Below are 72,089 nucleotides of genomic sequence, written 5' to 3' on the forward strand. Positions count from 1 at the left end.
ATATTTGTGAGGGTAGATTTGTTCAATAATGACAATGAATTGCCCTCATACATCAACTATTATAGAAGGTATGGTCGCAAAATCTCTTTTAGTAATAGTAGCAAATATAAGGGTAATATACCCTCGCTAATAATCTTTTGCGACGATATTTGACATTTTACGAGGGTGTTTTACTCTCACAAATAGGCATTTTTCTTGTGGTGCTTTTCTTGTATAGCGTTGATCATAGTAGTTCATTTGTGGTGAACTCTATGGTGGTGTTACCTGTACTTAGTTGTCTAGGTTTGTCAATCATGATGTGTCCGACACTTCTAAGACTCTCGTATGAGTATATTGGAACATTCACGAAATCTCTTTTTTTTTCCAAACCATGTCACTCCATAGTGGCAGTGTATGTCTGTAGTTGTTGCTCTGTTCAAATTTCAGATAATGTACATGTCGAATTAGATCCAAACCCTTTTCTCACAGAACAATGTGATATTGAGGTGTTGCAACTCATGTCTTATTCAACCTAAGAAGCCAGTGCATGTATAACCTCAGCTCATGGTCTAAGATGAACACGACTCCCTGTTTTCAAAAGGTTACAATGATAGTTCATCTTGTGTGCAATAGTTATGACATGTGACTGAGTTATCATGTCCATCAATGACAACAAAATTTAATGAAGTTCATATGTGGTCATGTCACATCACTTTTAAGTTAGTTATCTTGACACATTTGCAGCATATTTTAACAGAAACCCATCTTTCATTGACATAGGGCTAGGCATGGTCTATCATGTATCCGTATAATTACTCATATATTTATGGTTTTTATTAACCACATGTCAATGTCAGCATTTAATTTAGTGTATGTACTATTACATTAATTTGTGTTTGTATTCGTCGTATACAACTTTATACAGCTTTACATTATTTACCAACTATTGATGTATGTCCTTTATTTCACTTGAGATGTTATTGCAGTCATATTGAATGGATTATTCACCTTACAAGCCGAGTGATGTGTTCACAGTGATGGGTTGTCTCTGGGTACTAGAAGATGAGTTCAATTATCTAATTGATCCCACTTTGCGAAATAGTCCACCGGTTCACAATACAATGAGGCAAGCGTAGGCTTGGTTAATTCATGAATAGGGGATGTTTTACGAGGAATTGGTTGGTTATAAGTTGTCAGTGCCTTGTCGACATGCAACTTAGATGCCAAGAGACATTATAAATGGAATTTGTAGTGAATTGAACCGTATCAAAGAGGAAAAAAAATGAATGAAGATTAAATTTATATTGGACCCAAGTCGAGATTCGTGAATTAGTGCAGTGTAAGTTATACAGTCAAACACGATACATGCAATCAATTCTTGTAGGATACATTCATTAATCGAACGTGGAGATGTTGTACAAGGCACTGAGTAATTAAGGAGAACGTCTAGTCACTATTGCTATGTTCTACTTTCTATTTACGATGAAATATTATTGTATTAGAACTATGTCTATCATTGTTGTATCCATTTAAGGGGAAAAGGTAAACATTATTATGTTTGGAACAAAGACGCATCTTATTTATATTATAACTGGCGTTGTAGTTTGAAGCAATCACATATTAATTTGCAATATTTTGGAATGACTATTTAGGATGAAAAGTTAGACACTAGAATTAGATGTAGAAGATACGAAAGACACAAATTCATACTTAGGATACCATAAATATGAATCTATTGCATATTAAACATTAATAGTACTGACATTAACTTAAACAAAATATAAAATACACACTCCATAGAAATTGTCTTCAAGACAATACAATGTCTTCTTCATTCCGACAGGTAAGGGTCGTAGTTTAAGACACTGTTTAAAATGGTACGTAACAACTCACATTGAGAATTGAACAAGGTCCATAGAGCTCATATTTTTTGATATTCTAGTAGCCATATGCATCACCTACGTAAAAGTGTTAAGTTATGTTTTTCCATATCATTTTTGTTGGCATTATTCCATGAATTTTTTTTTGTAATTCCATGAATTTATTTCCTTATATTTTGTGGGGTTTATTGTAATGAGGTTAGTCTTAAGATGGTTGAAGTTTTGTTCAATACAATGTCTCTGACATCTGTATGGCGATTGAATCAAGCCGCCAGATTACATGTGAGGGGCATTGTTATTCCAGAAGGATGGGTGATTGGTTCGCGGGTAGGCCAACCTGCCAGCAAGTCGCTAAGCACTTTTTACAGAACTTGATTTTACGAAAATTGAGTTCTTCTTTATTTTTTTTTAAATTTTTTTCCAAAGAACTCAATACTATAGAAATCGAGTTCCTTTTATTTTTATTTTTTTAAAATTGTACAGAACTCGATTTTAATGGACATGTTTGATTGGAAATGCCAAGTCAGCAACCTCCATTGTGGCACAAAACAGATGGAAGTTCCATGCAAAATTCGATTTCCCTAAAATCAAGTTTCAAAAGATGGGCATTTCACTGGATGGTTTCAAAAGAAATACATTTTGCTACATAGTTTTAAAATTAAGGGTATTTACCTATTTTTCCCATCAATATGCATATAAGATCAAGAGTTAAAAGTGAATTCTCCTTTTGTTTGATTCTCAATTTTCTTGGAAACCAAATAGTGGGTTTGATAATTTTCTTTAAGTGACTATATTTTGGTAATTTTAAAAATTTTTGGTATTTGGAAGTGTATATATATTTGTGAAAATTGGAGGACTAAATTGAAAATAGAGCCAAAATATAGGGACTAAAGAGGAGTTTCTGACTAAATTCAAAGGTTTGTACACCTACTAAGTGCACGTTTGGTATATTGAATGAAGATTAAAGTAGGAATAGTAATATTTATTACTAGACACGTTCGGTACATTGAATGGGGATTATGACTGAAATTGTAATCTTTATTAATAGGAATAAAATTTGTTATAATGGAATAACTAAACCTAATCATAAATTTGGTTATGAGTTGTAATATTAGAATAAAACTTAAGATTTATTTTAGGAAATATTTTACTCAAACAATTATCTTTCTAAGCAAATAATATGTTTTTAAATTTAGGAGAGACGATTTATTTTTTGATGATTTTTTTCCATAATTGTTACGTTCATGTGCATATGGAAAGTTTGTTTATTTGAAAATATATTAATTTTAAAAATTATTACACATACTAAGGTTGTGTTTGGTAGACTGTAATAGGCGCTGTAATGTAATAGTTATTCATATGGTTTAGTTATTCTTTAGTTTGGTTATGTTTTTATTATAAGGAATAATTATTCTTTATGAATAGCTATTCTTTAAAATGAGGAATAACTATTCCTCTTTAAAAGGTTGTATTAGTTATTCCTTAGTAAGTGCAATAATTTCAAAACTTAATATATTTCCAAATAAATAAACTTTCCATATACATCTAACAATTATAAAAATAAAAAATCACAAAAAATAACACATATCTTTCTTAAATTTTAAAATAATAATTTTTAAAGAAATATAATTGTATGAGTAAGAAATTTCCTAAAATAAATGTTAAGTTTCGTTATAATGTTATAACTCACAACCAAACTAATGAATAAGTTTTGTCATTATATTATAACACATTTTATTTCTAATAATAAAAATTACAATTCTTGTAGTAATTCCCATTTAATGTACCAAACGTACCTTAAGGAATAACTATTACAACCCTTTTAGAGAGGAATAGTTATTCATAAGGAATGACTATTCTCTATAATAAAAATATAACCAAACTACTGAATAGCTAAACCATAGAAATACCTATTACATTATAGTGTCTATTACAATCTACCAAATATGCCCAAAATAAAAGGTGTTGTAATTAAATAACTCTTCCTATTCTTATGTTTGGTTGCAAAATTAGTTGTAACATATGGAAAATTTGTATTTTTTTGATAATATTAATTTAAAAATTGTTGCATCTACTTTAAGGATAGATATTACAATCCTAATTGATGCTACAACCACAAACTATTTTACAACATTTTTACAAATTATTGATGTGACAAATTCTTACTAGTTCTAATCTGAACCTGCCACTAACATCACATTTTTATTTACCAATAATTATTTGGAAAATGCTAAAGCCATATTAACAGTTTGTAATATTGTGTGAAATAGTTTATGTCTGTAAAATTACTCTGCAATCATTTTAGTGAGAATTAATTATTCCAAATGAATAACTAGTCCTAAAGAATAACTATTGTTTGTAATAAATATACAACCAAATAGCCAAAATTGCTATTACACATGAATAACCATTTTAATACAAGATCTATTGTAGCATACCAAATATGCCCTAAAGGAAAAACTATTACAGCCCACCTAGAGAAGGACTAAATATTCCTCAAATTTTTTTAAAAGAAAAATAACTATCCTTAAAGAATAAATATTCTTAAAAAATAACTAGTCTATGTAATAAAGATATAACCAAATAATTATCATACATGAATAACTATTATATTACATGATATTACCACATACGCGCATGCGCGCGCGCGGGGGTTAGGGGGGTGGGAGGATGGTTAGCCCCCAACTTGTCAAATATTAAATTTTTACTCCTAAATTTACCTAATTTTTCAAAAGAAATATGATTAGCCCCCAAACTATTCATATTTTTTGTATGACACTATTAAATTGGTTTAATTTTATATTTATTATTATTTTGGCCTATGTATTCATAAAATTCTAGTTCCGCCTATGCCCATACCAAACATATGATATTAAATTCTATTTATATGTTATTGGTTAAAACCTATGTAATTCATAAGAGACATAAAAGTGTAAGTCCGTTGGTCATCAAAGTGTTTATTTGATTTTTGTTGATTACTTTTTGTTGGAAATGAACTAAAATATACCTGTAAGGACACAATTTTCTGGCGGCCCAATAAGGATGTTGGGCTCGCATACGAAAGATCCCTCACAATATGATTTGTAGAGAGTGGGCTTGAAAAGCTAGCCGTTGGTCAAGTGGCGTTGTCCGGTCATGGCTTTAGAGGAATCTAGGTGGAAAAAGGGAATTGGGTATGAACATTTAAGCCCTAAGGCGTCGTACCCCGTGGGATGGAGCTCCTCGGAGTTGATCCGAGGACCTGTTTGAGGTCTTCTCTCGGTTGCCCAACGACGGACTTTCTTCCATGAAGTCCGGTGTTCCTGAGATGTTTCCCATGTAGTCTCTCTTTTTCCGGAGGTCGAAAAAAGGGCCTCTCTTCAGATCTACTTACTTCCTTATTTTATACTAGCTTGCATTCATTGCCCTTCGTCCACGTGTAGGGTCAATCTTTACGAACATTGACATTTGTCCCATCAGTCCAATCCCGGAATTGTTGGGGATGGTTTGATAAAGCTGCAGAGTACGGCTCTGTCAGGCGTCGGGCCTTATCTAGAAGGGTAGTATGGATAACTTCCCCAAGATATTCTGGATTTCCTTACTAATTCGTCCCTATTCCAGTTTTGCCCCTTTATTCTGGTGGGATTATGGATCTGCCGAGGACTAAACTGTCCTCGGCTGCTTCCCAAAAATTGTTTTGTGCTCTGCGTTGTAGAGCTTGGGCCACAGCTCTCCTCGGATTGGGCCTTCGGACGCTCTAAGGATAAATGGGCCTGGTCCACGAATTGTTGGGCCCCACAATAGCCCCTCAAAACCCTTCTGTCCGACTTCCGGGTTGGAAAGGAGGGTTTTGGCAAACCCGGGCCCTCAATATGGCCCATTTAATTTGACCCCGCATTTATGTGAGCGGCTTTCCGCCTGTCCACGAAGTTAGCCGTTTTTCAAGGGAGTCCGTTTAATCTGCTCGTGATCTGCTCCTGCCGATTGACTATCCCAGACACGCCTTTAGTAAATCCCCTTTACGAGGCTCATTTATGTCCGGCGGCTCATCTGATAAGGTGGGGAAGCGGAATGGACGCCTCTTTTTCTTCAGATTCTTTTGGAAACTTTGAATGCGTTTAATTCCCTCTGTTTGGTTCTTCCTATAAGAAGGCAAGCAGGAGGCAATCACTTTCGTACAGACTCCTCCCCTTCCTTCTGAGATCTGAAACCCGTAGCCTCTTTTAGCGTCTGCTTAGCCTGTTTGTTATACATCATATCCGTACACGTCCTCCATAACGAATGATGAAGGAGACACACTCCTCCTCAAAACACCATATCCTGACAAAATTTGAAATGACTCGGTCAGGGCAAGGGTGGCGCAGACTTAAGATCTGTTCCGCCTCTCTTTTAGCCAAAATCCGAAGCAGGGGCTCGTCATGTCGAATTCTCGGCGTGACTGAGTCGAGAACAACCAAGACCAGCACCACCCGGCTCCTCACGAGCGTACCTAATATGGCACCAGCGTGTTAGGAGTCAGGGCTGAGGCAGGGGCTAAGTGCTTCTGCTTCTCCCTCTTTTGCTCCCTGGTGCCCTCCCCCGCCCTCTTCTTATAGTCTTCCCAGCACCAGTTCCGTTCTGGTGCTTTCTCTTTTCCCTCTTTTGCTCCTTTTCTTTCTTTTTATCTCTTCTCTCTTCTTCTCCTCCTTCCTTACTCATGTCCTCCATCTTCTTCATCCATCTCCTCCATCTTCTTCATTGATTTCTTCCTTACTATTTCCTTCTTCTTCGTTTTTTTTTTTTAAAGTGAGTTCTTCTCTTAGTATGAGCAGCTATGAGGTAGAGATCGGAGGGACCTTGAAGACAAGTTTAAAAAGGCGCTTGACCGTTTGCTTATCTGTACTGTGGATGTTAGTACTGCTTCGGCAGCCCCTCTTTTGTATAGGCTGGTTGAAGCCTCTCTTTGTATATTGTAATAATTTTTCATATTAATAAAACTTGTTTCTATTTCACTTTGCATGTTCTGTCTCTTTGTTTTTTATAAATTTGTAAGCGCCGCTCGGCACAATCATATAGCATCTAAATCAATGACGACTAAGACCAAAATACTTAATAATAAAAAGATGTTGCCATAACTTTAATGGAAGTGCTTGGCATGATAAGGCAGACCAATAAAAAGTAATACTTACCCCCCTGGCTTGGGTCCGAGGACCATGCAAGGCCTTGGTTCTGTCCAAAACTTTAATAATAATAATGTTTTGTACTTGGTTTCCCCATAGGCTTGAGTCCGAGGACCATACAAGGCCTTGGTTCTGTCCAAAACTTCAATAATAATAATTTTTTTTGTACTTGGTTTCCCCATAGGCTTGAGTCCGAGGACCATACAAGGCCTTGGTTCTGTCCAAAACTTTAATAATAATAATTTTTTTTGTACTTGGTTTCCCCATAGGCGTGAGTCCGAGGACCATACAAGGCCTTGGTTCTGTCCAAAACTTTAATAATAATAATTTTTTGTACTTGGTTTCCCCATAGGCTTGAGTCCGAGGACCTACAAGGCCTTGATTCTGTCCAAAACTTCAATAATAATAATTTTTTTGTACTTGGTTTCCCCATAGGCTTGAGTCCGAGGACCATACAAGGCCTTGGTTCTGTCCAAAACTTTAATAATAATAATTTTTTTTGTACTTGGTTTCCCCATAGGCTTGAGTCTGAGGACCATACAAGGCCTTGGTTCTGTCCAAAACTTTAATAATAATAACTTTTTGTACTTGGTTTCCCCATAGGCTTGAGTCCGAGGACCTACAAGGCCTTGGTTCTGTCCAAAACTTCAATAATAATAATTTTTTTGTACTTGGTTTCCCCATAGGCTTGAGTCTGAGGACCATACAAGGCCTTGGTTCTGTCCAAAACTTTATGCCCTTTCCTTAGGTGTCTCATAATCTGCCGAGCAAGTAGTTGTCCTCGGCGAAGGTTATTTCTTGGTGTGGGTCATAGTCCGTGGGCTTCCATGCTGAACGGGCCTGGGCCGCGAATTTATTAGGCCCACAGATTTAGAGGCATTTCCGTAGTCTTTGGTCACGCGGTACTTTTTGGCGTCCCAGTATTCGAGGTGCGTCTTCACGAGGCTCCTTTAATCTTAGGGTTGCAGACGGCATGGGAAATCGAGCCGGAGACATTTTGTCTGTAGCGTTCCTTGGGATGCTGCGTGAATTAAATGCCATCACCTCATCTTTTAAATAAATAGGAGAGAGAGTTGCTTTACCTTCGCACGAATTCTTCAGTCTCCTCTCTCAGTACATCATGTTTGAGGCGAGGATTGGGGCAAAGGAGCTCTCTCCGCCACAAAAGTGCCGTGTCTTCTTGAGATTCCAGATAGTGAGGTACGGGCCAAGGAGGCGTAGACTCAAGAGAATATTTCAGTTCGAGAGAGGGGAAAGGATGTTTCTCCTTCTTTTAGTCAAAATCCGAAGCAGGTTCTGGTCATGCCAGATTTTTGGTATGCCCGAAGAAGGAATTTCCGCCATCAGCGCCGTCTGCCTTGTAGCAGGCAAATTTCTGCGGGGGCTTCCCAACTTCCGGCTCCCTGCATCTTTTCTGTAGATGGTGTTAGCCTGAGGTCAGGTTCTTTGGCTGCCTGAGTTATGGGCATGTAGAAGCGTCGAGGAATAGTTTCCTTAGACGACATCTTGGAACAGTAGCCAACCTCTCCTCTGAGATATCTCCTCGGCATCATCTTTACTCTTTTGTGCTTTTCTTTTGCTTACGCAGTTAACTCTAATGTAAGCTGGTTTCAGCTTTTATTGTACACTGTACTGTTCTTTTGTCTTAATAAAAGATGTGTTTATTTCTTTATGCATATTATTTTTTTTGCAACAACCACTTTGGGTCTGAATATTAAGTCTAAACATGCCTTTAACAATATTCTGGACGGAAGAACACTTTAATACAAACCCTTATTAGTTTAAACTCGCAAATATTATCAAGTGTAACAATGGTAATCCTCAATAGATTGAATTTATGGAACTAACCGAGATAGCTGCTGAGCGCTGCGTGATGCACGCTAGACGAATATCCGAGAGAGCAGCCGAGCAGCGATGGACTTGGATCGTGCCCTTGGATCGTGCCCTTGGGACAACATACTGTGCCGTATCGTATTAGCACCTTTGGCACTGGGGATCTGCGGGTAGACCGGGGAACCCGTGCAATGAAAGACTGACCCAACTGTTAACGAGAAGTCCTCTTCGGATGGATTTTAATGCTCTAGTAACAGTTTTTATTTTGTGTACTTGGTTTCCCCATAGGCTTGAGTCCGAGGACCACGCAAGGCCTTGGTTCTGTCCAAAACTTGTAAGATTTCTTTTATGTACTTGGTTTCCCTATAGGCTTGAGTCCGAGGACCATGCAAGGCCTTGGTTCTGTCCAAAACTTGTATTCTTTCTTTTTGTACTTGGTTTCCCCATAGGCTTGAGTCCGAGGACCATGCAAGGCCTTGGTTCTGTCCAAAACTTAGCTTTCTTTTTGTACTTGGTTTCCCCATAGGCTTGAGTCCGAGGACCATGCAAGGCCTTGGTTCTGTCCAAAACTTATGAGTTTTTCTTCTGTACTTGGTTTCCCCACAGGCTTGAGTCCGAGGACCATGCAAGGCCTTGGTTCTGTCCAACTATGGATCTTAGATGTACTGTTCCCCAAGGGCTTGATCCGTGGACCGTTGGACCATGCAAGGCCTTTGTTCTGTCCAAAACTTATGATCTGTTTATGTACTTGGTTACCCCAAAGGCTTGAGTCCGTGGACCATGCAAGGCCTTGGTTCTGTCCAAAACTTATGATCTTTTATGTACTTGGTTTCCCCATAGGCTTGAGTCCGAGGACCATGCAAGGCCTTGGTTCTGTCCAAAACTTATGATCTTTTTACGTACTTGGTTTCCCCATAGGCTTGAGTCCGAGGACCATGCAAGGCCTTGGTTCTGTCCAAAACTTATGATCTTTTTATGTACTTGGTTTCCCCATAGGCTTGAGTCGAGGCCATGCAAGGCCTTGTTCTGTCCAAAACTTATGATCTTTTTATGTACTTGGTTTCCCATAGGCTTGAGTCCGAGGACCATGCAAGGCCTTGGTTCTGTCCCAAAACTTATGATCTTTTACGTACTTGGTTTCCCCATAGGCTTGAGTCCGTGGACCATGCAAGGCCTTGGTTCTGTCCAAAACTTATGATCTTTTTATGTACTTGGTTTCCCCATAGGCTTGAGTCCGAGGACCATGCAAGGCCTTGGTTCTGTCCAAAACTTATGATCTTTTTACTTGTTTTATTTTTCAACCACCAGCCCCTACACCAAGGCAGGGACAGTTGGCCTGAGGCTGGAAGCCCCTAGAGACGCCCGCGCCCTTAGCATTGCGAGGCATAGCCCCTAGCAGAAGCTTACGTCGGAGCAACAACTATATGTCGCCGGAGACGGAGGAGATCCCAGAAATTTCCGCTTGGCGTGTGAGTTGATTCCATCGCCACCTGCGCCAGCGCGCAAGCTTTCCCACAGACGGCGCCAATTGTAAGGACACATTTCTCTGGCGGCCCTATAAGGATGTTGGGCTCGCGCATGAAAGATCCCTCACAATATGATTTGTAGAGAGTGGGCTTGAAAAGCTAGCCGCTGGTCACGGGGCGGTGCCCGATCCTGGTTTCAGAGGAATTTATGTAGAAAAAAGGAGTTGGGCTTGAACATTTAAGCCCTAAAGCGTCGCACCCTATGGGATGGGGCTCCTCGGAGTTGATCCGAGGACCATTGTGGCCTGGTCCCGGTTATCCAACGATGGACTTTCTTCAGTGAAGTCCGGTGTTCTTGAGATGTTCTCCCCCATCAGGTCTTTCTTTCTTCTGGAGGAGAGCTGGCCTCTCTTTGGATTTATTTACTTTCTTCTTTTATACTCGTCCGCGTTGATTGTCCTTCGTCCACGTGTAGGGTCAATCTATACAAGACTGATATTTGTCCCATCAGTCTAATCCCAGAATTGTGGGGTATGGTTGATAAGGCTGCAGAGTACGGCTCTGTCATGCGTTGGGTCTTATCTGGAAGGGTAGTAAGGGTAACTTCTCCAAGATATTTTGGATCTCCTTACGAATTCGTCCCTATACCAGTTTTACCCCTTAATTCCGATGGGGTTCTGGATCTGCCGAGGACTAAACTGTCCTCGGCTGCCTTCCAAAGTTGTTTTGTGCTCGGTAATGTAGAGCTTGGGCCACATCTCTCCTCGGATTGGGCCTTCGGATTTTCCAGGAGCGATTGGGCTTGGTCCTTAAATTATTGGGCCCCACAATAACTATTATTTGCAAAATAAAAAATGGTTAGAGGAGTAAGAAATAAAATAGAGATGGCTATACAGATTACAGAGGACATTGAAAATTTTATAGTACAATAAAGTTAACCATTACATTCACTTAATTAAATCAATAATCAACAATTAAATATAATAATACAAAATTTAAACTTAAAACTAGTCAAACTCTAATTAGGGAAATTATATTTCCTATCATAACTATAAATGAGATGTTCTTCAATAATTTAGAAATTATATCAGAAACAAAGTTGGAAAATTTTATAATGAACAATTCTACCTCTTATTTAATGTCTATGTTATGAAAATCATCTACCAATAAATATATAACAATGGAAAAAAAAGTTATAGACAAGATTATGATAAATATGATAAACCGTGCATCACACATACATAATACTGGTATATTTTAAAAAGTACAATAAAACTAATGCAGATGACGTCTTCTGTTTCCAAGATGTGTTGTTCTTCTGAGTCTCATGCAGCATAATCTGTCAACAACTTCATCAACAAAAGCAAAGTAGGCAATCCTCCAAGATGTTCTAATTGCTAAAATGAAATAAGGAACTAGAATACCTGCTGCAAATCCAAGCCCAAGGCTCAAGTAAAACCAAGTATCAATGAGTTTGTCCTCACTGTAATTTTCAATAGATCCCCCTACAGGAGTTTCTTCACTTGGACACTTTACAACCAGTGGAGCACCACAAAGGCCCGGGTTCCCAGCATAAGATGATGCTTCAAAAGTTGTCATATGACCAGTGTAAGGAATGGTACCCAAGAAGTTATTGTATGACAAGTTCAAAAACCCCAGAAATGATAACAGAGACATGCTTGGAGGAATCGGACCCGAAAGGTTATTACTTGAGAGATCAAGAGATGAAAGTTGACGCAAATTTGAAATACGATCAGGAATCTGGCCACTGATATAGTTTCTAGACAAGTTCAGAATCACCAAACCTGCTAATTTTGTTAGTTCTTGGGGAAGATCTCCTTGTAAGTTATTTCCAGAAAGGTCTATGCTAGTCACAAGGGAAAGAGTCTTGCTGAACCTTTGAGCATTGCCTTTCACATTCACAACCAAGCTTTCTTTGTAGTAGACGCCCCTGTACTTGCCATAGAAAAGATACTGGTTTCTGATTTGCACTTGAGCCATAGCATTTAGATCACCAAAGCTAACAGGAATTGTGCCACTCAACTTGTTTTCTGCCAAGTCTAGGACTTGCAATGAGCTTAAATTTGAAAGTTTAGGGGGAAGTTCTCCTGAAAATGAATTTGAACGCAAGTTGAGAAGTCTAAGATATCTAAAACCATCTCCAATCCACGGCGGAATGGTACCTTCCATCATGTTGTTTCCAAGATCCAAAGTTTCCAAACTTGACAGATTTTGAAAAGACAGAGGGAGCTCTCCAGAGAGCTTGTTGCCACTCAGGTGAAGTGACTGAAGCAATTTTAGTTGTCCCAAGGAGTATGGAATTCCCCCATATAAATTGTTGCCACTGAGGTCTAGAACCCTTAATAAAGAACAATTCCCTATGCTTGCTGTGATATTGCCTGTTAAGTTGTTGCTCGAAAGATCAATGACTTCAATCAAATTTATATCTCCCATACTAGCAGGGATATCTCCTATTATTTCATTATTTGAAATAGAGAGGAAGATTAGATTAGGCATGGATGCACCTATATTCCTTGGTATAGGACCAGAGAACATATTGTTGGAGAGATCTAGCAATTCGATCTCAACAACTGGAAGAGGAATGGGTCCTTCAAAGAGGTTGGAGCTCAAATCAACATCTGCAAACGGAGCAACATTTAATGGATTTGGTAATTGACCACTTAGTTGATTGAAGGAAACATTTAAAAGCGACAAATTAGAAGAAATTTCCCAAAACCAACTTGGTATGGAACCAGAAATGCTAGCATTTGAGAAGTCTAGATACATGACCTCCTTCTGTGATTTAAGCCAAGCTGGAAATGAAGGGCCCAAATGGCAGGAACCCATATCAAGATTTCGGATTTGGAATGGAGGAACCCAAGTGGAACTAACATTCAAAGTGAATGAATTGGAAGACAAGTGCAAGATCTTCAGCTTAGTGAGCTTTGAAAAATGTGATTCAGTGACTATTCCTGTTAAATGATTGTAGGAAACATCAAAAATGGACAACTCAGAAAGCTGTCCTAAGCTATCTGGGAGAGTCCCATTGAGTTCATTCCCCTCTAGTCCCAATTGAGTAAGATGTAGCAATGACCCCAAAAAAGAAGGGATGGAACCTTGAATCAAATTATATCCAAGATCAAGTTCAATAAGGTTTTCAAGCCGACCCAACCAATTTGGTAATGTACCATGAAAGTAATTGAGGCTCAATCTCAAGTGTTGTAGACCATGCAGAGGACTTCTAAATAGACAGTTTTCTGTTCCTTCTAGGATTTCTGGCAAAGATTCTGTTAGGTTATTAAAAGATAGATCAAAAAATTTCAAATTGCACAGTTTACCAATGGAGCTTGGAATGCCACCCTCAATATTATTGGCAGAGAGATCAACATAAGTGAGAGATGTCAAATTTCCAAAGGAAGTAGGGAGTTTCCCATGTAATTTATTGTAACCTAGATCAAGGACTTCTATATTTTTCCACCTTCCATTGAATAGTTGGAAACAACTTGCTGTAAGATTGCTATTCAATACAAGATTCAAACTCTTCAAATTTGGTAGCTCACTGAAACCAAGTGGAATTCTTCCATACAATTTGTTGGAGCTAATGTCAACATATGCAAGAGTACTTATATTTACAAGCCAATCAGGAATCTTTGAATTGAGCATGTTAAAGCTAAGATCTATCACAGCAAGGGAAGTAAAATTAACAAAGGCAAGTGAAGGAATATAACCAGATAGACCACAAGAAGATAGATGCAACTCCATCAAAACTGGTAGCTTCTGTAATGTCCCTACCCAGTCTGATCCTACCATTGAAAGGTCAACTCCATTCATCATAAGATGTTTCAGAGAGGTAAGACCAGCCATCCATTCAAGATTATCAACTGTTAAAGTTGAAAACTTGAGATCAAGATACTCCAAGCTAGAGAGATTTCCCAAATTCGGAGGTATTTTGCCACTAAACCCAGCATTTGATAGGTTAAGATATTGCAAATTCTCCAAATATCCAAAGAATATAGGAATTGGGATGCCATTGAAGGTGTTGAAGCTCAAATCTAAATATCTCAAAGACTTGAGTTTCATCAATGAAGGTCTAACCACACCACTCAAGTTCCAGAATCCATACCTGCCAGAGGAATCATAGCCAGATGGATGTGGGTTATGAAGATCAACTGCAACAACAGCTCCTGTACTATTTTTACAGCTAATTCCACTCCATTGACAGCAGTTGCTTCCTTGCCATGATGAAAGATGGTTCTCAGGATCTTGAAGACCATTTTTGAAGTTGATAAGAGTTTCTTGATCAGATGTCAGACATTTCACTGACTGTGCAACGCCATTAGAAACAAACCATCTTGCTATCAAACAGAGATAAGGTATTAACAATCTAAAAACTGCAACTTTTTCCATTAGTTCTATTATGCAGCTATTGAATGAAAGCCATGAACCATGAATTCCAATATATATATATAAAGTTGCATAAATTCCTCGAAGTTTAACAAACCATATATATATATATATATATATATAAAGTCTTCATTTCCTCGAAGTTCAACAAATTCCTCAAAGTCTTCATTTCTTCATGGATAAGATTAGACAGAGTTTAAGGAATATAAAAGCAATGAAATCAACGGCTACAAAAGTCAACGGTGGTTTACAAGACAAATTGAAAAGATGGCAAGCACATTCCAAATTATAGTAAAATAATGGGTGAGGAATCAGTTTGGTTTCACATGAAGCAATGTTATAATCTCATTCTGTGTTGAAGCTAGCAAGATCCTCTCTTTGTAAGCAACTGATTTATTTTGTATAAAATTATCATCTTAGTCATTTACACGAAATCGATTTCTTTAAGGTCTGGTCCCCTTAAGAAAGAGACCAGAAACTTTGCATGCATTACATCATTACATGTATATTTCATGGAACAATATTCACCCAGGGTATGATCTTGTTTCTATACAACATTAGTTTCACTTTGTTGAAGATTGTGATTGGAATAAAACACATATCGATGTTCACAAATGTGTTAGAAGTTTTAAAACTTTACATGTAAGCATAAATTCTTACCTTTTTATATTCTAAGTTCCATTCCACTTTAATTTTGCAGGCATATCATTCAATTTTCATCCTGAAGTTGGCTATAAATTTTGTCATTATTATTGAGCCATCCAATCAAAATGTTGAATTTGCCAATACATCTCAAATGTCTTGAAAAGTAAGATCAATATATAGAAAAAAGAATATAAAGAAAAATAATCTAATTTAATTGTCAAAGTAAAGTAGCAAATGCATGATTAGATATTAAAAATTAGTTCATTAGCAACATATCATAAAGATCAACCTACACAAAGCATACAATGAGAGAGAGCAACTGGGAGTCTGGGAATGAAAAAAACAAAAGAGATGCTACATCCATAACATTTTTACAACAAATCATCGGTGGTTAGTTATTATTGGTTCAAATTTGAAATTAATACTAAAATTATTTTTTTGCTCTAACAATAACAACCAGTAACAACTTACCACTTAAGATTTATTGTAAAAATGTTGTGAAAATATTGTGGACATATCATTTCTCAAAAAAAAATATTTAAAGACACAAGTAAAAAAAAAAAAAAAACAAACAAACAAACAAACATAGAAGCTGCAGTTTCTAATATAAACAAAAGCTTGCTCTTTAAATAAAATAAAAAATTAAAAAAATTAAAAAAGAAAAGAAAAGAAAAGAAAAAAGAAGATTGGTCAAAGACGCAACTATGAGGAGAAGTATATGGAAGATAGCAAACAAATGAAGGTGAACATAGCACTGGTGTAAGCTCTGTCTTGGCCAAGCTCCTATTTTTATTTAAATAAAGATTGAAAATTGAAATCAATTCTATAACAACTTAACAAGAAGTACATTACACACAAACACAAAGAAAATATAGAGTAAGTAAATAAACTGAAAAAACCCAATGGAGAAAGAACCCAACAATATGAAGTATTAAACATGCAATTGAAAATATTACATGTGGCTGATCCTAATTAGTTTGTTGAGAATCCATAACCGACCCCAAAAAAATTTGGGAGAAAGGCTATATTATTATTGTTGTTATTGTTGTACTAAACTTGCGATAAGAACATTGTACAAAGTGAGATTTTTTAATAAAAACAGAACACTCAGGAGTTTTAACAACACAGGTTATGTGCATGTTACTAAATGTTTTTGTAGTTACCATTTTTACCATTGAAGCTGTCCTTGTAATGTGAACAATCAGGAATTGTAGTCCCAGTTGAGAGAGAGGGGGTTACCAAAGCACGTCGTTTTGGACGTCCCAAAAAAAAAGGCAGCAAAATAACGTTGCTTTTTGATGAGTCATTTACGGCTTGTTTGGTTAGTCATTTTAAAAATCTGTTTTTCTCATTTTAAAACAAATTGTAGTCGGGCTCTTGAAGGGGAAAACAAATGTTAGGTGAATTGTTTTCTGAAAACCAAACTTAAAAATGGTTATTCAAATTTACTGTGTAAACATAATTCAAAATTGAATACATCTTTTTTTATTATTATTTAAAATAAAATGTTTTTTGTTGTTTTTAAAATTGATTTTATCTTTCTTTTTTTAACAAACACTATAAAAAGAAATACATTTGCAAACTATTTAAATTTCATCTTTCACATTTAAAATCTATACAAGATTATGTTTTGAAAACTTATTTCAATATGATCAACCTATTGAGCGTTTTTTTTTTTTTTTGATAAGGAGCATCTTTTTCTTTAACCTAACCCAACCCATCTATTTCATTTTCTAGTGGGTCTTTTGTAGTAAAGTTGATGGGCCGGTTTTCTCCTTATGTTTTTGTCCTCTTTGGGGCTTAGGCCTCCCCTTTTAATAATATTATCTGAATTATAAAAAAAGAAAAAGAAAAAGAAAAAGAAAAAAGTATTTACCCTTAATGAAAATACGTTTTAGAAATGATGAACTAAATAGGAGAAAGATCATGTTCATTTTAAGATTAATATTAATATTATATTTTATGGGTTCAATAGTGTACATAAAATTAATTAAATTTAAAATTTTAATTAGCTTGATACTCGACTTTTGAATTTATAATATTTAATCTGAATTATCAAATAGATCATTTGATTTTAAATGAAAATTATCCTAACAAGAGAATAAGGTTTTGAAGAAGTGTAATAAAAAATGGTTGGAAAGATTAACTAGACTATTTTAATACAATGGCATATCCCATAAGTTTTAGGGATGATTGGCATAAAAATGTCAAAAAATGCTAAATGTTGTGAGAGGGATTTGAGAATATAGGTGTGCATTTAAAATAACTTATTTTTATGTTTACTAGTTTATTTTATTTAAAAATAAATCGAATAAAAGTATAGTTGTTCCTTACTCCTTAGGAAAAAAGTGAGGCATTACTGTGTATATTATACTCTAAAATAAAAATAAGCTAAACCAAACAATTACCAAGTCCAACACTAATAAAATAATATTTCATCAATAGTGCTGGTATTAATAAAAGTTTACTATTTTCAAAACAAAGAAAAAGTTTACACAAAAAAAAAAAAGATAAACATTTTCAAAACATCTCTCTCTCTCTCTCTCTCTCTCTCTCTCTCTCTCTCTCTCTCTCTCTCTCTCTCTCTCTCTCTCTCTCTCTCTCTCTCTCTCTCTCTCATTGTAGCCTAATTAATGTTGAAATCACCTTATTAAAAATTACAAAATGCTTTTAACCCCAAACCCGACTTGCCCCAATCTTGCCTTATAGAGTAGACAAAAACAAGTAATATCCCTGATCCAATAACCCTATTCCATCCCACTTTATTGTCATCTCTACTTTAACTTATGGTGAGAAGCCAAATTCTTATTTTATAAATTTTTTTTATATTATATTTTTCCATTGATATATCTAACTTATATGTAGAAGCTTAATTGTAAGCCTCACCCACAAAAGTTCCATATGGTGCATCTTAAAAAAAGTATAGATTTATCTATACTTTTTTTAAGACGCACCATAAATATAATAAAAGCCAGAGATGCGTATAACTCTGACAAGAAAATGTTAATGTTTGTCCTTTAAAAAAATGTTCATCTAGCATTACACAAAGTAATTCCATATAGATCTTTATAATGGTAAGTTTGATTTTGATGTGTCATGCACAGGTTGGTTGCAATTGGAGCAATATTGAGATTGAGCTCATAAATGGTAAAAAAATAAAAAATAATGATCTCAGAAGTGGTAACAAAAAGGGGAAATAATGATCTCAGAAATGGTAAAAAAATAGGATAAAGCTATTATTTGGAACCAAAAAAAAAAAGATATTTATAATTTATGGCTTCCCCATCAACAAGCGTTTGTAGTCCAACGGTTAGGATAATTGCCTTCCAAGCAATAGACCCGGGTTCGACTCCCGGCAAACGCAAAGGTATTGTTTTGCCAAATTTCATTATGTCTCTATGTAATTCTACTAGTGCAAATGTGCAATGCACAATACTTTACCCAATAAGCTTTTTTCTTATAATCTCCATAAACCAATTGTTAATTGTGCTAATTTTTCCATAAGTCAATATCTGGAAAAGTAAAATTGTACTGGTTCAATGCACAATACTTTACCCAATAAGCCTTTTTTTAAATCACCACAAACCAATTGTTAATAGTGCTAATTTTTCCGTAAGTCAATATCTGGAAAGTAAAATTGTATTAGTGCAATGCACAATACTTTACCCAATAAGCCTTTTTTTTTTTTTAATCACTATAAGCCAATTGTTAATTGTGCTAATTTTTCCATAAGTCAATAGCTGGGAAGTAGTTGTCTGTATTTCCCTAGTGCTACTACTACTTTATAATCACTTCCAATGCAACAACTGCAAGTCTGCAGCAGCGAAAATGCCTACTTTTCTTCATGTGTGCTTGTAGGATTCTTTTTGCTAGCAACCTGGACACGAGATTAGAAATCCTGCTAGCTATTTGGCTTAAGTTGATACGAATTTTTCATCAAAGAAATTGAATCATTGAAGTTTAAACTAGATCCATTTAGCTGGTACACTATTATGTTGAAACTGCCATGCACATGTATATGAGCTCCTTTCTCATCATATGATTTGAAAAGGAATCGGTGTCACTCTGCTAGCATAAATGTGAAGAAGTCTATGCTTCAACATTCAAAGGAAGTGATCAGAAATAGAATCTCATGTTGCAGGATTTGAAGGTCTCTACACAAACTTGGAGACAATATAGCAATCTTAGCATACCCAGTTCTATCTTCGTCAATACGAGCCAAGGTAGCTAGCTTTGTTGGTTTCTTTTCTTGTTGTTAGATTACTGCTAGTTATGTTGGTGTAGTTTCAATGTTGCATTCTATTTATATCTGCTGTGAAGCTTGTACTCTTTGCTGTAGTTTGAGTCTATTTGTACTCTGATAAGTCATTTGCATTCCAGGAATCACTTCATCCTATATATCCGACCAATTTAAGGTCAATAAAGAAAAGTGGCCCATCTGCTGAGTTGGTTGTATGAAATTCGTATTCATTTCTGTTGAAATAATTTTAGCTATGTATTGTATTTCATAAGACGGCAGCTATGTTCTTTTGCAAAACCATCCACAATGTGATTATATACTTCCCAAGTGCTATACAAAACGGAGGAGTCATACAACTCTTGTAAGAATTATCAGGAAGAAGCTTCCAAAAACTCCATAAGCATTCTTTTGGAACAAGAACATCTGCTCCAAGGCATAAACTAATATTACATTTTTTTTTCCTATTAAATATCTCAAATCCCTACTCTGGTCTGTGCAGATTATGAAGGATGTACAAAGAAGCAGATGATAAGAAAATACATACAGAATAACTTAACAGATCCATACCGGTGGAGATTGTAACCATCTTGCTCCTCTCAAACATCTTAACTAAAAGAATCATGACAATAACGTGTCCCACTTTTGTCTTTAATTCATCAAGTGAGCTAATTTTCATCCATTTAGGCCTCTCCTACAAATTGATAAGAATCATTTAAGAGCTCAAATTAGAGGAAGAGAACAATTATAAAAATGTGGGGGGGGGGAGGCCATCTAGGTAAAGCTTATATGTTCTAATGGGAGGAGATCAGAAAAGCATGTAAGTAAGTATATAAACACAAGTTCTACATTCTATTGTAAATGTTTTGGAAAGTGATCAGTTAAGAAAACTAAGCATATCATCCTCCATGGGTTCTAATCACAATGAAATTATCTATTTGTTCTGCCTCATGTGATGAAGCATAATGCAATTGAGTCTAGTCAGATTTAATATTCTAACCAGGAAATTAAAAGTTAAGAAGCATGGGTATTGATGAATAGGATGGAAAGAGCACTTTTACATCACCTGGTTACCAATCTCATTGAGTCTGATGCATTCAAGTGCTGAAAATATCTTGGCAAGAGAATTGCAAATAGAGTAGCTTTTGTTTAAAGGGAATTAGGATTACCTTGAGAGCAAACATTCCAAACAAAGAAGAGCTTTTAAGGGAACGATCAAGAGGAGCAGGCACATCAGAGGGCACATTACTGATAAATAGTCCATACAAGCCCATACCGAATATTAACATGACAGTCCCAGCAAGATAAACATCTGCATCAGTTGCATTTTCTCACATCATTTTGTTTCCAAAAGAAAGCTACATTGTTAAGAATGGATGGGTAACCAATGCTTGTGCCAAAATGTAAGTGGGTGGAAAGAGTTCTTCAGCAGAAAGAACAACATAACTTTTAGAAACAAGACAACATCATGTATAATTCATGTTACAAATGATGTTGAAACACACTCTTCAATAAACAAACTAAATAATTGGAGAATATACTTCCAATAATATAAAGTAATAATACAAAAATTATGCTGAAGGGAATTCCTGCGAATCTAACCTATAGCTTCAACTAGTCGTAGAACCATCTGTCCTGAATGAATCCCTCTGACGCAGCTTGACCAGTAAACTTTATATGCCTCTATAATATAAACGCAACCCTAAAAACATTTAAAGTAATCAGATATATACAACAAAATACATAATTACATCCAATGTTATGATACAATTAGCATCATAGCATCTAAATTTCAGCAATTCATTAAATATCTATGTATGACTTGAATGGATATCCTTACATAATTAGACAAGTTTCGGGTATGCAAGCCCTGCTATAAATTATAAGAAAACCCTAAAATATTACACAGCTCTAGTATCATGCCTTGGAAATGAATCGTTGTGGTGTGCAACAAATTCAGGTTTTTAGGATTATTCAAGGAATTGTTAGCAGAGAATTTGAATTATAATAACTCTATGCACAAAGTAAAATTCCCAACAATTTTTTGGTGAATAGTTAACTTCCCAATGATTTTTGGTGAATAGTGTCCTACACTTACCCAACTAGTTTGAGGGGCCATTATAGAAAAATCTTATTGCCTTTGCTTCTGCTACTACACTTACCACAATTTTGAATCATGAAATTGAGGAAACGAAAGACGAAATGTTGTTTGTAAATGAAACAGCAGTGAAGAATCAGAGTTGTCTACAACAAATTCCGAGAATGCTGAATCACAGTGGCATCATTCGTATGTTTTGATTACTCATGTCTATAAATCAATAGAGTTGCTTATTCTTCTGTTGGTTACTTCGAAGGCATAAGATATCTGATATGTCATTATGTTTGGTCATCAAGAACTTCCAATTAAGACTATGTGACTTGTTTAAGAGACATACAAAAGTGTAGAATCTACAGAAATATTTTCAACAAAATTTGATTTACTACCAAATTAATTCCAGAACCTCCATCACCATCACCATCACCATCGTATATCATAAGCTCAAGAGCAAATAAATTTACACAAATTGCTGACAAAACATAATGTTTGTCACGTAATTTATTTTGAAGAATAGGGTTAAGGAAAGTACATTCAGAAAGCACAAGAGTGAACCGGCCAATGAGCCTCCAACAGCCAGAAGTGCCAAGAAGCGGAAGTCAAAAATTGTCTGCTCAGAAGTTAACAAGCAAGAAATGCTTTTAGAAGATTAGAATATGCATAAAACATCTGAAAAGATATAGAAGAAGTTCACTACTAGTTTGACATAGATACTTCATCAAAACTCAACAAAGGCAAAAGAAGAGGGGGGAAAGATTTTTTATAGTGTGCAATTCTGCATATTTAAATTGATGAAAAAAAATTTCCTTTCATTGATCACATAATCTGAAGCCATATATGAAAATTATACATCAAACCTCAATCTTTGGTAGAGTAATTCTAATATATCATCGGATAACTTATATTGACATAGTGAAGGACCATATGAGCGAGCAGCAACTAGCATTACAATGATTTCTGATTAGGGAACTTAAGTCATTCACTAGGATAAGGACATATCTTCAAAGAACTTATCACAGGTAGACATTCCAATAACATGTACCAATACAACTAAAATTACAATAACATTATAATCTCAGTTATTCAAGAAGGGTGTGCTGAGACGCTGACAGTGACTGATCAAGTTTGTTCCCCGGCTTTGCCAAAACTTTTGTTTATTTTTAGACAGTAAAACTATATTCATTACATCATTTATCAGCAGCAATCAGTCAAGCAACTAACCTGCAAAAACCCAACACTATAAACAGCTTTTTTTTCACACATCTTATTCAAATCAGTCACTTCCCAATTCCAATAATTTTATAAATGGCTACTAGTTTCTATATACCCTATACTGGCTTCATGAATTCACAAACTTTTCCTAAAAACAATTACCCTTAAGATCAAATTTTCTTTCTTTTTTATTTTTTATTTTATTTATTGGAATTCAACTGAAAAAAAAAAAAAACAAGTAAAAAAAAAAGGAGTGGTGAATTAGCAATATACCCTCTCAATGTTGGACTCAGCACCCTTCACAAACCGGAAGATCGGGCTGCCATTTGGGTTTGCAAGGGCGTAGTTGAGGTTCGAGTCTGCGGGTCTAGAGGGCTCAACAACAAACGGTTTTGATGAAGAAGTAGTGGTAGATGAAAGTATGGTACTCTCTTTTGTTGGTGATGATGGTTTTGACTCAGAAGATGGTGATGATGATGATGATGGTGAGGAGCTCAAAGAAGCACAGGGATACAAAAGGCGGCCGCGGTTGTTTAAAGGGCGGCCGCCGCGGTGGATCGAGACGGAGACGGAGAGTTGTGGAGTGGAGATGGAAGTGAAGAGAGCCATAGAAGAGAGAGAGAGAGAGAGAGAGATATTTTGAAGTGGAAAAGACGTGGTTGGGAATAAGCTGTGTATTTTTTCTTCCTTTTTTACCGGTAGATGGCGGGTAATAACGGTAATTTGGGCAAAATTTGAAATAGTATCTAGAAATTTCTTTTGGTAAATACCATGTTGCGAAAGTTAATTAGTGTAAACTCTCTTCGGATCTCGGATTTGTTAAACTTAAGATTGGGCTGGAGCTTGAACTTTGACAAACTCGAGTTTTAAGCTGTATGCATCAATCCTTATTAGAACTCAACTCAAGTTTGTTGAATTCGAGTCCCAGCTCAAACTCGAGTTCCAAAATAGTCTATCTAATTAATTAACTTTCTTAACCAAAAACATGATATTTGGCAAATTTTGCCCAGTAATTTGACAAGGAAAGTGGGATGACACGCGTGGTGGGGTGCGTGAGTAGGAGAAGATGGTCCACACATATTGGAACACATGTTTGTGCTGCAATTTTTTCTTTCTTAATTTTTCTTCTTTTTTGGTTTTAACGAGACAATGATGGGAATCTGACAATATTTCTGTGTGGTTGCTTTCGAAATAGGCATGTGATGTGTGTGCTCTTGAATCGTAGGGAAGCTTGGTGAGCTTTACTGACAGAGACCCGGCAACATTGTTGTCATGATTTTTTTTTTTTTTTTTTAAGAGAAGAACATTGTTGTCATGATTGATGATAAAAGAGCAATAGTTATTGGCTCATAATTTCTCACCTTTTGTGGCCTTAAAAAGTTACATTTTTTATTTTTATTTTTGAGAATGATAAAAAAAGAAAGAAAGAAAGTTACATTTGAGAGTGGAATGCTTAATTTATTGATTTGTTAGGTTACCAACATTAATTAGTAAAATTGAAAATTATGCTTTTCAAAACTAAGATCGAAAATTGGCTTAAAATATTTTTTTTAATAAAATTTTTCTTTATTATTAAACTAAGATACTAATTAAAATTTATTTTATATATACATAATTTAAATCATAGATTTCTTATTTGAAAATAAAAGATTTTATTAATTGAATTAGTTAAAGAACCTACTGTCAAAGAAGAGTTTCATATAGGAGAAATTGACAAAGCTATTATCATGATCAAAATTATGTTTTTAAATCTAGATATAGTTAAGGAAAGATTTAATTATGTCAAAGCCAAATTGGCAAATGAGAGAAATTATTCAATACACGTATGTCAAAATGTCAGCAATATTTAATGGTCCCCCATTCACTAATATCGTGACATTTAAAAAAAAATTAATTAACTCCAACAAAAAAATAATAATAATCTTTATCACTCCACCCAACAAAAAGAAGAAGAAGAAAAAAAGGTTCACTAGGAGTCCAGGATAGGAATTCATCACCCCCACCATCTTACCATTCCATCTGATTGGTAGAGAATCCCAAAAAATCAGAGTTGAATATACGAATGATATCATGAGTTATTTTAGAACTATAATAATTACCACACCATTTTTTACTTTCACACAGATTACCATTTTTTCTCCGCCGCTAACAATTAGCCATATAAGATGATTGTATATAAGGGTGTGATAAAGCGTTGTAGTACTAGAATTATTGATGTTATCATTGGCCTTTCTTTCCTCCATCTCCCCCTTGTATGTCATAACCAATATCAAGATAGTCCTTTCCATAGCACTACCCATTCTGTCACCACCACATTTGGCACCGGAAAATCGTATGAAAAGAAGAACAATTGGTTCTTACCTTTGTCAAATTTGTTTAAGTCCAAATCCAAAAAATCAAAATTGAATCCTATATTTTCCTGTTAGGAATCGTGTGAGTTACAATTATTCTTTTGGGATGTGGTGACCTAGATTTAATTAAAACAAATGATATGATATCTTTGGATGGGATGACTCCTCTAGTAGGACTGAATAATTTCATGATCATTGGATTCTATTAAAACCTTCGTGCTAGTGGATTGAATGATTTCTCCTCATAAATATTGATACATGTAAACATAGTGTACACGATTTTATTTGGAAGAGGATTGAAAATGGGTTTTTCTTTTCTTTAGATAAGCATTAATAGCAAACGAGCCAAATCAATCAACCAAAAATGATGCATGTAGAATCATCATCTCAAGTTCTTAACTACATGGTGATCGCTTGCTTAAGTAAAAATTTAAACAAAGATTATCATTAGATCAATACATCAGGAGTAGTCTTTGAACTAGTAATTTTTGCTTTTTAAGTGGTATATATGTTTTGTGTAGATTGTGCAATATCTTAGATTTAACATGTCAAAAAATTTTGTTTCCATTGAGAAGCCCATCTTTTATTAGGCATTTTATTTAAGTGGGAGTACTTTCATTGAAACAAAATTGAGAGTACTTCACCTCAACTTATACTCCTCTCTAGCTTAAACTCTTGTCCGAGTGGAAGTGATAGTGCTGTGATCTCTACAGTACTAAATTGCCCATTGGTTCCATTACCAGGCTTCTGCAAGCCTATGAAAGTCACATTGGTAATGACCCATTTTTGGCTTAGAGCAAATTCTCCATTCACAACCTGTGAACTAACTAATACATTATTCCCAACTACCCCTCCATTAAACCTCACTAGAGTCCAATTGCCTCCTTCATTTCCCATCTCCACATAACTCCATTATCCAAGAATACTTCTCCAGTGCTATTTCCACTATTGTTAACTACCACCAAGAGTTGGAATTCAGTCTTCCTTGATTCATGGGTTGTATTGGCCTCTCCTTGGAAGGCCAAAATGTTGCCTTCCCGAACATGAATGTTTATATGATCAAGTGGTGCATCAAGTGTGATGTTCTTTCCTGAATCCACACACTGAATTTGAGTAGTTAAAGAGGTCAAACCAGTTCCTTGCAGGAAAATATGCTTCAACAAAAACTGCTCCTTGGTTCAATACAGGTAACACCAACACACCTTTCCCAAGTAGGAATTGTGAGTGAACTTCAAACTGTTGACATCCTCAGGGAATGAGAAGAAAAGAGGCCGTGCAATCGGGGTCCCCTTTGTGTGTGCCTCAGACATCAAAGTGTACAAATAAGGGAGCAGACAGTAGCAGAGTCCTAGTGCCTTTCTGGCTGATGCAGCAACTGATTCCCAAAGATAGAGCTCCTGAGGATTTCAGTGGTTGTCGGAATGATCCCTTGAAAAGGGATAAAAGGCTCTTAGCTGCCCTTGGACATTTTTTTTTCTCAATAAGCTTTGATAAAAGGAAAAAAAAGGCAAATTATATTGCATATTCACAGCCATAATACTAACAAATTTCACACACTTTAAAGAACTAGTTTTTATGATCTCCTATATTGTTACCATGGTGAATGTTGTCTTGTATATTCAATATATAGCAATTGCAAGTTTCAAAGTTTGCTTCTTCTTTTGACAAATGGTATTAGATGTAGAAAGATATAGTCCTTTTGTATAGCAAAAAATTAAAACTTGTAAGATAGATGTTGATTGCAAATGCTATGTAAACCAAAACAAAATGGTCCAATATTTATGAGATTTTTCATTTTTTGAAGTGCCTAAAAATGTTACCTGAATCTAACATTGACAGAGTTCTTCATTTGTATTACCAAGAAAGCCACATATATCCGCTCCAACCATTGGAATTCCAAAAATTCCAGAATTTAAAATGGAAAGAATTGAGTATGCCATATCATTCCAATTAGCAGCATTGTTTCCAGTTCAGTGTGCTGTGTACTTTCTAGAACTAACAAAAGTTGCTTTGGCTTCTAACAGTCCAAACAAGTTATGGACATTATACTCTGCAATGTTGCCATAGTGCAAGGCTGCTGGAGGAATAGTATTGCTAATGATGGGCCGCTTGCTGCCATAGTTGTTGATTTTGTAAGGAGGGTCATCAAGAGTAGAATTTGGAGTGGCAGGAGCAGTATCAAAATTAGCTAATCTTATTCATGTCCAGCCAACTACCATCAACAGGGACAACATCTCGGAATCATATGATCTCACCACCCCAAAAATATTTAGTCAATGGATTTAGAAAATCAGGGAAGTAAACTGGCCCGGGCCAAACTTTTCCTTCGTAAGGTGAACCATCATATCTTAGATAGATATCAGTTTCTAAACCTCTCTGGTATGTTCCATACATATGAGTAAGATCTACCTAAATACCTATGAACGATGAGTAATTATTAGGTACTTTCAAAATATAGTTAATTAAAATGGTACCACAAATTATATTTTAATAAGTGACAACAACCAAAGAAGCTAGAAGAACAAAGGTGTAGAAGTTCTTGCTGATGAAAATAAAGATTGTGTTTAATTACTACCACATACTAGGATCAACAATGAGAACATATTTTTGACCATTTTGGTGAAGTATGTCGAGAAAAATTTTCATTTGGTCAGCTGGAAAGTTGACAGGATCAAGTGTGAAAAGCTTGTACTCATCCATGTAATCTATGTCTGTCCACATTACTTCTAGAGGTATATTAGCATTTGCATACCCAGCAACCACTCCTTCAAGTTCAGAAACGTTCTTGTAGCCATATCGACATTGATGAAAACCTTTACATAATATAACATATATAAGTAAGCATGAATTAAGAACTAAAATCAAGATAATTATATATTAGTAACAAGAATGACACACCAAAAGTGAAAATCTTCAAGTCTAACCTCACAAACAAATTGTTAGGAAAGGAAACCAAACCCAAAATTAAGGCCACGTCAATAAAGCATGCGCAAGAAAAATTACAACAAAGAGCCTAAGGATATCTAAAGTATACTTAAAAATAAGAAATACCTCAATAACTGTAATAGTTCAATTATCACAACTTTATGTTACAATTTTTGTCACAATTATGATGTGGTCAATTGTGAGTAGTAGACATTCGCTTATACATGGATCCCTGCCTTTTCTTTTACCACTCACAATCGATTACATCAAAGTTGTGGCACAAAAATTATGTCCACAGACTTTCAAAGGATACCTTAGTGATGAACAATGATACAAAAGAAAGTCTTAATTGAATAACTTACCAAATGACCAATATGGCATTGTTGCAGAGCAGCCAATGAGCTCTGTATATTGCTGGACAACAGTTTCAGGGGATGGCCCAGCAAAAATGTACAAATCAAGAACCCCACCAATGACATTTTATGTAATTCTATCACCACTATATGTTACATCCATGCCATTGTTGTTTGGTAGTAAAACTCCATGACTAGTTCCAGCTTTCACCTTTCCATCCGTGGTAGGCGACCTGACATCAATGTAAAAGGGATGGGAACCATAGAGGTTGGTTTCGGTTCTCGAGCTAGGAATGTCAGCATTCCACAACGTAAAAGTCTGATTAGGAATCAACTTGAAATTGCTCTTTGTGTGTTCTCCCAAGCCATACAAGGAGGACCTGTTTAGTGGAAGTGAGGAAGAGAGTTGAAGATATTGATCCTTGAAGACCAAGAAAGTGCTGGAGTTGGACACGTCGGGCCACAGTGAAGCCGAAAGGGGTGGTGTTGTGGAGGTTGAAGATGAGGTCAGAGTTGGGGTCAGAGATATTGAGGCTTTGGGGTGGTGGGTTTAGAAGGTCTAAAGGTGAATGGTGAGTTTGGTTTGGCAAGGGAATGATGTCTTGTGGGATCTCCCATCTTTGTTGGTCAGAATCTGTGATTCTGATTCTTAATCTATCTTTTGTTTGAAAGCTGCATAGAAGTAGAGCAAGTGATCAGTGGAAATTGGTTAATTCTATTCACTTATTTTGAAAATAGTAAATAGCACCACAACATCAATAATTTAAATGGATAGCAAAATAGTAATGATCAACTCTTTTTATATAAAAAAGTCAAACTTTTTATTTGATGTTAATATCATGGTAAAGAAAAACTCTCTCTCACTCTTAGGTGAGTTTTCCTTTCCCCTGTTCTATATACGTTAAAACAGGATATCCACTTCTCCTCTATGTAGGAGCTTTCTCTCTCACTCTTAGGTGAGCTTTCCTTTCCACTGTGTAAAAACAGTGGACTTGCAAAAACATAACATGGACCAAGATTTCATTGAAAGATTACAAAACATTCAACTCACGAAGGAAGAAGGCAAAGTAGTGCACATTCGGTCAACCAGTAGAGAGTAAACCATTGAAGACAATTCCCTCACCCTATTAGGCCGTTTCCTTACTACTCGTCCATACAACCAGAGAGCGGCAAAAGCACTATTACGGTTGGTGTGGAAACTAGGGAATGATTTGCGGATTGTGGACGTGGGAGAGGGGCTGTTTCAACTGACATGGGTAATGAACAACGATGCTTGGAGTTTCGACAATACCTTGTTGGTCCTCCGACGATGGGAAAGGGGTATATGACCGGTTTCGCAAACAACTAAGCAACCTGAAATCATGGGAATAGAGATTAATGGGTCGGGAGTTATTACATCCGATACGTTGGACCCAAGCCTCATCAATGTGCCAGTCAAGTATGATGAACAAAAGGCACGTGACCCACTCCCAACTCACTTAAACCAGCCACATAAGAGACTACCAAGCATGGGCAAGAAACATAAGCCACGTACGTACCTCAGGAAATAAAACTTCTGGGAATAAAATAATACGCCACACAACAACCTAAACCCATACAGACCCTAGAGGAACCACAAGCCGCAACTTGAAAAGAAACTAACCTGAGGACCACCTACCTCTAGAAGAAGAACTGAAACAGAATGAGAATAGAAGTAAAGCCATGGAGTGTAACCCAGAAAATATCACTATCAAAACGGTGGAGGCTGTTGATAGCCCTGCCGAGAACAATGAAAATCATGAATTGGAATTGTCGAGGGCTTCGGAACCAACGTGCAGTGGATGTGCTCTCTCACCTTGTGAGAGAAAAAGTTCCCAAAATCTTGTTTCTTATGGAAACAAAACAGTCCATATCAGAGATGAAACAGATTCAAGCTGGTTTACCATATCGATGTATGTTTGCGGTACCTAGTATTCGTCGAAGTGGAGGGTTCGCATTATTATGGATGGAGGAAATTGAGTTGCATGTCCAAACTTTTACCTTGAATCATATTGATGCACTTATTATGGATGACCCGGCAAACCCATGGAGATTGACAAGTTTTTACGGATGGCCTGAGAAGCAACGAAAACAAGATTCATGGAAACTCTTGAAACATCTCCACTCTAGACACTAAGCACCCTGGCTTTGCTTTGGGGATTTTAACAAGATCCTGCAATCACAAGAGAAGCAAGGTCGACTACCAAAACCACTGGCCCCAATGTAGCACTTTCAAACGGCGCTTCTACATTGCGGATTGGTGGACTTGGGCTTCTGAGGTAATCTCTTTACTTGGAATAATGGTCGTGAAAGAAATGATTATGTGCAGGAAAGATTGGATAGGGCATGTGCCACGATGGAATGGAGAGATAAGTTCCCTCATAGCCATGTCACTCACCTACAAGCAGCGTATTCTAATCATATACCAATACTCATCACCATACAATCCCAGAGGCAAGCCAGAAAGGAAAAAAAAAAAAAAAAAAAAAAAAACACACACACACACACACAACATTTTAAAGAGAGATGGGCCACTCACCCTGACTGTGTGAATGTCATCCAAATGGCTTGGGAGGCTGAGGTGACCCCTGGCAATCCAATGGCGAGGCCTTTCGAAAAAATAAAAAAATGCAAGTTTGCTCTAGTTGATTGGGGCCGTGAGGTCTTTGGGTCCTCTAACATGCAATTGCAGGCAAAACAAAAATTATTGGAGGAGCTTTGCTTGCAAATAATGCAAACTGTATCAGCTCGATCAAAGAACTCAAAGCCGACATTAGCAACCTAATTCACCAGGATGAGCTATTCTAGCGACAAAGGTCTCGATCAATATGGCTACTTGCCGGAGACAAGAACACGAAGTATTTCCATAATCGAGCCAACCAACGTCGATGCAAAAACCATATCCCTGGTGTATTCGATAGCGAGGGTAGGTGGTGCATTACGGAGGATGGTATTGCCAAGGTGGTTGAATCATACTTCTAGGACCTATTTGCAGCAACCCCAACAGACAATATTGAAGGTGTTTTACAATCAATTGAAAGACGTGTCACCCCACAAATGAATGACAGACTCACCCAGTGGTACACTCCTGATGAAGTCCGAACTGCCCTTTTCCAAATGCACCCTTCAAAAGTGCTGAGGTCAGATGGTATGTCTCTCTTCTTCTTTCAGAAATACTGGCATATTGTAGGTCATGATGTCACTGAAGCTGTTTTATCAGTTTTGCACTCGGGTCATATGTTGAAGAAAATGAACCATACACACATTGTCCTAATCCCAAAAAAGGACCCCACACACTTAGCGGACTATAGACCCATTAGCTTGGGTAATGTTGTCTCGCGGATAATTTCCAAGGTTATTGCAAATCGATTAAAATATATTTTGCCTAACGTTGTTTCTGAATCTTAGAGTGCATTTGTGCCAAACCAGCTTATTACTAATAACATAACAGTTGCATATGAGCTACTACACAGAATGAGAAATAGAAGAAAGGGCACATGGCGGTCAAGCTTGACATTAACAAAGCCTATGACTGAGTGGATTGGAATTTTTCGCAGAATATTATGCGCAAACTGGGATTTGACCAAAGATGGGTGCAAGTAGCCATGGAGACTGCCACAACAGCCTCTTATTTCGTCCTAATTAATGGTGAACCAAGGGGCTTCATTACTCAATCTAGGGGTATTAGGCAAGGAAACCCATTATCTCCATATCTATTCCTTCTATGTGCTGAAGGCCTCTCGGCATTATTAAGGAAAGCTGCTGAAACTCGAGTGTTACATGGAATCTTGTCAAGTCAACATGGGGTATGCTTATCCCATCTCCTATTCACCGATGACAGCCTCCTTTTCTGTAAAGCCACAGTAAGTGAATGGCAATAGCTATTACATTTTGGACCAATATGAATCAGCCTCGGGTCAAGCCGTCAATCGCCAAAAGACGGCCTTGTTTTTTATTAAGAATACAAAGCTGGAAGTTAGAACATTGATCCAGCAGATGTTGGGAGGAAAAATAATGACACAAACTGACAAGTACCTTGGCTTTGCCTATGGCTAGTGGAAAATCAAAAGTGACCACTTTTAAAGACCTACAAGAGAATATTACAAAACGGGTGATGGGGTGGAAAGAGAAGTTCATTTCAAAGGCTTGCCGTGAGGTTCTAATTAAAATGGTGGCGCAAGGAATCCCCACATATGCCATGAGCATTTTCAAATTGCCCAAATCCACATGTGATAACATCAACTCTTTGTTGGCAAAGTATTGGTGGACGCAAACAAAAGAAGAAAGGAAGATCCACTGGATAAATTGGAAGAAACTTTGCACACAAAAAAAGGAGGGGGGAATGGGCTTTCGTGACCTCCATTCCTTTAATTTGGCAATGCTTTCCAAGCAAGCATGGAGACTAATCCATGACACCAACTCGCTATTTTACAAGGTATACAAGGCTCGATATTTTCCAAATAGCTCCTTCATGATGGCTAATGTAGGGAGCAATCCTTCTTTTGTTTGGAGAAGCCTTTTGGTAGCAAGGGACATAATCTTTAGAGGCTCAAGGTGGCGGATGGGAAATGGCAGAACAATTGGGGTGTACACTCATAAATGGTTCTCACACAAGCCAATACCACTGACAAAGGCAGCGTTGGACATGAGAGTTTGCGAACTCATAGACGAAGACACCAAGCAGTGGGACCGAGGGAAGCTTGAAGCCATGTTTAGCAAGAGGACGAGGGAGGAGATCCTAACAATACCACTCGACCATTTGCAGTCCCAATACACGCTAGTATGGACTGAAAATGCGGCCTAAAAATTCTTGGTTACCGAGTCACTCTTCGCACCAGTACGCAAACTTGGGCGGAGCACTCTGCTGCTTGGGATGATGGGCCAACCTGGAACAAAGTATGGAATTTGAAAGTGCCGCCGAAGGTCAGGATGTTCCTCTGGAAGGCTTGTTCGAACTGCCTTCCAACTAGGGACAAGCTGCATCAACGCCGAGTGAATGTGGATACACGGTGCGAACTTTGCCTTTAACAAACTGAGACTGTGCACCATATCCTATGGGAATGCCCATTCGCTCAAAATGTGCGGGCTTTGTTCAGTGGCCGAACTCAGAAGTGCAACAACGTGGCCAGCGACTTCTTCATTTTATTTCGGCAAATGCAGAGAAAGCTCAGTCAACAGGAGTTGGAGAAATGGGCTGTCACAGCATGGGCGATATGGACGGTGAGAAACAAATTTTACTTCCAACACTACCAAACTAACCCAAAGGTGATTGCAAACATGGCGAGTGGACTGCTTGAAGAATACCAGCGGCTCATGGACACACAGGGACAAAACTAGTTTTCTACGTTGCTTCACTGTGCTTGCATGTGTAATTTCCTATAATATACTGTAGCCAACCCATATGTGGGCACCTCCCTGGGCCCATTTTTTGTACGTGTTTGATTGCCATTAATGAAATTTTTATTGTTTGGATCTCAAAAAAAAAAAAAATATCATGGTAAAATCCAATTCATTCAATTCAAAATGAATTATTAAGATTTTAGAAATTACACGATAGACTTGTTCTTTTTTTTTTTTTTTTTGGGAAAAGGACTTGTTCCTAATAATTATGGAAGATCTTAAACGTAAGAAAAACTTAGCTAGTACACAAACAATAAAAAAGTCCGATTAGGGTATCTTTTGATATGCATGAATTTGGGATCAAATGTTAATTTTCGAGAATTCATAACAACTTATGTCTATTTGTTTGATTTTGATAGAATTCAAATGTTAATACCACAAATATTACATTTCTCGTAGAATGTGAGAATTCATAACCTTATGATATATTAATTCTCATATATCTCCTATCCAAAATTTTTTTTAAAAAAAAAAAATTCTCATATATCTTATATTTTTAAGAATTATTAACGTAACACTTAAAAAAAATTATCTATATTATAGGGCGTTTAAAAAAAAAACTATTATAATCAAAATCAGCACTTGGAGATCTTATAAATTCAAAAAAATACAATTTTTTTAACTTTAGAATATAAGATATTTAATTAGTAATGCCACTGGACAAGAAACCTCCACTAAATAAAGATTTTTTTTTTTTAATTAAAAACAAAAAAGTTAAAACACAATAATGTTGGAAATGTATATTGTATTATTGTGACAAAACTAAAGTATTACAATATCATTTTATTCACTGCCATTTATCCTGAAAAGTTTACATACGACAAAAATGCAATCTTATTAGTAGAAGAATCAGTTTAAAATAAACTTTACCTGGCAGTGAGGGTGGGATTTTGAATATCAGGTCCATATATAGATGGAGGAGCTGTGAATGAGGCTTAGAGAAGCAGTCAATGACTTACCAGAATGATCAATTTTAACTGATCTAATGGCATAGCCAAAACCAACTGTTTGATTTTGGTGTTGTGCATTTGATGGTGCAAAGTGACAAATAAAAAAACAAAGTAATTAGAAAAAAAGTTGAAACTCATAATGAGGATGAGATGCTTTTGGTCTATTCATGTTGTTCCTTCATATTTCTACTTTTGTTTGATGATGATTTTGGAGCATGGTTCTTTACTACAGTGTATATTTATAGTTCCATAAGAGTTTTCTTTTATAGAAAAATGGTAATGTATTGCTAATCTAAGGAAATTAATAATATATTTTGTTCAAAAAGGAAAATGAAGTAATACATTCATTCTATGTAATTGTTGTTAAAACTTAAATGCATGGTTTTACTTTTTGCCATATGACAATAGTAAAAAAAACACTAATTCACACTAATTTGCTATATATTTAAGTTATTGATGAAGATAAATCTAGAACACTCCCTCGACAATAAGTTATATATTCTTTCAAAAACTCTATATGAAAAAATATCCTATAATTAATTTTTCACATCTTATTCCACTTTGGTACAAAGATAACAATAAAACGTAGACTTTTAATAATAAAATAAAAATAAAAACCTTTAACGCATGCATTTTTAGTAAAAGGAAAAAAAAATTCATATAAATATTTATCTGTAATATTCAAATAAAGGACACATTTTATGACGAACTGTGTTTATTACACACCAAACTGTTTTACACAATCCAAAAAAAAAAAAAAAAAAACTAAAATCATGACCTCATCAAGTCACGGTCCCAATTATTTTTGAACCGTACGTGTAAAACAAATTGTGTACAAGAAGTATGGGAAAACAGTGCCATTTCTCAGTTTCTTTCCATGGGCAATGGGGATCACTTCAAAACCACTGGCCTACTTGGGGTGAGAACATTCAGTTTAGTTCTCTCATTGATGATGAGGGTTTGGGTTGTAATTACACAAAAATTGACAAAACTCCCATGGGCACATAGCATGGAGATTGGAGAGTTTGGCTGGGTACAGAGTATGAAGAGTTTAGAGTAAGAAGCATATATTGGGTAGCTATGGCTCAAAACTAGTATATATTTTACCATATTTGTTTAAGTTGACCCAATGGACCAGATTGGACCGAATAGACCAAATAGACTAAAATGGGTTAAAGTGATCGATGTGGACCAAATGGACTAATTGGACCAAATTAGATCAAAATACTACTCTGATGTGACTTAGCGGGAGCGTAATCAACCATAAATATTATGTTCCAACTTTTAGAAATTATAGAGATGATAAGTAAGAACATTTAAAATGGAGGAAAACTTGAACGCAACAATGATCCACTCATTAAAATTAAACTAATAAAATTAACGCGTTTTACACACAAGAAAAGTAACGGGATCAATTTGATAATAAATTTTTTTTTTTTTTTTTAAATTTGAAGTATCTTAACAGCAATTAGACCTAATAAAAACAGTGACAAGTATTCCAAATAAAAACAAGATAATTCTCACACATTCTCAGTATATAGAAATTATGCCTTTTTCTTTCCAAAGAATCTTGAGTTTTTAACCCTCAAAGTGCAAAAGAGATTTTTATTGTTTGTTGATTAAATTATGGCCTTAATTCCTTGTTGCCAATAGACTTGATGTAAAACTAGATCCATAAATATGCCGACATGTGTCATCATCTGGAAGGAACCGAGTTCCCGCCATATTATATATTGAGAAACATTGATTATTTAATCGTTGCAATTTTCAAATTTAGACCTAACTCAACCCACTACTCTCATACTCGATCACTTTGTGCTCTCACTCAGTTGCTCATGGCGCCACCAACAAAGCAGTCGAAGGCAACGAAGCGGTTGAAGGCGACGAAGCGCAGTGGCCATTCACACCACGGCAATTTACTCACATGTTACCGGTGCAGTGAGATGAAATTCAACAAGGATTCGGAAATGGAGTCCCACAACTGTCGGTTTCATTGCAAGGACTCCAAGCAATGCCGATGGTGTGAGACGGTGTATTGGTGCCGCTGCGATTTGAAGTTCCACAAGGCGACTATGCATGGTGCAAAGAAGAAGAAGACAATGGCGGAGACGTCAAAGTCAAAAGTGTCGATGAAGAGCTCAAAGTCGAAAGTGACGACAGAGAGCTCAAAACTTCTTCTTTTTTATGAGCACCATTATTTAACTATGTTACTTTTGAAACTATAGACTATACTTTGTTTCTTTTAAATATTTTATGTTTAATTTATTAGTTATGAAATTACATGGTTCAATTTGTTATACCTCTTAACTTATATGGTGCAAAACATATTTTTTTGATGAGCACAATTCTATAACTCATGTTACTTTTGAAACTATAGGCTATACTTTCTTTTCTTTTTTTTCTTTTTTCTTTTTAATTCCAATGTTTAATTTATTAGTTATGAAATTACATGGTTCGATTTTTCATACCTCTTAACTTATAGGGTGCAAAACATTTTTTTTAAGAGCACCATTGCACTAACAGAAAATATATATATATATATATATATTTAATTTGTTATTTTTGAAACTATAGGCTATACTTTGTTTCTTTTTAAATTCCAATGTTTAATTTATAGTTATAAAATAAATTGTTCAATTTGTTATACCTCTTAACTTATAGGGCGTAAAACATGTTTTTTTAAGAGCACCATTGCACTAACTCAAATATTTATTTAATTTGTTACTTTTGAAACTATAGGCTATACTTTTTTTTTTTTTAATTCCAATGTTTATTTTATTTAATTTGTTACTTCTGAAATTATAGGCTCTACTTTTTAAAGTCACTATCAAATCCAAAATAAAATACCCATTTAGTAAACTAATAAAGTATTGTCTTATGAATTTTTTATTTTACCAACTCAATTTCCACATGGTTCTCAAAAAAAAAAAAAAAAAAATCTAAGCACATTGTTGAGTCTGATTAGTACCTAAGTTTGCCATTTCGTGCTAACACATGAGCATACTAAATTGTTCCAAACATGGCATAAACATATTTTATATAGTGATAATAGGAAAACAAGATTCAGCATGTTAAGGTTTGTAAAAACATTATTGCGGTTCATCATTCAAATCATCATTAAAGTATGTTGGGAACGGTAATCTATGCTTGCATATTCATTATGTTTATCATCCCGTATCATCTAACTATTATTTTTTGTCTCATTTTGCTTTTGCAGGTTTTGATATCCATGAGTTCATATACCATCATGTTTTGGGAGACCATTTATATACCATTTTATAGTTGCAGATTTTAGTACAGTACTTAGTTTTACTTTACCATATCTACTGGTATTACCACAAGGTATTACCATATATTAGATATTAGTACGAGGTATTTGTACATATATTCTGATGGTATTACATGTATTATGTATTGGTACATATTAAGTATCATTAGTATTTATCCAAAAAAAAAATATATCATTAGCATATACTTTGACGATATTTGATGATATTAACATGTATCTGGCATGTACATATATTCTAATGGTATTACCACTACAAGAAAAAAGGTCTATTACAACGGAAAAAATCGTTGCAATAACTACAAAGTCGTTGCAATAAGGTATTATTGCAACGACGAAAAAGTTGTTGCAAGCCATTGTAATAAACTCCGAGGCAATAGGTTTATACAACAAAAAAATCTTGATGCAATAAATCCTAAATATTGCAACAAACAAGTTGATGCAATAATTTCTTTATTACAACAAATAACTTTGTGGCAATAGCTTATTGCTTCAAAGGTTTTGTGAAAAATGTCATAGTGCATATTCATTATGTTTATCATCCCGTATCATCTAACTATTATTTTTTGTCTCATTTTTCTTTTGCAGGTTTTGATATCCATGAGTCCATATACCATCATGTTTTGGGAGACCATTTATATACCATTTTATAGTTGCAGATTTTAGTACATTACTTAGTTTTACTTTACCATATCTACTAGTATTACCACTGATGGTATTATTACATGTATTAGGTATTGGTACATATTAAGTATCATTAGTATTTATCCAAAAAAAAAATATCATTAGCATATACTTTGACGATATTTGATGATATTAACATGTATCTAGCATGTACATATATTCTAATAGTATTACCACTACAAGAAAAAAGGTCTATTACAACGGAAAAAATCGTTGCAATAACTACAAAGTCGTTGCAATAAGGTATTATACGAAAAAGTTGTTGCAAGCCATTGTAATAAACTCCGAGGCAATAGGTTTATACAACAAAAAAATCTTGATGCAATAAATCCTAAATATTGCAACAAACAAGTTGATGCAATAACTTCTTTATTACAACAAATAACTTTATGGCAATAGCTTATTGCTTCAAAGGTTTTGTGAAAAATGTCATAGCTTCTTACAACAAACAACCTTGTTGCAATAGGTTGATTTAAAAAAAAAATAATAATTTGTCTATTACCCTATCTTGCAATATACGCATTATAAGATAGTGTAAAACATTATATTTAAGAACTACAATTTAAAGATACAAATTAAATAAATGCAAAAGTCAAAGTACTCCATCAATCTCGAATCACCATACTTATCTACATATATGATTAAAAGAATTGTGGATTTGTGATTGTGGATTTTTTTTGCCTTATTACGTGCTCTATTTTCCTAGTTCTTTAGCGAATGATACATAAGATGATTTCTCCCTTGGTGTAGAAAACCATTTGTTATGCAACCATAAAGTTTGGCTAACATGTTTTGAGGAGCTTTGATATTATATTTAGTTTAAGGATAGGAGATTGGAAGGCTCATTACTTAATGGTCACATTTATTCTCTGTTTGTTGATTAAGTTGTTTTTATAAGAATTCGAAGCCATACTTCAAGATATATGATAAAACAATCTAGCAAGGGCTTCCAAATATGCAATTGACAACAGTGTTTATAGTAAGCAAATACGATTTACTTGGAATCTCACTTCTAAATACTAAGGTCATTGATTTTACATACTCTTTATTGTACATTACACATTTTACATGTCTACTTCACACATGAAATTATAGGTGTACATCAAGTGTTTGATGTTAATATAATGACATTGGAATCTATAGTTATATTTTATATTTCTATATTAGTTGTTTTTTTTAGAAACAAATTCACTGTCTTCTTCTCTTTTTTCCATTCACGAAAATTCAATTTGTGAAGTTTTTAATTGCAATTTTTGTCACAACTTGTCGAAATAGTTGACTGTAAGTGGTACACAATCATTTTATATAGACTGACTTTTATTTTTTTACCACTTATAACTAATCACTTAATTAGGGGCGGCTTGATGCATTTGGGGGCCTAAGGCGAAAATTAATCATCTTGTTTTAGATGCAAAATTACTACTAATTAACATAAACTACGTAGAATTTTTTCTTTTTTTAGAAATTTTATAGACAAAAAAAATTTGACAAAATTTTTCATACTTGTTGATGTGGTAGATTGATAGTGGCAAGTAAAACAGTGGTGTTAGTAGTAGACTTAGATGAAACCTAGTAAAAGTTTGCTAACTAAACTCTTATTATTATTCTTTTTTTTTTTAGAAGTGCAACATTCACAATATTTTTTACAACAAATCCTAGATTTTAAACTGCTTTTTGTTTTCTATTCGAAAATATCACTATAATTATTTTTTTGCCATCAACAATAGACTGTAACAACCTGCTACTTAGCCTTAGTTGTAAAAGTGTTGTGAAAAATATTGTGGACATTGTATTTTTCTCTATTTTTTTATTTGATTTTCATCTGGTAAAAAAAAATATTTTATTTATTGATTATAAATAACCCCTATTGATTAAAATTTGGAGGCCTTTTTTTTACTTGGGGTCTTAAGCGACCGCATTTCTTGCTCCACCATTCAGCCGGCCCTGCACTTAATTATTGGCGTCCTCTATTAGCTTTGTACTATATATTTTAATTTTCTTAATAAAAAAATTAAAATAAAGTATTTTAATAAATGACTTTTCCAAACATTACATATTGTTGCATAAGAATAATTACAAATGTCTATAATGTTTATATACACACACAAAATATATATGTGTGTGAATAATCTGATTAAAACACAAAAGCCAAGGATTAGGCTTAGGTCTGTTTCTCTCTCATTTGGAAAGATAGGCTCCCAAAAATCCTTCTAGATAAACGAGAGTAGAATTGAAGTACCTTTCTAGAAAGGCAAGATTTTTGTCCCCTACTTTACCAAGTGTATTGTTAGGGCTTGTGGGGTTTTTTTTTTCCAGGGGTGGGGAAACAGTGTGAGCGATTAACTTTTGGTGGTGGCATATGTCAAGAATGGACGAAATCACTCAAGGTTGGAATAGTCTCTCGCTAATGGATAGAGAAGAAGATAATATGTCACTTACTAAGAAGGGCCCAAAAGAAGAGTTCTCTCTGGTAGCTAGATTTCTAACTAGCAGAGCTCTGAACATCAATGCGGTAGCAAGAACCTTCTCTCCTCTGTGGAGAACGCAAAATGGATTTCAGATACGGAATTTAGGTGATCACAAACTCTTGTTTATTTTTGATAATAAGCCGGATGTGGAGAGAGTACTGCAAAACGAACCATGGAGTTTTGACAAACACCTAGTCATGTTTCAACGTTACAACAAGAATACGGTCATTGAGGATTATGCTCTGAATGAAGCAACTTTTTGGGTACAAGTGCACAACATCCTGTTGGGATACATGGACAGAGACACAGCAGAAGAAATTTGCTCAAAATCTGGTAAGGTGGTGAAATCGACGGGTGACAAAGACTTTGGGGGTGAGGGTTTCATTCGGGTTAGAGTGATCGTGGATGTGACTCAACCCCTGTGCCGTGGAAGAGTTGTAACTCTTGAAAACGGAAAAAAAATCTGGATTTCCTTCAGGTATGAAAGACTGCCAAACTTGTGCTATTGGTGTGGTCGGCTGGATCATGACGATAAAGATTGTGAGGTTTGGGTGCAAAACGAAGGGAGTTTGGATGCAAGTAAAAAGAACTACGATTCTAGTATTCGTGCGAAGCCGGTTTACCAGTCCAGCAAGAATGTAGTACATGTCTCGGGTTTTTTTGAGGGGAGGAAAAAGGAACAAGGAAAAGCATCATCCATGAGCAGTAGCAAGCCACCAGCGCCGAGGGAGATTCCATCACCACGTCCACCAGCCACGGCGTCCCCTGAACCGGTAGCGAAAAACAGGGGATATCATTTAATGCAGACGTTACTACTCCCTTAATTAGTCGTAATTGCGATCCCGTGAATGACTCAGTGCACTTAAGCGAGGATAACGGCAAAGAGGATTTTGTGGATTTAAATCCGGGTATTGATTCAGAGGAGAACTCTGACGTACTCGCAATGCACAAAAACAATAACTCCCATGCTGCGTCCTCCAATCCTTCCCCTAATGGGCCGAACCTGAACCCATCAGTCTACACTTGCAAGCCCACCAAATGGACTAGGATTAACAAGCCCATTACTCCCCAGGATACAATTTCGCTGGGTGACTTACTAGGTAAACGCAGCAGCTCTTTCAAAACTAATGATCAACCATTACAGACACGCAGGGCACAGGATGCAAGCTTTGACTCTGATAATGATTATCCAACGGCGGGGACTGATATCCAGCCCCGCCGAGAGCCATGAGTCTGGTATGTTGGAACGTGCGGGGGCTTGGGAACCAACGCACCGTTTAGGAACTTGCAAAATTTGTGCGAGTGCAAGACCCCTCTGTCCTGTTCCTGGCCGAGACGTGGGCAGATGAAGCTAGGCTGAGGAAACTTTGTGACGAATTACAATTTGATGAGGTGTGGGTGGTAGGCCGTATCACAAGAGCAGGTGGTTTAGCTCTCCTCTAGAAAAATTCAGTAGATATCGATGTCGATTCGGCGTCTCTCAATCATATTGACGCCATCATTAACAAGGACAAGGAGGATGCTTGGAGGTTCACGGGGGTATATGGAATTCCAGAAACTAGTAGGAAATCGGAAACATGGGACTTGCTACGTGGGTTGAATAAAAAATTCAGCCTTCCTTGGATTTGCGCCGGTGACTTCAATGAAATTCTAAGGGGGCATGAGAAACTTGGAGGTCCGCCAAGAAGAGAAGCAGAGATGCAAGCTTTTCGTGACATAGTGGATGAATATGAACTGGTTGACTTGGGGTATTGTGGACACAAATTCACTTGGAGAGGCAAACGATCAGGAGGTATGGTGCTAGAACGGCTAGACCGGGCTTTCGCTAATACGGCGTGGTTGGAACTAAACCCAGCAACTCGAGTGCAACATGTTAGGGCCCATTCTTCAGATCATAACCCGATTATCATTAAACCGGAAGGTATCACAGCTGGTCGAAACAAACCTTTCCGATTCGAACAAATGTGGCTAAGGGAGACAGGTTGTGGGGAGACGGTAAAAGCTTCGTGGGGGTGATTCTTCAGTTGACAGCACAATGCCTATGGTGTCTCAAAAAATTAAGAACTGTGGGTTACGGCTTTCGGAATGGAGTAGGCAATCATTTGGCAGCATTAGGCGGCAATTGGAGGAGAAAACTAGGGACTTGATTAAGGCGGAATGGGCAGCAACTACTGGGGTTGATTCAGGCAGTGTGAGGGCCATACAGCTAGAGGTGAATGAGCTATTAGAAGAAGAAAACTTGATGTGGCAGCAGAGGGCACGATCCTTATTTCTCAAATCTTCGGATAGGAACACCCGGTACTTTCACAACAGGGCTTCGCATAGATACAGACGGAATAGTATCAAGGGACTAAAGAATAGTGCTAATGAATGGTGCACCTCAAACAGTCAAGTTGCAGAGATTGTAATAAGGTTTTATGAATCCTTGTTCTCTTCATCGAACCCCACTGATATGCACAAGGTTATGGAAGCTGTAGAACCTAAAGTGACAGCGGACATGAACCAGGAGCTTACTAAAGTTTTCACGAGGGAGGAAGTTGATCTTGCTTTAAAAAACATGGAACCTTTAACGGCCCCGGGCCCGGATGGTATGCCTCCCATTTTCTTCCAATCATTTTGGTCTGTGGTGGGTGATGATGTTACTTTTGCTGTGCTTGATTGTCTCAATAATTATCGTATCCCTCCTGATCTTAATCATACTTTTGTGACCCTCATCCCTAAAGTGAAGAGTCCTGAGCTTATTTCTGAATTTAGACCAATTAGCTTATGTAATGTCATTTACAAATTGTTATCTAAAGTGCTAGCCAACCGATTGAAAAAAGTGTTACCTTACCTTGTTTCTGAAAATCAAAGTGCCTTCCAGGCAGGGAAGGTAATCACTAATAATATATTGATGGCCTTTGAAACTCTCTACTATATGAAAAATCACCAATCGGGTAATACAAGCTTTATGGCCCTTAAACTCGACATAAGTAAAGATTATGATCGAGTGGAATGAGGCTTTATGAAAGAGCTTTTAAGAAAGTTGGGTTTCCATGAGAAATGGGTGGCTTTGATGATGGAGTGCATTACTACTGTCTCCTACTCCATTTTGATTAATGGGGAACCTTCAGGTACAATCAACCCGAGTAGAGGTATTAGACAGGGTGATCCCCTCTCACCTTATCTCTTTATCCTTTGCACTGAAGGTCTTCATGGATTATTGAATCAAGCTGTGGTTGCTGGTGATATCAGGGGCATCTCCATTTGTAGAAATTGGCCAAGACTAACGCATTTATTTTTTGCAGATGACAGTCTACTCTTCTGCAGGGCCTCTATCCAAGAATGTCAGCATATTCAAGACATCCTCTTGACTTATGAAAAGGCATCTGGGCAGCAACTGAATAGAGACAAAACTACGCTATTTTTTGGTAAAAATGTGCACCAAAGTTTACAAGAGGCTATTATTTCACTGCTAGGTGTTCCGGAGATCAAGCAATATGAGAAGTACTTGGGTCTCCCCTCCTTTGTGGGTCGTAGAAAGAAGGCTAGCTTCCAATACATAAAGGAGCGAGTGTGGGCAAAAATGAAAGGTTGGAAGGAGAAACTACTATCCCAAGCCGGAAGGGAGATTCTTTTGAAAGCTGTGATCCAAGCAATCCCTGCTTTCTCTATGAGCTGCTTTAAACTTCCCAGCATTTTATGCAATGAGATTGAAATTATGATCCGTAAATTTTGGTGGGGTCAAAGGGGTGAAAGGAGGAAGGTGCATTGGGTTAAATGGAGTAAGTTGTGTAGGGAAAAATCTGAAGGTGGTATGGGTTTTAGGGATCTACAAAAATTCAATGATGCGCTACTTGCCAAACAAGTCTGGAGATTGGCCACTGAGGAAGACTCTCTATTTTTCAGATTCTTTAAGGCCAAAATTTTCCCCCATGGTTCAATTTTTTGATGCCAAGGTGAAAAATGGATCCTATGCGTGGAGAAGCCTTTTAAAAGGGCGTGAAGTCATTTTGTGTGGTATGAGATGGAGAATTGGCGATGGCTCTTTAGTCCGCATCTACCAAGACAGTTGGCTGCCAACAGTTGAGAATGGTAGAGTAAGCTCTCCCATCTTAGACAATAATCCAGCTGAGTTGGTGGGATCGCTGATTGACCAAGACCGGTGCTGTTGGAGAGACACTGAAGTTGACAGGAAGTTCCTACCAGGGGAGGCTGCTGCTATTAAAGCTATTCCACTAAGCTTTTCTAACAGTAGGGACAAGATATTCTGGCCAAGAAACCATAACGGGGTCTACTCTGTGAAGTCCGGTTACAAGCTTCTAATGGAAACGGAACACACAAGTGATCGAGACCTTAACTCATCCGATTCAGATGATGCGAAGTCTACTTGGAAAAAAATTTGGCAAGTGGAGATGCCAAACAGGATACGACTTCTCTTGTGGCGTGCTGAAAATGATTCGCTCCCTTCAAGAGTGAATCTTTTTCGCCGTAAGCTTCTAACAGAGAACCTGTGCCTTCATTGCAATGTCGGACCTGAAGATACACTTCATACCCTCTGGACTTGCCCTCAGTTAGATTCGGTTTGGCGGGCCAATTTTGAGGATTTAATAGAAGCCACCATCTTAGTCTCAAACTTTCTGGAAGTTATTAAAGTCGCTCAACAGGACTGGTCTCGCTTTCCTCTGTTTGCTTGGACATCATCCTTAATTTGGATGCGTAGAAACAAGATGCGCATGCAGGAAGTAACGGCTCCTTTAGACCAAATCAACTCCTTGGCACAAAAAGCTCTCCAGGAGTATAACCAACTCCGACCCACGCATGAAGCGATCCCCAGAACAGCCAGATCGGTAAGGTGGCGCCCTCCTCCAACGGGACTGCTAAAAATCAACTTCGACGGTGCACTTTCTGTTGAAGAAAATATTGCTGGTTTGGGTGTAATAATCCGTAATGAAAATGAATTAGCTATGGCTGCTCTGTCACAACAGATTCCGCTACCTATTTCGGTAGAGGTGGTGGAAGTGCTAGCAGCGCATCAAGCCCTATGGTTCGCAAGAGAGTTGGATTTCCGCAGTGTTGTTGTTGAAAGAGACTCAGAAATCATTATTAACTCCATCAATGGCAATAGTATGGATCACTCCGAGTTTGGGCATATTCTTCATGACATAAAGTTCCTTAGCTCTTTTTTTAGTTGTATTTCTTTTCAGCATGTTAAAAGACAAGGTAATGGTCTAGCCCACAAGTTGGCCAGAAGAGCATTGTCTAATACTTTAGATGTTTGGATGGAGTCTGTTCCTCCAGACACGACTGATGTCTACAATGTTGATCTTCAGTTCATTCCTTAATAATATTCCCCACTTAGGGGTTTCTCAAAAAAAAAAATATATATATATATATATATGTGTGTGTGTGTGTCAAATCCTACATAGTCCTACACTCCTAATATAAGTCTGAATATACTTCTGTCCTATAATTAGATGACATCCTTGCAAACTATGACAAATGTTAGGGACAAATTCATGAAAAAAATTTGTTCACACTAGTTTTCATGTAGAACAATAGCACCGACCCGTTTTTGCAGGGGTTGGTCTCGTAAAAAGATTTCAATGTAAAACGTCCTCCTCCTCGCTCTTGGGCTTGGGCTTGGGCTTGGGCTTGGTTGTGTGAGATGTTTCCTCAATGTGCTCGACCATGACAAGGCCCGAATTGGCCAACTTTGAGATGAATGAGATATATATAAAGTTATAAACCCCACAAATACTCCCCACCATGAATGAGAAAATGGTCCTTATGAATTATGATACCCACTTGGCTGATCAAACAAAAAGCAAGCAAACTCTTCTATAATTGTAGAGAAGAATAGAGAAAGCTAGGTTTGACTCGTTTGAGCATTGAGAAATATGGATTTTATATAAGTTATGTAACATCTTGGGGGTGACGCAATGCCCAAGCCTTTTTGGATGAGGTTCACTTGAATTGGTGAGTCTAGGATCAAGAAAACTTTTACATTATTAAACAATTTTTTTTTTTTTTTTAAGGAAGATATTCTATATATATATATATAAAAGATTGAAATTTTATTCTAACCTAATTTAAGTGTATATGTATATGAAGCTCTCTCCAAAAAACTTGAATCCTACCCTTTACCCCCCACATCCCACAAGTACTTATATTTGTAAAGTAATTATCACACTAAGGGTGTACGGTGGTTTTAAGAATATATTCTTTAAATTTTTTTTTTTTTTTTGAATCCAAAACAACCTTATATGTTATTAATAATAAAAACATTTAAATAAGCTCATGTAAACATTTTTGTCTATTTTGAACTTACTTTATCTATTTTATATATTCACTTTTCAAAATATCACATATCATATTATCTATTTTATACTGCAATTTATTAAAATATCAAATTTTCTTTATTTTTTTAATAGTTTTTTTTCACACACGACAATTATTATTCACTCTTTTCCTTCATCGGAGTTAGGATACATAAAGAAATAATAAAAAAAAACTAAATGTAAAATAAATAGTGTCAGTTTAAATTTATACGATTACTGTAGTAACTGTGTATTTTTAACCAATTTTACATAACCTAATGTGGGTAAATTTTAACTTTGGTTCGCTAAAATATATTAATTTTTTAATTATACAAGCACTTATACGAACACTCTGATAAAAGTGTTATTTACTTGCTGGTCCATTATTCCATCCAAGTGGATCTATAAGTTGTGTCACAGGTTACAAAACTTGTAAACAAAGGGCCCTTGGATGTGTCACAAGAAGTGCACAGTGACACATCCAAGGGCCCTTCTTTTGGAGAGCCCCATAAACAAAAACAACTCCACCTTCTCTCTCTCTAAAACATCTAATCAGATCAAAAATTTCTTACACGAAGCTTTGAGCCTGGGCTGTTCCCTTTGGTGCAAGCTATATTAGGCCCAATGTTGCACAAGTCCAACTTGATTTGATCTACTTCAAAATATTTAGTCCAACTTTAACCCACAAGGTTGGGCAGGCCCGTAGAGACCCCCAAACTCTCAATATCACTGTTGGGCTTCACGAAGTAACCAGAGTAAACATATAGAATTATTTAAAAAATAAAACAAAATCAGGTCCAAGCTTTGACCGTACGTCTTATTTATCAATGCTAGGATTCTCTGATTTTGTTTTCAATTTTTAGCGTACATACAAAATATTGAAATAATATACTTTTTAGTTTAATTATTTTCCTACAAAGAGCAAAAAATGTTAAAATAGTAATACTATCTCACGTACAAAAGAAAAAAAAATAAAAAACATTATTCTCATCACCTATTTGTATTTAAATATTTGATTCTTATCTATTTGAATTCAGATACTTCAATTATCTTTATAAAAAAATACAAAATTACTTCTTCCAAAAAATAATCTACCTCATGTAAGAAGTAAAAACTACTCATTCTTATCACAAAATTTCTATTTTTTTTTTTTAATTCTTTCAAACATTATAAAATTTTTGTTATCCAAATTCTATACCATTATCACAAATCCCCATCCATCCACACTTGTATATCATTTTTCTTTTGTTCAAATCTCATTTTTTTTTTTTTTACTTATCACATTTCTTATCTCAATGAATAAATTCAAATGTCCCATTGGGATTCAACTTTTTACGATTCTCTATCTCATTTTTAAATATTATTCCATACTACCTTACCTCATTCTTAAAAAAAAATACACTTGGTTAAATATATATCACTTTTAAGTATTAAACACTAAACTAAAAATAAAATAAAAAATAGCATTATTGCATGTGTGATGAGTCTAGTAGATATATAGTCATATATATATATATATATGTATGTGTGTGTGTGTGTGTGTGTGTGTGTGTGTATTATTATTATTATTATTATTATTATCATGTTTTAATAACTTTTTGTTATAAAGTTAGTGATTTAAGAAAAAAGATAGTAAAGTTAGTAATTATTCAAACATTTGATTGGTTTAGTAGACATTTAGTATATTATTTATATATAGATGAGCGTAGTTGTGTGGGTTGGCTATAAAAAAATTAGAAAATGTTACAAAATTTGTATTAACTGCATTTAGTATAAGTTCAAGACAATTTTTTTCAATACTTCAATGTTGGGATTAGTAAAGTAGAATTCTAATTAACACAAAAATTCATCAATCTAAAGTATGGATGCAATAAAAAAAAAATCAAACAAAAAAATTGAAAAAAAAGTTGAGAAAGAGAGAAGTAACATTTTTTATGTGAGAAAACTATGAGAAGTAACATTTTTTATGTGAGAAAACTATGTATAGAATGAAAAAATAAATATCAAATTTATAATAAGATGTTGAGAATAAGAAGAGTCAATATAAAGAAAGATAAAAGGGTAGAGAAAGAATGATATTAAGGTAAAAAGTAGTAGGGAGATGAAAAGGTAAAATAGAGGGAGAGTTTTGGAAAATTAATAACAAAAATAATGGTTAAAAGATATTTTAATTTTTAAATAATGGAGTTTTTAAGTCACCTTAAATGAGAAAATGTTTAAAAATATATATAAGAAAAATTGAAAAGAAAAAATGATAATGACGTATCTATTGATGTAGTTCAACTAAAACGTAGTAATGATAAATGTTACACTTCATCTTTTATATAATATATATATATATATATATATATTAAACAAAGCATTTCAATATTATAATTAAATTGAAGTTTTCTGGGTTGATGGATTGTGTGTGTGTGGCTCTGTTTGATGGTTTGAGTTTGTGTGTGTGTGTGTGTGTGTGGTGATGGGTTTGGAAAAGCCCAGGAAAACCAAAATTACGGTTAGAAAAAAATAATAAAAAAAGATTAAAAAATAATATTTTAATAAAAATAGAGTTTTGGGATGTGAGAGGTATTGTAAAATGGTATGGTATAAGTAATAAAGTGGCTTTTTGAGATGGTAAAATAGAATAGGATAGCATTATTTGATGCTGATGCTCTAAGTGGCATTTTAACACTTGAGATAGTAAAAGCATTCACAACAGTCCATTTAAAATAGCATAACCTCACAATTCGCTCAACCAACCCAAGAAAAAACACATGCACACACATCAACTCCATGCAAAATCATGCAAAAAAAAAAAAAAAAAAGAGAATATAAAATAGAAAATATGATTTAGGACATAAAACATAAGATAAAAAAAATGCCCTTTTTTTTCTTCCAATTTCTCATTAAAAATTTTTAATTTTATGTGAGGCTAATAAATCAAACTAACAGTATAATAATAAATATACATTGTTCTTTTAGTTGCAAATGTACCAAGTCCACAAACTCCAAACCATATTGAAGGAAGGTAAAATGTCTTCTTTCAATGGTCCTCTTGTCACAGGAGATTGTGGGTAGTGGAGGTCAGGATCTACATTATAACCTATGAATTATAAATAACAAATTTCGAGAGATTATATAAATATATATATATATATATATATATATCAAGTTCTCGTTTCAACTACCCCAAATAAATGACAATAATTTCATTTGACACAATCCTTGCACTATATTTTCCTTCAAGTTCTCCCAAGAGCATACTAAGATATCTATCTGAATTAATATCTAAGCATCAAATTAGTATCAACATATAACAGGCTAACTCAATTTTATATATATAAACAAACTTATAACAATCACCATACAAAAAGCCCTAAATTAACAAATCATAAGGTATCCAAATTTATAAGCAGTAGAAATAAATTGAAAGCATACATCTCCACAGTATTTTAGGAAAAAAAATATTTTAATTTTTCAATTTTATAATAATATGATGGATTTTTACACAAAGAATAAACCTAAAGTGTTGGATTTTGCTTGCTCTCTATTCAACTGATAGGGTGCATGAACTTGGTTTATTGGCTACATATGTCCGTTTGTATGAAAGTGTGAATATTGGTGTCAAATAGCGTTTTTGGGGCGAATAATGAGCAAAAACAAACAAACAAACAAAAAAAATAAAATATACGCTTTTTAAATTTTCATTTTTATAAAGTTAATTCAAACATATGCCTAATTTTATTAAAATACTAGTACTTGTTACTTGATAGTACTAATCCAAGTTAAACAAGCTTATCTCATCCATGGTTTGGCATGCACGTTGCTTGTTTTCTTCTCCCAATTTTGGAAGTCTAACTCGCATGAAGTGATAAAGCAGTTGTTGATAAGAACAAATAAGCTATTTGTTTTTATTTAAAAAATTGCAATTTGTGAAAACACTTGGGGCAACCATAACTTGTAAGCACAATTTTTATTATATAATATGATATAATGGGATTTAATCAGTACTCTTCTGTAGATATATATTTGTTATAATATAAAGAATTATAGATATATAAAACACTTGTCTTCTGCTTTGCTTTTCAATTATCCTATGTTTAATTATATTGCTTTGTACTATCCATGCACAATTTCTTTAATTTTGGCTCTCTTTTGTGCTAGGCATTTAGTGTATTCCACAACTTTGTTAGTATTAATAATTTGAAATATTAATTCAAAATTATGAGATTGAGATTTTCAATAAAAATAACTCCTATTTGAGAAGAAAAATCCAAAGAGATAGCATCTCCAGGCTGAACAAAGATAATCCTAAGATAAACCTTGAGAGGTAACATCTCCATAAATAAACTAACTAGTAGATAATCATTGACATTTTTCTCAAAAAATAATGCACATAAATTTCAATTCTAGCTCTTGGCAAGAATCATCTCCCAGTCAGTTTTGTGAATGGACTAAGTTGGCTTCCACTGGAAAAGTTTTCAGCATACTCATTGAATGAAGGAGGCATGGCTGGCCACACAAAGGCAGGTCTTTCAGTGGGCACCAGTGGTGGAGGTACTTCCCCTGTAAGTACCTGCAAAACTGTTCTCATGGAGGGTCTCTGGTGTGGATTTGGATGGCAACAAGCCAATGCCAAAACAAGCATGCTCAGCATTCCTTCCTCATCAAATTCCTTGGTCAATCTCGAATCAATGGCATCAAGTATCCTTTCCTGCCTGTGAAGATCCCATAGCCAATGCACAATGTTGTTGTTGTAGTCACTTTGCTCATTCTGATTTCCAGGCTTCCTTCCACTGACAACTTCCAATACAAGAACACCAAATGCATAGACATCTGTTTCAACAGTTGCCCTACCAGTAAGAAAAGTTTCTGGAGCCATATAACCCGGTGTTCCTGCAATGACTTTTGTTGTGTGGTGAGTATTTTCGCTTTGTTGAAGGGTATGAGCTAGTCCAAAGTCTCCCAACTTTGCATTGAACTCTGAGTCCAGCATGATGTTGCTGGCTTTTATGTCTCGATGAAGCACCCTCTTTTCACACCCATCATGAAGATAATCCAATGCCTGAGCCACCCCATAAATTATGGTGTGCCTTCTTTCCCATCTGAGTGTAGGTTCCTCCAATGCCTAGTTCCTCATTGCCATATATGAACCTGTCTAGGCTACAATTTGGCATGAACTCGTACACAAGAAGAAGCTCACGCCTTTCATAACACCAGCCAATCAGTCTCACAAGATTCCCGTGGTGGAGGCTACCAATTGTTGTGACTTCTGCTATGAATTCTTGTTTTCCTTGACTTGAATCCTTTGAGACTCTCTTGACAGCTACCTCCTTATTTGCTAAGAATCCCTTATAGACTGTTCCAAAGCCACCTTTTCCAAGCTTGTTTTTGGGGTTGAAGTTACGAGTTGCCTTTCTCAACTCTTTCAATTTGAATTTTTGTGGAGCCATAGAGGACCCTTGAATTTGGTCTTCTATCCTTGGATATGCATCCTCTGGTTGCTCTCTGTGTTTCCTCTGCCAATACAAGTAAAATACAAACATGCAAAATACAGTAAGCACTGCTGGAACTGTGATCCATACCCACAACATCTCTTCATCAGCAATTTTTGAACCATGGAATTCCCACGATCTTAAGCAGTTTGTTTGAATGGCATTGCCGGTTGAAGCTGAGAATCCCACATAAACCTTCTCTGGAAGATAGCTAGAGAGCTCAAGAGGCAGAGAAAAAATCAGCTTATACTCACTTGTTTTATTAGTCTTAGCAGAGACATTTATCACTTTGCCATCATACTGAACCCTTGCCTTTATTGAACTATTCAAATATGGTTTAGAAAGATTGATCCCATACTTGGTTAAAGATACTTGTTCGATTGAGTGGATGCTATTTACATCCAAGCCAACATGGTTATCATCGATATCTTCTTCGTAGCTCTTTCTAGTGTCAAATTCTACTGCCACTATTTTTGCTTGATGGGATCCATTGGTGCTTGCATTTACAATCCCAAGCCATTGTCCTTCGCTTTTCTGTGGAAGAGTGGTATCTGCAGCTAATATAAATGCCATGCCTTCGCCTACTGGAGACTGCTTTGGAGACAAATCTGGAGTGATTTTAAGATCAAAGGTGGTATTGAAAGATGCTGTGATCTTTTTGCTCTTGCTCCACAATCTGAATGGCTTGTTGTAAAAGATACGTCCAGAATAATTTGTGATAGGATCATTAGCAACATCTGGTGTAACTTGGATTGCATTCAATAAAATTGTAGTGCCCTCAGTGATAATTAGATTATGCTCATCTTCTTTTTTGAAGGTTGAAAAATTAAAATCTAAGCACCTTACTTGAGTAAGAGCTCCACCCAAGAGGACTGCTAACAAAAGGGACCAAACTACCTGTGAAAAGCACATTCTCCCTATGGAAAACACAAAAATGGTTTTAATAGGTGTCAGTATTTCAATTTTTCTGTAAAGGTTAAGAACACTGATTCAGAAAAATGAAGGCAAGGTTTCAGAACTTGTTTAAGAAAATATTGTGTAGTGTTTACAGAAGATATAAGGTGTTACAGTTCTAAATCAGAGCAATTAACCTGTACTTTCTACAATTAGTTTTAAATGTTGTTCAACGCTGGAAAATTTTGAAAATCATGACTTTCAAGCAGCATGGAATCATGGAATGGAAGTAGTCATATATGAAGTCGTGACATCTTGCCATCTTGGTGGTCTTTTTTTAATCTTTATGTTTCTCTCTCAAAGATGAACGACATTAGAAATACTACAAATTACGTAAGTTTTACAATTTGATTTGTCAAATAGTGAAGTTTCAACTATTGAAAAACTTACTATATGGGTCTACAAGCTGATGTATAAACTTTTAAACTTACTTATCATGCTATTAATATGATACCATCATTGTCATGCCAATTTGTAAAACTTATTTATAACATATCAATAATGCAAATAAATAATGTTACACCACCTAATAACTTGTTATAAAATTAATATTTTGAAAATCTCATCATTGAATTACATGTTTTATATATTTTTAACATTCTTACCAATTTTCATGTCAATTGGATGTTACTCCCTCTGTTTCAGTTTGTTTGTCATTTATTCCATTTTGGGATGTTCCAAAATATTATCCTATTTCTAAAAATAAAAATCATTAATTTACTAATGTTACTAGTTGAAAAGAAAACTAACAAAATCAATCTAATTGGGCACCTTTTTAGTTGCCTCCTTAAGAATAATTTTTTTTTTTTAAAAAGCCGATAAATTTATTTAAGGGTAATTTTGTAAACTTATACATTTTAATGAGGCAGACAAGACAATAAATGATATTCTTTTAAAAAGTTTGACTTTTCAAACAGGATAAACAAATTGAGACGGAGAGGGTATTTACTATTCGATCCATAAACTTGTCTTTTATGCATTATTTTAAATTACAAAAATTTAAATTTAAATAATTGATTAATTGCATCTAAAAAAAAAATAATTGATTCATGATATGGTTATTAATCTTTGATCACCTTGAAAATATGCAAGCATAGAAAATCTATGAAGATAATGTATTTTAATGATGGATTTGTCCAAATTCGCATCTAATTAAAAAATATTGAGTGATATAATATTACTATTACACTAGGTGTAACTTCAACTTAATCCTTAAAAAATTAATTAACAAAATTATTTATTTTATTGTTATTGTGACATCAATTATATTCATAGTCACACTAATTTGTAAATCTTTTATACTAAAATTGGTAATAAATTTAAAAAATTTCCTTTGCTACAGATATACTTTGAGGTATTTTCAGGTGTGAGATCTTTATAGGCATGGTTATAACTTATAAGTAGTGAGACCCAGATTTAATCACAAAATAAGAGACCTAATTGGTGGTAATGTTTCCAACTACTTTGTTGCTTACTTCAATCACATTATCTCCTTAAGCTCTATTTTGAATAGAATATAGTTCAGGTTTTCCAAAATTCTAGACAGAATTAGTTTATTTCTGTGTTTTTAGTACATGAACTTTTACTATTTAAGTATCAACGTGACACTTTATTCTGTCTGTTGCAATTACATCTTAAAAAACAATTAAGAACATGAAATTAATCATGCATAGTAATTTGGTCATAGCTCTCTCCTCTAGCAGAATCAACTAGATACTATATTGAATTGTTGAAAGCAATGTCACCAGAGTTACAAGCTTGTTTGGTACCACTTATTTTTAGAATTTTTGAAAATGAGATAATTTGAAATTTTTGCACCTAAAAAAAAATTGAGTTACTAAGAGTCTTCTAGCTTAATTGGCATTTCCACATGCATAAAATATTTGGGGGTAAAAGGGTTTAAGCTAGAAGGTTAGCAGCATTTGTATCTTTCTCAAATTTTTTTTTTTTTTTTGAAAGTGCAGTTTTATAACATGTTGCCTTAAGTAACTATTACAATAATATGACTATTTTTTTAATGAACAAAAAATGGGAAGCAAAGTAACCTGAGTTAAGATCTTTCACCTAGACATGACCATAATAACACTCTATCCACTAAGCACGACATGCAGTAACAGAGGTAATATGACTAATACACCACACAAGAAGATAGGCTCTTGTATGACATAATCATATGGACTTCTATATATTTAAAAGTCATTGGTCAAATGGTAAGTCTGACCCAAATCTTCTCAACAAGAGTGGGTTACATGAATTTTCTGTCACGAGCAAAGTTCCTCCTATATTTTTTAAATAATGATAATAATGTTTTTTTTTTAATCTCTATTTTAAGTTGTATTTTAGATCTGTTTTAAAACAAATAATTAGATTATAGATGTTATTATAAATTTTTTTTTTATGTGTCATGTGACTTATCAATCGATATTTGATAGACAAACTATTTAATTAAAATGTAGCCAAAATTATCAATACAGTACCCTATTGCATCTTCCCCCAATTAAACAAAATATTTTTTAATTCATTTTTTTTGAAATCAATTGATAGGCATTATCAACCATTAATCTTGTTAAGAACTTTATAGTTCAATTAATACCACCCAAGTAAAAAGTATTTGGAATTTAGGAGAGAGGGGTTTAAACTCTCCCACTATGGGAGTCAAGGGCAAAAGCAGAGTTGGGGGGTAATTGACCTAGCCCGCCAAAGAATTCATAAGGCAATAGTTGACTTGCAACCTCCCCCCACTCTTTATATATTTGATTTTTTTTTTTTTTTTTTGAGGGTGGGGGGGGAGGGGGTTAAATTTTCCTTTTAGGTGTATTTTTTATTGCATTTCTTCTTGTTATATTTATTTTATATCATAATTATAATTAATACACTATTAATTATTTTTATGTCAAAATCCATTACAAAATAATTGACGATAAAGAGCTAATATCACGACTGGACCCCATAAGTTGAAACTCTCTAAAATAATAATAATAGTAGTAGTGGGTTCCAATTAGCTCAACTGGTAAAGTCTCTGATGGTTGTATAAGAGATCTGGGGTTCAATCCCCGCCTACACCAAAAACTGATTGGTGTCTTGGTCTGATGATAAAGAGCTATTATCAGGAGCGGATGCCATAGGTTGAAACTCTCTCTCAAAAAAAAAAATAATAATAGTAGTAGTAAAGGCAATCTTTTTTATTTTATCAATATCTTTTAACATTTAAAACCCAATCAAAGGGCCTTCCAAAAAAAAAAAAAAAAAAAAAAAAAAAAAAAAAAACCAATCAAAGGAAAACAAATGTAGGAGAAGAAAGCCAAAGGCCTTGTATCACATTCCCATGCACAAAGTACTTGGGGGTCTATGGAGGAAAAAGTTCAAGTTGCAGGGTTAACAGAATGTTGTAATTATTTCTTAAAAAAAAAATATGTAGGTGAAGAAAAATGAAACTAAAGAAACTATATAAATTGCGTATAAGTAATAAAATTTCGGGATAATTACATAAGAACAAAAATTGGTATCTATCTAACTATTAAAAAAACATTTAAATTGTGAGTGGATTTTTACCCGTCGAAGAAAGTAGCTTATTCATTAAAAAAATGAAACTTGACAAACAAAGTATAACGAATATGTTATCTTTTTCTGTTTTCTAACACTAAAATATTGACTATACTTTGACGAGAGTCAAATAAGTTGTTAATGGTTGATCTTCTTGGTAAAAGATCATTCAATTGGACTTTGATCTTTCTTGATCATATTCTTCTCTTTCCCTTTGGAATTTGGCCAATTACAAACTATTCAAACTTTCGATTACAAATTATTCAATCTTTCTAGCAGAAGAAATTTCCATACACCTGTAGTTGGAGTCTGTTTTAGGATGGTGACACATTCTAGGCAATTGGAATTTGTGTAAATGAGACAGAAAATTGAACGATTAATATGGAATTAGTCAAAGAAATTTCACAAGGCAATTGGAATTTGTCTGCATGAGACAGAAAATTGAATATGGGATTATTCAAAAAAACTTCACAAGGTGGGGAGGATTAATTAGTCTTACAAATTGTGACATTGAGAAAATAACTTCAAACCAGTTTTGAACTATTTTTCATCCATCGCAATGAGACTTGGCCTAACAAAAACACTAAACATGATCTGCACGAGTAGCTTCAACTTCTTCTTCTTCTTCTTTTTTCTTTTATTCTGAATGCTACTGATAATAACATGATTGTATCACTACACATTCTTAATCAAATTTCATTAAGAATGCTGATTAATTTGGAAGTGAGTATTAAGGGTCTGTTTGGATAGAACTTATTTTTCTGAAATTGAAAACTGAAAACACTGTAGCAAAATAATTTTTAAATGTGTGAATAGTATCGTGGGACCTATTTTTAATGAAAAAGTTGCTGAAAAGTGTAATTTGTGGGTCCGTAAACAGTGCATATATACACTGTTCACTGTGGAAAGTCAACATTTGTGGTTACTGTTCAATGAACAGTAACCGCATACTCCAAAACAAAACGTGAAAAAAAAAAAAAAAAAAAAAAAAACCAGAAACGCAGCTTCAGAAACGCAACGCAGAACCCAAACACACACTAAAAGTCATGGTTGCTTTTTTTTCCCTTAATATTTGAACATAGCCCGATTTATGATTGATGGAAATTTTTTCTAACCAATATTCAAACAATATACTTTCCCACATGCACTGGATAGTTTCTACTTTCTACAATGAACATGGCACATTATGGTGGAGAGTGAATGGGACTATGTGATACCTGGTTTAAAAAAACAAAAAATTGAAGGGGCAACTTAGTATGTTTTGGCATTGGGGTTAGTAATTTACGTACCTTTAGGATGGGAGACTAAAAAATATTCCTTGAGATTTTTGAGATAAGAACCCTGAAAAATCTTTTTTTTTTCTTTTTCTATTAAATCTAATTGACAATGATAATAAATAAAAGAAAATCTGTGAGAACCGAAAATTGCTCACTGCCTGGTTACTCTAATAAGCCTTAGGAAGTTTCTTCTATTTTTTAAGGTTATTTATTTTACTTTATTTTTAATTTGACTTTTATTCTTGGGTGTCAGATGCTTTTTTTTTTTTTTTTTTTTTTTTGAGAAACAGTCAGATGCTTATTAATTCTTGCCATTGGTGCGATTTATGTTTTCTTTTTATTAGATTTAGAGTGATGATGAGAATTGACCAGTTTCAAGTTTCAACTACTGCCTTATAAAAACAGAATTCCAAGTCAATCATTCATTCACATATATATATATATATATATATATATAAAAAATTTAATAAGGCCGTGGTGTAAACACTCCTTTTTACACCCATTAATCAAACGGTGCCACCTCAATTTTTTTAAACTTGATTTCACTTAAAATATTACAGCCACATGATTACTATACCCTTAAATATATTTGAATATTAATTTTATAAAAAAGAAATGTGCTCCGGTCTCCTTGTCTTCTTCTCTGTTATGTCCACCACATCCCTTGCACCATCAGCACCAAACCACACTCGCTACCACCACAACTGCTGCCACTAACTCTCATGTCCTCTCCAATTGCCGCCTCTCTATGGAAAACCCAAAATGATTCCTTCTTCAACTCCCTCTCTTCACCTTCACATTTTTAGTTTCTATGAATACTTTTTCTCTTGATTGGTCAACTTTTTTCCTTTAGAAGCTCAAATCCTTCATCTTTTTCTTTTAGATTTTGCGTACCCCAACTGGGTTCTTTGAATTTTGATCTGGGTATCAAGATTTTTGATGTCATATTCAACTAAGTAAAGTCAGTTGCTTTCTTGTGTGTGTGAAATTTCTCTTTGTTTTTTGGTTATAGGATTTGTTCTTGGGCTGGATAAACGACATCATTGATGGTGGCAACTCCTTACTTCGATGAAGTCTCCAGCTGTTTGGATCCGAAATTTTTGTTTTATCTTTTTTTTTTTTAATAAAATTAATATTTAAATATATTTAAGGGTATAGTAATCATGTTTATTAGGCTGTAATCTTTTAAGTGAAATCAAGTTTTAAAAACTAAGGTGGCAGCATTTGATTAGTTGGTGTAAAAAGAGGTGTTTACACTATGTTCTTATTGGATTTAATCTCATATATATATATATATATATACACATAAATTGTCACAATCTAAATACAAATCTTTGACAAGAAATTCAATGTTAACGTAAGGGAAGAAATTTGAAGACATAAAGATTGAATTTGTGAAACAATGAGGTGGATTTGAAGGTAGGGGAGTTTTATGTCGGTAAATCTTTGGGGAGGCATGAAGTGACATTTGTGGACTTTCAGCATTTTTCATGGACCGTTATATGTTTCTTGGCCAAGTCTTGGGGATACATTGTGACCATAGTCTTAAAAATTGTAAAGTGTATGAAAATTTGACCACATGTTAAATCATTTTTAAGTCTATGAGTTTTATCCTATACATAGTTATTTATTTTACTTGTATACATGCTTGATCCAACTTTTGCGAATTTTGATTATCAAAAAAAAAGAAAAACTTTTGCGAATTTTGATTATCAAAAAAAAAGAAAAACTTTTGCGAATTTTGATTACTTGTTGCCTTGTTGGGCTGTCAAGCTCAAGTGCTCACCTCTTTTTTTATATTTCATATTTTGGGAGTAGTACATTTGGGCTATCATTGAGGGGGAGAATGTGAGAAGAGTATTAGAATTTGACACTACTGTTTAGTGACGGTTAGAAGATTTGAAATTTGTGAACCTTTTTGTCAATTTTAATTTTCTATGAACTTTCTTTTAATTATTGATATATTGGAGATTAGCTAATGATGAACCGTGAGATTTTGCTTTGGAGGGAATATTCACTATAATTTATAATTGTTACTAAATCCCTTTTAGAGAATAATTATTGAACTTTATTGGGGCTTGCACACTTGTAACTTGTAAGGTGAAGCTTTTTTTTTTTTTTTTTGGGTGTGCGTTTTTGTCAAGTGTCTAGCTCATAAATTGTGTTTGGGTATGTGACAAGAAACAAAGCACATGACAAGCTCTTTCTCAAGAAAAAAAAAAAAAAAAAAAAAAGGCGCATGACAAGCATGATAGAATGTCCGCTTTCCCATCATATTGTACTTAGCACAAATCATCTCTTCTAACTTCATTTCTAATGGTATGTTTGGTTGTGGTGAAATGATAAAGGGGAGAGAAAATGAGGGAGGGGGATGTTTGGTTGGGGGCAGGGGAGGGGGGGGTGGGGGAGTTTTCTCCCCAGGTCCACCATTTAAGAGGAAAAAAATTTCTCCTTAATTTGGGGAGAAAACTAGATAGAAAAGTGAAGAGGAAGTGGGTTTGATTGGAAATAACCCATCTACTATCCCCTTATTTAAATGTTGCCTTTTTTTTTCTTCTTTTTTTTACTTCCTTTTTCTTCTTTTTGTTTTTGGCTGGTGTTGAACTTGACTTTGTTTTAATATTTTGCTTCCCTTTTTTTTCATATCAAACTGAAACTTTTTTTTTATTATTATTATTAGTTTTTCTTTTGCTAGATGTTTTATTAGTTGTGTTAGTTTGTAATAATTAAACAAATTAATTTTTATAAACTATTAAAAAAATATTTTTTTTATGTACTAGGGACATAAGAGCAAATTTTTACAAACTACATTTTTTATCCTCTTATTTTTCTACTCAACTAAATAAAATAGTTTTTTATCTCTTCATTTTTCTACTCTCTTAACCAAACACACAGAGAGAAAACTAAATGTTTTCTATCTACCCACTTTTCTACCCCTCCTCATTTTCTATCTCCCACTTTTCCATCCTCTCAACCAAATGGACCCTAAAATGGGAAATAATCAACGAAAATGATATGATAGCTCAAAAAGATGATATGATAAAAATGTACAAATCTTAGTTGCCATATTTTTTTTGTTTCTTATCTTCTAATTCTATTAATCAAATCAAGAACATCTATACAGCATAAAATTCTACTAGATTGTCTTTGATACTTCTCTGTCATAAATTTGATAATACAATGACGTAGATCTGGCAAACCCTCTCCCTCGACAGCTTTAACAGTCTTCCTATCTCTTCACAGGACCTAGGTGGCTCTCCATTGAGTCCAAAGCGTAATCTCAATATATAATCTGTCTTTTGTTAAGTGTCCTGATATGATCTTTTGCAACAGATTTTGAACCTCGTTCAAAATCTGTAGAGATATGTCATTTTCTTAAAATAGTCTAGCTAATCTTTTTAGCTTTTTTTTTTTTTTTATTACACTTCTTTTAAACTTTGTTCCCTTATTTGGAGAATCTTCATTTGAAATGATCTTTTTGATGATTCAGATTAAATATTACAAATCTAAAAATCAAGTATCACGTCAATTAAAATTTTAAAGCGAAATAATTTTACATACACTATTGAACTCAAAAAAAATATAACATTAACCTTAAATTGACATGATCTTCCTCCAAATCACAAACAACTATTAGTTCGTCATATTTAAAATGTGTTTTCATTAAGGGTAAAAACCTTTTTTATGTTGGTAATTCACAATATTATTCAAAGGGGGAGGGCCGGCCCATCAACTTTTGTACAAAATACCCTCTGAAAAATGGAAGAGATGGATTGTGTTCCCCAAGTTGAAGAAAAATGCCCAACAGGCTGATATTGAAATGAGTTTCCCAAAATATGATTTTGTATAGATTTTAATTGTGAAAGATAAATTTTAAATTTGTTTCCCGAATATATTTTAATTTAAGTTGTTTGTTAAAAGAACTAAAATCAATTTTAAAAACACCTAAAACATGTATTCAATCAAGTAAAAAAAAAAAAAGATGTATTCAATTTTGAATTATGTTTACACAGTAAATTTAATAGCCATTTTTAAGTTTGGTTTTTAGAAAACAATTCACCTAACATATATTTTTTTTTCCACTTTAATGAGCCCGACTACATTTTGTTTTCAAGTGAGAAAAACAGATTTTTAAAGTGACTAACCAGTGCTATCTTCACCTTCATTTGTTTGCTATCTTCCATATGCCGCTCCAGTTCTCTTGAATCTCTTAATAGTTATGTCTTTGACCAATCTATTTTTTTCTATTTAAAGAGCAAGCATTTGTTTATATTAGAAACTGCTGCTTCTATGTTGGGTTATTTTTCTTTGTTACTTGTAAATTGTATCTTTGATAATTGTTTTTTCCATTCCCAGTTGCTCTCTCTCTCTCTCTCTCTCTCAATGAATGCTTTGAGTAGGTTGATCTTTGAGATATGTTGCTAATGAAGTAAGTTTTAATTAGTCATGCATTTCTTACTTTGAAAATTAAATTAGTTTATTTTTCTTTATATTATTTTTTCTACTATATATCCTACTCTTCAAGACATTTGAGACAAATTCAACATTTTGATTGGATGACTCAATAATGATGACAAGATTGATACCCAACTTCTGGATATGAAAATTGAATAATATGCTTGTAAAATTAAAGTGGAATGGAACTTAAAATATAAAATGGTAAGAATTTATGCTTATATGTACAGTTTTTAAACTTCTGACATATTTGTGAACATTGCCATGTGTTTTATTCCAATCTCAATTTTCAACAAACTGAAACTAATGTTGTATAAACATGTCAACCTCTGCTGATTAAAACAAGATCATACGCTGGGTGGACAATGTTCCATGAAATGTGCATGTAATGCTTGCAAGTTTCTGGTCTCTTTCTTAAGGGGACCGGACCTCAGAGAAATCGAATTACTGCAAATGACTAAGATGAAAATTTTATCTATAATACTATTTAAGTGGCTATTCCTATTTGGGTTCCTTATTTTTTTTGGTTCAAAAATGCTCTTACATCTCTATGTTTAAATAGAGACAAAACTAAAGAACAATTTAGTAAAAATACAATTCTAACTCCCATTAAAATATTGCCTAAAAAATAGGGTCACTATCTTGTTATAATTTGGGATCACTATATTTTCCAATCACAAAATACCTAGGAGTGTGATAAGTGTTATGCATTTGTAGATGAAATATTTTTTTCATCACACCCCTAACCTTTACCAAAAAAATAAGAGAGTCTCTAAGCACGCGCCACTTATAAATTAGATACTAATATATATATATATATATATATATATAAATATAATAAAAACACAGTTTTTTTTTCTACAAAATAGGGCCATTAAATAAAAAAACTTCATTCCAAAACGTGTGTGATAAGGCTAGTATAAAATAATTCAATATCATACAATGGTAGGAATCCAAACACCTTACAAAGATAAAGAAAACAACACCTATTTGATAAGAAAATTCCTAAGAGATAGCATCTCCATACCGAACAAAGATAAACCTTGAGAGGTAACATCTCCATCATGAACTAACTAATAGATAATCAAAGACATTTTTCTAACAATATAATACCTTGACATTCCAATTCTAGGTCGTGGCATGATTCATCTCCCAGTCAGTTTTGTGAATGGACTAAGTTGGCTTCCGCTGCAAAAGTTTTCAGCATCCTCATTGAATGAAGGAGGCATGGCTGGCCACACAAAAGCAGGTCTTTCTGTGGGCACCAGTGGTGGAGGCACTTCCCCTGTAAGTATCTGTAAAACTGTTCTCATGGAGGGTCTCTGGTGTGGATTTGGATGGCAACAAGCCAATGCCAAAACAAGCATGCTCAGCATTCCTTCCTCATCAAATTCGTTGGACAATCTCGAATCAATGGCATCAAGTATCCTTTCCTGCCTGTGAAGATCCCATAGCCAATACACAATGTTGTTTTTGTTGTTGTAGTCACTTTGCTCATTCTGGTTTCCAGGCTTCCTTCCACTGACAACTTCCAATACAAGAACACCAAATGCATAGACATCGGTTTCTACAGTTGCCCTACCAGTAAGAAATGTTTCTGGAGCCATATAACCCGGTGTTCCTGCAATGACTTTAGTTGTGTGGTGAGTATTTTCGCTTTGTTGAAGGGTACGAGCTAGTCCAAAGTCTCCCAACTTTGCATTGAACTCTGAGTCCAACATTATGTTGCTGGCTTTTATGTCTCGATGAAGCACCCTCTTTTCACACCCATTATGAAGATAATCCAATGCCTGAGCCACCCCATAAATTATGGTGTGCCTTCTTTCCCAACTGAGTGTTGGTTCCTCCATGCCTAGTTTCTCATTGCCAAATATGAACTTGTCTAGGCTACAGTTTGGCATGAACTCTTACACAAGAAGAAGCTCACGCCTTTCATAGCACCAGCCGATCAATCTCACAAGATTCTTGTGATGGAGGCTACCAATTGTTGTAACTTCTGCTATGAATTCTTGTTTGCCTTGACTTGAATCCTTTGAGATTCTCTTCACAGCTACCTCCTTACTTGCTAAGAATCCCTTATAGACTGTTCCAAAGCCACCTTTTCCAAGCTTGTTTCTGGGGCTGAAGTTGCCAGTTGCCTTTCTCAGATCTTTGAATTTGAATTTTTGTGGAGCCATAGAGGACCCTTGAATCTGGTCTTCTATCCTTGGATATTCATCCTCTGATTGCTCTCTGTGTTTATTCTGCTAATACAAGTAAAACACAATCATGCTTAATACAATAAGCACTACTGGAACTGTGATCCATACCCACAACATCTCTAATTCTTCATCAGCAACATCTGAACTATGAAATTCCCACGTTCTTAAGCAGTTTGTTTGAATGGCATTGCCGGTTGAAGCTGAGAATCCTACAAAAACCTTCTCTGGAAGATAGCTAGAGAGCTCAAGAGGCAGAGAAATTAGCTGATACTCGCTTGTTTTATTTGTCTTAGCAGAGACATTCATCACTTTGCCATCATACTGAACCCTTACCTTTATTGCATCATACAAATATGTTTCGGAAAGATTGATCCCATACTTTGTTAAAGATACTTGTTCGATTGAGTGGATGCTATTTACATCCAAGCCAACATGGTTATCATCAATATCTTCTTGGTAGCTCTTTCTTGTGTCAAATTCTACTGCCACTATTTTTGCTTGAGGGGATCCATTGGTGATTGCATTTAAAATCCCAAGCCACTGTCCTTCGCTTTTCTGTGGAAGAGTGGTATCTGCAGCTAATATAAAGGCCATGCCTTCGCCTACTGGAGACAGCTTTGGAGACAAATCTGGAGTGATTCTAAGATCAAAGGTGGTATTGAAAGATGCTGTGATCTTTTTGCTCTTGCTCCATGTTAATGTATATTGTATTATATTATGGGCTTTAGGCCCAATTACCTTTCTTGTATAGCAAGTACAAGTGTAAAGTGTGCGGTACAAGTAAAGTGTGCGGTACAAATAAAGTGTAGTACAAGTACAAGTGTGCTATACAAGAAAGGTAATTGGGCCTAAAGCCCATAATATAATACAATATACATTAACAGCCCCCCTCAAACTCAAGGTGGATGTGAGACCAGCTTGAGGTTGTCAACCAAATCACGAGTGCGTCCCTTAGGAAGTGACTTGGTGAAGATATCTGCAAATTGACCTTTCTGATCCAACTTGGGCATGCTCAAAGGATGCTCAACAATATGCTTCCATCAGAGATGAATTTCGCCTCTATAAATTCCTGATGTCCCTTCACAAGGACTTTGAGCCCATTCGAGGCCAGCTGCTAAATCGCAGTCCTGCTCCCTCTCTTGATACTGCTGTGAATGAGTTGGTTAGAGAAGAAGCTCGTCTTGCAACCCTTCAAGCTCAGAATAAGCTCAATGTTTTGGCTATTACACCTTCTGCTCCACCCATAGAGCAACCTCAACAATCAGGTGATTCCTCTGGCTCTAGCAATCGTCGCAAGTAGACCAACAAAAAGTTCTGCAACTATTGCAAGCGTCCTGGCCACACCATTGAGACTTGTTATCGTCGCAGCAAATCTACTGCTGCTGTTGCTAATACTGAGCCTACTCCGCCGATGGCTTCCATTTCAGCTGAGTCCCAGTCTTCTGGATCCACTATCAACCTCTCTCCCACTGAACTACAGGAGATCATAGCTCAAGCTGTTCGTATGGCTGGTAATGCATCTCTTTCCACTGCTCTCTCAATTCTGCCCGGTAAGTCTCAAACTTGGCTCTTTGACTCTGCCTGTTGCAATCACATGACACCTCACTCCTCCTTATTCTCCAAACTTGACCCTGCACCACACCCTCTAAATATTCATATAGCTGATGGTTCCACCATGCATAGGAATAGTTTAGGTTTTGTTTCGACCTCCAACCTTTCTGTTCCTGGAGTCTTCCATGTACCTGACCTATCCTATAATTTGTGCTCTGTGGGACAATTAGCTGAACTAGGTTATCGCCTTATTTTTGACTATTCTGGGTGTATTGTGCAGGATCCGAGGACGGGACAAGAGCTTGGGACCGGCCCTAGAGTTGGGCGTATGTTTCCCGTGGACAATCTTCATCTTCCACCTATTGCTCCTGTTTCTGTTGCTGCTGCAGCTGCTGCAGTTTCTTCCTTACCATCTCTTGCACTTTGGCATTCTCGTCTTGGTCATGCATCATCTTCTCGGGTACAACAGTTAGCTTCTAGGGGTCTGTTGGGTTCTGTGTCCAAAGACAATTTTGATTGTACTTCATGTCAGTTAGGAAAACAACCAACTTTGTCTTTTAATAACAGTGAATCCATTTCTAATAGTATTTTTGAGTTAATTCATTCTGATGTTTGGGGACCTTCTCCTGTTGCTAGTATTGGTGGATCTCGATATTTTGTTGTCTTTATTGATGATTATTCTCGTTATAATTGGATATTTCCTATGAAATCTCGTTTTGAAATTTTACCAATATACAGCAACTTTGCCAAAATGGTTGAAACCCAATTCTCCAAACGTATCAAAACTTTTCGTTCTGATAATGCTCTTGAATATACTCAATATGCGTTTCAAGCTTTGTTACATTCCTATGGCACTGTGCATCATCTAACTTGTCCAGGTACCTCTCAGCAAAATGGTCGAGCCGAAAGAAAACTTCGTCATATTCTTGACACTGTTCGTGCTCTTCTTCTTTCTGCCAAAGTTCCTGCTCCATTTTGGGGTGAAGCTGCTCTTAATGCTGTTCATGCGATTAATCGCATTCCAAGTGCTGTCATCCATAATCAGACTCCGTATGAGCGTCTCTTTGGGTCACCTCCTGAGTATCATCACCTTCGATCCTTTGGATCTGCTTGTTTCGTTCTTCTTCAGCCTCATGAACACAACAAACTTGAGCCTCGATCTAGACTTTGTTGTTTCCTTGGCTATGGGGAAACTCAAAAAGGGTATAGGTGTTATGATCCTGTCTCTCATCGTCTTCGTGTTTCTCGTAATGTTGTCTTTTGAGAACATCGATTGTTTGTTGAACTCTCTCACTTTCGTTCTTCCCTAACTACCTCCTCTGTTTTAGAAATTTTTCCAAATGAGTCTCTTGTTCCTTCTACAAATACTCTAGACCCTTCTCCAGATATTTTTGATACTCCTCCTAGACAGGTTGAAGATGAACAGGTTGATGACGAGCTACCCCACCTAGAGCCTGGGTCCCCTGCTCCTGCTCCGCCTGAAGATCCTCCACAAGACATTCCACATCGCCACTCAACCCGGGTAAGATCCATTCCTACACATTTACTTGACTATCATTGTTACACTGCCCTTGCTACACTTCACGAGCCTCAAACCTATCGTGAGGCCTCCACTGACCCTTTATGGCAGATTGCAATGAAAGAGAAACTTGATGCATTAACCAAAAACCATACCTGGGATCTGGTCCCTCTCCCTCCTGGACAGTCTGTGGTTGGTTGTAAGTGGATCTATAAGATCAAGACTCGCTCTGATGGGTCCATTGAGCGCTACAAGGCTCGTCTTGTTGCAAAGGGTTTTACACAGGAGTATAGGATTGATTATGAAGAGACCTTTGCTCCAGCTGCTCGTATCTCATCTGTTCGTGCCCTCTTAGCTGTTGCTGCTGCTAGTAAATGGGATCTTTTTCAGATGGATGTTAAAAATGCTTTCCTTAATGGGGATTTGAGTGAAGCAGTCTATATGCAACCTCCTCCTGGTCTCTCTGTTGACTCAAACAAGGTTTGTCATCTTCGACATGCACTTTATGGTCTTAAACAAGCTCCACGAGCTTGGTTTGCCAAGTTTAGCTCCACTATCTTTCGCTTGGGTTACACTGCTAGTCCGTATGATTCTGCCTTATTTCTTCGTCGTACTGATAAAGGCACCATTTTGCTTCTTCTATATGTGGATGATATGATCATAACTGGTGATGACCTCAGTGGCATTCAAGAACTCAAGGATTTTCTCAGTCAGCAATTTGAGATGAAAGATCTTGGACATCTCAGTTATTTCTTGGGTCTTGAAATTACTCATTCCACAGATGGTCTTTATATTACTCAAGCCAAGTATGCTTCTGACCTTTTATCTCGAGCTGGACTCACTGACAGCAAGACTGTTGACACTCCGGTTGAACTTAATGCGCATTTGACACCCTCGGGGGGGAAACCATTGTCTAATCCTTCTCTTTACAGACGATTGGTTGGCAGCCTAGTTTATCTCACAGTTACTCGTCCAGACATCTCATATGCTGTTCATCAGGTGAGCCAGTATCTGTCTGCTCCACGATCTACTCACTATGCTGCTGTTCTGCGCATTCTTCGATACCTGAAGGGCACTCTCTTCCATGGCCTTTTCTACTCAGCTCAGTCTCCTCTTGTGCTTCGTGCATTTTCCGATGCTGATTGGGCAGGGGATCCCACTGATCGCAGGTCCACTACAGGTTATTGCTTTCTCCTTGGTTCTTCTTTAATTTCTTGGCGAAGTAAGAAACAAACCTTTGTGGCCCGCTCCAGTACTGAAGCAGAATATCGTGCCCTTGCTGATACCACATCTGAGCTCCTTTGGCTACGATGGCTTCTTAAGGATTTAGGTGTGTCCACATCCTCTGCTACTCCCCTTTATTGTGACAACCAGAGTGCCATTCATATTGCTCACAATGATGTCTTTCATGAACGGACTAAACACATCGAGATTGATTGTCATTTTATCCGTTATCATCCTGTCCATGGTGCTCTCAAGCTCTTCTCCGTCTCCTCCAAAGATCAACTTGCAGATATCTTCACCAAGTCACTTCCTAAGGGACGCACTCGTGATTTGGTTGACAACCTCAAGCTGGTCTCACATCCACCTTGAGTTTGAGGGGGGCTGTTAATGTATATTGTATTATATTATGGGCTTTAGGCCCAATTACCTTTCTTGTATAGCACACTTGTACTTGTACTACACTTTACTTGTACCGCACACTTACGCCTCCTATATAAGGCTCTGATGTATATTCTCTTATTATGAAATACAATACACTCTTCCAGTATTTCTAACACTCCACAATCTGAATGGCTTGTTGTAAAAGATACGTCCAGAATAATTTGTGATAGGATCATTAGCAACATCTGGTGTAACTTGGACTGCATTCAATAAAATTGTAGTGCCCTCGGTGATAATTAGTTTATGCTCATCTTCTTTTTTGAAGGATGAAAAATTAAAATCTAAGCACCCTACTTGAGTAAGAGCTCCACCCAAGAGGACTGCTAACAAAAGGGACCAAACTACCTGTGAAAAGCACATTCTCCCTATGGAAAACGCAAAATGGTTTTAATAGGTATCGGGATTTCAATTTTTCTGGAAAGGTTAAGAACACTGATTCAGAAAAATGAAGGCAAGGTTTCGGAATTTATTTAAAATCATATTGTATAGTGTATACAGAAGATATAAGGTGTTACGGTTCTAAAAAGCAATTACCCTGTACTTTCTACAATTAGTTTTAAATGTTGTTCAACGCTAGAAAATTTTGAAAATCATGACTTTCAGGTAACATGGAGTCATGGAATGGAAGTAGTCATATATGAAGTCATGACATCTTGCCATCTTGGTGGTCTTTTTTTTCTCTTTAGGTTTCACTCTCAAAGATGAATGACATTAGAAATACTACAAATTACATAAGTTTTACAATTTGATTTGTCAAATAGTGATGTTTCAACTATTAAAAAATTTACTATATAGGTCTACAAAATTCTACAAGATAGAAATTTTACTCTAGAGTAATCTAAGTGTATATATGTGTAAAACTCCATTTTGGAAACTTGAATCCTGACCCTTGCCTCCCGGTGACCATCACACCACGGGTGTGCAATGGTTTTGTATCAACTTTTAAACTTACTTATTATGTTGTTGATATGACACCTATTATTGTCATGTCAATTTGTAAAACTTATTTATAATAAATTAATACTGTATTTAAAAAATTAATTAAGAAAATTATTTATTTTATTGTTATTATGACATCAATCATATTCATGGTCACACTAGTTTATAAATCTTTTATAGTAAAATTGGTAATAAATTTAAAATTTTTCCTTTGCTACAGATATGCTTTGGCGTATGTTCACGTGTGAGATCTTTATAGGCATGGGTATAACTTATAAGCAGTGAGACCCAGATTTAATCACAAACTAAGAGACCCAATTGGTGGTAATGTTTCCAACCACTTTGCTGCTGACTACAATAATATTATCTCCTTAAGCTCTATTTTGAATAGAATATAGTTCAGGTTTTCCAAAATTCTAGACAGAATGAGTTTATTTCTGCGCTTTTAGTACATGTACTTTTACAATTTAAGTATCAACGTGGCACTTTATTCTGTCAGTTGCAATTACATCTTAAAAAAACAATTAAGAACACATGTATAGTAATTTGGCCATAGCTCTCTCCTCTAGCAGAATCAACTAGATACTATATTGAATTGTTGATAGCAATGTCACCAGGTTACAAGCATGTTTGGTACCACTTTTGAAAATGAGATAGTTTAGAAAAATTGTACTAAAAAGAAAAAATGAAGTTAAGAGTTTTGTAGTTTAATTAACACCTCGACATGCATAAAGTATTTGGGAGTCTGGAGGGAAAATTTTGGACTGGGAGGCTAGTAGCATATTGTAACTTTCTCAACAAACAAAAAAAAAACAAAAAAAAACAAAAAAAAAAAAAAAAAAAAACTCTTGAGTGTGTGGTTTTATAACACGTCACCTTAAT

General features: G+C 35.4%; 2 protein-coding genes, 1 non-coding gene and 3 pseudogenes across 3 annotated transcripts; 1 reads left to right on the forward strand and 5 right to left on the reverse strand.

Moving 5' to 3' along the window:
• Window positions 1-11,571: 11,571 nt before the first annotated feature.
• On the reverse strand, window positions 11,572-14,703 carry LOC115984554 (receptor-like protein EIX2). Its single transcript, XM_031107587.1, has one exon. It carries the CDS (start codon window positions 14,701-14,703, stop codon window positions 11,572-11,574), a length of 3,132 nt encoding a protein of 1,043 aa, XP_030963447.1.
• A 3,934-nt stretch (window positions 14,704-18,637) lies between these two features.
• On the forward strand, window positions 18,638-18,709 carry TRNAG-UCC. Its single transcript has one exon. It is a non-coding gene; the product is annotated as a tRNA-Gly (tRNA).
• Window positions 18,710-19,884: 1,175 nt separating this feature from the next.
• LOC115987635 lies at window positions 19,885-23,553 on the reverse strand. The gene is made up of 5 exons (XM_031111223.1): window positions 23,163-23,553; window positions 22,210-22,287; window positions 21,185-21,284; window positions 20,752-20,894; window positions 19,885-20,276 (listed from the first exon to the last, which is right to left on the reverse strand). Exons 1-5 carry the CDS (start codon window positions 23,496-23,498, stop codon window positions 20,067-20,069), a joined length of 867 nt encoding a protein of 288 aa, XP_030967083.1. The 5' UTR covers window positions 23,499-23,553; the 3' UTR covers window positions 19,885-20,066.
• Window positions 23,554-25,885: 2,332 nt separating this feature from the next.
• On the reverse strand, window positions 25,886-36,611 carry LOC115984555 (annotated as a pseudogene).
• Window positions 36,612-51,908: 15,297 nt separating this feature from the next.
• Window positions 51,909-54,042, reverse strand: LOC115988026 (annotated as a pseudogene).
• A 10,435-nt stretch (window positions 54,043-64,477) lies between these two features.
• The window catches only part of LOC115984556, a 12,825-nt pseudogene continuing 5,213 nt past the window's right edge, over window positions 64,478-72,089 (reverse strand).

Source organism: Quercus lobata, chromosome 4, assembly GCF_001633185.2.
Source record: "Quercus lobata isolate SW786 chromosome 4, ValleyOak3.0 Primary Assembly, whole genome shotgun sequence".
Classification (NCBI taxonomy): Eukaryota; Viridiplantae; Streptophyta; class Magnoliopsida; order Fagales; family Fagaceae; genus Quercus; species Quercus lobata.

Bases quoted from the DNA above. Each gene is read 5' to 3' on its own strand.
- LOC115984554 (XM_031107587.1), bottom strand. From the start codon at position 14,703: ATGGAAAAAGTTGCAGTTTTTAGATTGTTAATACCTTATCTCTGTTTG.
- LOC115987635 (XM_031111223.1), bottom strand. From the start codon at position 23,498: ATGGCTCTCTTCACTTCCATCTCCACTCCACAACTCTCCGTCTCCGTC. The intron at 22,288-23,162 runs GTATATTGCTAA...ACTTCTGAGCAG, and splicing joins CTGAGTCCAACATTGAGAGG to ACAATTTTTGACTTCCGCTT. The intron at 20,895-21,184 runs GTTAGATTCGCA...CAACTGATGCAG, and splicing joins ACGACTAGTTGAAGCTATAG to ATGTTTATCTTGCTGGGACT.